The sequence below is a fragment of the Lolium rigidum genome, chromosome 7 (assembly GCF_022539505.1).
Source record: "Lolium rigidum isolate FL_2022 chromosome 7, APGP_CSIRO_Lrig_0.1, whole genome shotgun sequence".
In the NCBI taxonomy this organism is placed as follows: Eukaryota; Viridiplantae; Streptophyta; class Magnoliopsida; order Poales; family Poaceae; genus Lolium; species Lolium rigidum.
Genome location: NC_061514.1, coordinates 51,471,340 through 51,542,857, shown reverse-complemented (window position 1 = coordinate 51,542,857; position 71,518 = coordinate 51,471,340). Strand labels below are relative to the sequence as shown.

Genomic DNA, 71,518 nt, shown 5'->3' with positions numbered 1-71,518 from the left:
TAATCAAGCAGCGATAGCGATATTTAGGAAACAAGGCCTAGGGATCATACTTTCACTAGTGGACACTCTCAACATTGATCACATAACGGAATAAATAGATAAATGCTAGACTCTACACTCTCTTGTTGGATGATGAACACCACTAATTGCGTAGGATTACACGAACCCTCAATGCCGGAGTTAACAAGCTCCACAATATTCGATGTTCATATTTAAATAACCTTAGAGTGCATGACAGATCAACATAACCAAACCAAGTACTAACATAGCATGCACACTCGTCACCTTCACGCTACGAAAGGAGGCATAGATCACATCAATACCATCATAGCAATAGTTAACTTCATAATCTACAAGAGATCACAATCATAGCCTACGCCAAGTACTACACGATGCACACACTCGTCACCATTACACCGTGCGGGAGGAATAAACTACTTTAATAACATCACTAGAGTAGCACACGGATAAATTGTGATACAAAACACATTGCAATCATAAAGAGATATAAATAAGCACCTCACTATGCCATTCATAACAGTGAATAAGTATTCTGTGAAATATAGCCTAAGAGACCCACACGGTGCACACACTGTCACCTTTACACACGTGGGACAATGAGTCTTCGGAGATCACATAAGTAAAATCCACTTAACTAGCATAATGACATCTAGATTACAAGCATCATCATATGAATCTCAATCATGTAAGGCAGCTCATGAGATTATTGTATTGAAGTACATAGGGAGAGAGATTAACCACATAGCTACCGGTACAGCCCCGAGCCTCGATGGAGAACTACTCCCTCCTCATGGGAGACAGCAGCGGTGATGAAGATGGCGGTGGTGTCGATGGAGGAGCCTTCCGGGGGCACTTCTCCGTCCCGGCGGCGTGCCGGAACAGAGACTCATGTCCCCCAGATCTTGGCTTCGCGATGGCGGCGGCTCTGGATGGTTTCTCGTACCGTGGCTTTTCCGTATCGAGGTTTTAGGTCGAGGGGGTTTAAATAGGCGAAGAGGCGGCGTCAGAGGGTCGAAGAGGCGGTGAGATGATAGGGCGGCGCGGCCAGGGCCTGGGCTGCGCCGGCCTACCTCCTGGGCCCACCAGGGCTCCCCTCTGGCGACTCTCGGGTGTTCTGGAAGCTTCGTGGAAAAATAGGATGCTCGGGCGTTGATTTCGTCCGATTCCGAGAATATTTCCTTACTAGGATTTCGAAACCAAAAACAGCAGAAAACAGACAAGCGGCCCTTCGGCATCTCGTCAATAGGTTAGTTCGGGAAAACGCATAAATATGACATAAAGTGTGCATAAAACATGTAGATATCATCAATAATGTGGCATGGAACATAAGAAATTATCGATACGTCGGAGACGTATCAGCATCCCCAAGCTTAGTTTCTGCTCGTCCCGAGCAGGTAAACGATAACAAAGATAATTTCGGAGTGACATGCCATCATAACCTTGATCATACTATTGTAAAGCATATGAGCTGAGATCAAATCATTCAAAGCAAGTATCTATATTGATATAAGAGATGATAATGCAAGAGTTAAACAAGCTAGAAGTTTTCATGAACTATTGCTTTAAAGGCATGAAACCGTACAAAGTTCATTAAAGATGTGTTAAGTATTCAGCGTAGAAGTTCTATCCTTCATTCCAAGCATCAAGTAAATTTTCACAACATAAGAAGGATTCAGTCAAGTAAACATAAACATGAACATCATGAATCAATCTGTTTCGAAGTCTACTCAACTCGGTGAGCGCAAGCATTTGGTATTAGCACCGGGATGTTATGGCATAAAGAACGTTAATGGGGGTTTGGAAGGCCAAATGGAAGAAAGGCTTGCAAAGCTGTAAATGACCATTAGACAAGAGGAAGCCTTATGATCGAAGCTATGCAAGGAGTAGTGATTGCCATGCAACGGATGCACATAGAGCTATATGTGTATGAAAGCTCTCCAATGGAACTAGTGGGGGTGCATCCAACTTGGTTGCTCACGAAGACCTAGAGCACTTTTGAGGAGGCTCATCATTGGAATATACAACCCAAGTTCTATAGTGTAAATTCCCCACATAGTTATACTAGTAAAATATGAAAACTCTCTCATATGAATGTAGGTGCTAAACATGAGCACAAATGATGACTATGAATAATGCGGGTGCTAAAACATGAGCACAAGTGTGGATAAAAGATAGTAATGCTGCCCCTTTTTCTTTATTCTCTTTTTTCCTTTTTTTCTTTTTTTTCTTTTTCCTTTCTTTTCATTTTTTTTCTTTCTTTTTTTTCTTTTTGATGGCCTCCACGGCTCTTTTCATTTTTAGGGGCAACATCCTAATATGACAGCACACTTTTTGGTACAAATAACTCATAATGAATGAAACATGATGTATGAAACTATATGCCTCTGCCAGTGTAGCAGGATGTGCAATGATCTAGCGTAACATGGGTAAACCACACATCAGCTGTATATGATCATGCAAAGCAATATATAAATAATAAATGACAACATGGCATGTAATGTAAAATGGATGTTGCATGGCAATATATCTCGGAACAGACTATGGAAATGCTGTGGTAGGTAGGTATGGTGGCTGTTTTGAGGAGATGTATGGGCTTATGTGTAGGAGAACAAGAGAAAGTTCTCCCACGGGTTTGGATGTACCGGCGAAGTATGCACAATTCTCAATGTGAGCAAAAGGCAATGCACAGTACCGAAGAGGTTAGCAAATTTGGATGGTGGAAGTGCCAAAAACCGTAGCTTAACATTAGTAAAAAAGAACTCACAAGCTTATTGCAAACAACTAGCAGGTTCATCATTAAGAGCATGATTAAAATTTACTCCAAGGAGGGCCGTTCACGGTGGCACAAGTACCCCGCTAGCTCCCTCGACCTTCAGCACAACTTAGTTATTACAATGAACTCTCAGACATGGAAAGCTATCAAGTCCAACTACGCCTTCAACTATTTAAATAGAGTTTGTAGTACGGCACAAGCTTAAAGACAACAATCCACTACTAATTTTAACTTATTTATCCAGCAAGCCTTACCATCTAAATACCTCAAAACATTTGCAAAGAATCAAGTTATCAAAGCTCAATGTTCTACAAGTATTTTATTATACACTACCACATGCAACATTTCCCGTTTCCAACCATACAACAATTTAACGAAGAAGAAACTTTGCCATGAATACTATGAGTAAAGCCTAAGGACATACTTGTCCATATGCAACAGCGGAGCGTGTCTCTCTCCCACAGAAAGAATGCTAGGATCCATTTTATTCAAACAAAACAAAAACAAAAACAAACCGACGCTCCAAGCAAAGCACATAAGATGTGATGGAATAAAAATATAGTTTCAGGGGAGGAACCTGATAATGTTTTCGATGAAGAAGGGGATGCCTTGGGCATCCCCAAGCTTAGGTGCTTGAGTCTTCTTGAAATATGCAGGGATGAACCACCGGGGCATCCCCAAGCTTAGAGCTTTCACTCTCCTTGATCATATTGTATCATCCTCCTCTCTTGACCCTTGAAAACTTCCTCCACACCAAACTCGAAACAAACTCATTAGAGGGTTAGTGCACAATCAAAATATACATGTTCAGAGGTGACATAATCATTCTTAACACTTCTGGACATTGCACAAAGCTACTGAAAGTCAATGGAATCGAAATATCCATCGAACATAGCAAAATAGGCAATGCGAAATAAAAGGCAGAATCTGTCAAAACAGAACAGTTCGTAAAGACGAATTTTATTGAGGCACCAGACTTGCTCAAATGAAAATGCTCAAATTGAATGAAAGTTGCGTACATATCTGTGGATCACTCACGTAAATTGGCATAATTTTCTGAGTTACCTACAGAGAATTTTGCCCAGATTCGTGACAGCAAAGAAATCTGTTTCTGCGCAGTAATCCAAATCTAGTATCAACCTTGCTATCAAAGACTTTACTTGGCACAACAAAACACAAAACTAAGATAAGGAGAGGTTGCTACAGTAGTAAGAACTTCCAAGACTCAAATATAAAATAGAGGTACTGTAGCAAAATAAACACATGGGTTATCTCCCAAGAAGTTCTTTCTTTATAGCCATTAAGATGGGCTTAGCAGTTTTAATGATGCACTCGCAAGAAATAGTAGTGGAAGCAAAAGAGAGCATCAAGAGGCAAATTAAAAACACATTTAAGTCTAACATGCTTCCTATGAAAAGGAATCTTGTAAATAAATAAGTTCAAGAAGTATAACGCAACAAGCATAGGAAAACTAGACAAGCTCAACTTCAAGATTTTAAGCATATAGAGAGGTGTTTTAGTAACATGAAAACTTCTACAACCATATTTTCCTCTCTCATAATAACTTTCAGTAGCATCATGAGCAAACTCAACAATGTAACTATCACATAAAGCATTCTTATCATGAGTCTCATGCATAAAATTATTACTCTCCACATAAGCATAATCAATTTTATTAGTTGTAGTGGGAGCAAATTCAACAAAGTAGCTATCATTATTATTCTCATCATCAAATATAGGAGGCATATTGTAATCATAATCAAATTCATCCTCCATAACAGGCGGTACTAAAAGACTACTATCATTATAATCATCATAAATAGGAGGCAAAGTATCATCAAAGAAAATTTTCTCCTCAATGTTTGGTGGACTAAAAAGATCATGCTCATCAAAACCAGCTTCCCCAAGCTTAGAATTTTCCATAGCATTAGCAACAATAGTGTTCAAAGCATTCATATTAATAACATTCCCATTAGCATGCATATAAAGTTCCATGGGTTTTTTAATTCTCTCTTCAAACACATCATGTCCTAATTCAAGATAAAGTTCATAAAGATCTCTCATATTTTTGTTGTTTTCCATTATGCCTAACTAGTGTAAATGAGAAACAAAAAGATGCAATTGCAGGATCTAAAGGAAATAGCTTCGAGCACAAACACAATGGCGCCAGAAAAGTACTGTTACCTGGAACCGGAGTATGAGTGCCTTTTACCTTTCCTCCCGACAACGGCGCCAAAAAAGTGCTTGATGTCTACGGGTGCTTCTATTCTTGTAGACAGTGTTGGGCCTCCAAGAGCAGAGGTTTGTAGAACAGCGAGCAAGTTTCCCTTAAGTGGATCACCCAAGGTTTATCGAACTCAGTGAGGAAGAGGTCAAAGATATCCCTCTCATGCACCCCTGCAACCACAAAGCAAGAAGTCTCTTGTGTCCCCAACACACCTAATAGGTGCACTAGTTCGGCGAAGAGATAGTGAAATACAGGTGGTATGAATAAATATGAGCAGTAGCAACGGTGCCAGAAAAGTGCTTTGCTGTCCAGGACTGGCGTGTGGATGATGGTGGTAATATTGCAGGAAGTACAGATGCAGTAAAATAGTAATCAAGCAGCGATAGCAGTATTTAGGAAACAAGGCCTAGGGATCATACTTTCACTAGTGGACACTCTCAACATTGATCACATAACAGAATAAATAGATAAATGCTAGACTCTACACTCTCTTGTTGGATGATGAACACCACTAATTGCGTAGGATTACACGAACCCTCAATGCCGGAGTTAACAAGCTCCACAATATTCGATGTTCATATTTAAATAACCTTAGAGTGCATGACAGATCAACATAACCAAACCAAGTACTAACATAGCATGCACACTTGTCACCTTCACGCTACGAAAGGAGGCATAGATCACATCAATACCATCATAGCAATAGTTAACTTCATAATCTACAAGAGATCACAATCATAGCCTACGCCAAGTACTACACGATGCACACACTATCACCATTACACCGTGCAGGAGGAATAAACTACTTTAATAACATCACTAGAGTAGCACACGAGATAAATTGTGATACAAAACACATTGCAATCATAAAGAGATATAAATAAGCACCTCACTATGCCATTCATAACGGTGAATAAGTATTCGTGAAATATAGCCTAAGAGACCCACACGGTGCACACACTGTCACCTTTACACACGTGGGACAAGGAGTCTCCGGAGATCACATAAGTAAAATCCACTTGACTAGCATAATGACATCTAGATTACAAGCATCATCATATGAATCTCAATCATGTAAGGCGGCTCATGAGATTATTGTATTGAAGTACATAGGGAGAGAGATTAACCACATAGCTACCGGTACAGCCCCGAGCCTCGATGGAGAACTACTCCCTCCTCATGGGAGACAGCAGCGGTGATGAAGATGGCGGTGGTGTCGATGGAGGAGCCTTCCGGGGGCACTTCCCCGTCCCGGCGGCGTGCCGGAACGAGACTCCGTCCCCCAGATCTTGGCTTCACGATGGCGGCGGCTCTGGATGGTTTCTCGTACCGTGGCTTTTCCGTATCGAGGTTTTAGGTCGAGGGGGCTTAAATAGGCGAAGAGGCGGCGTCAGAGGGTCGAAGAGGCGGTGAGATGATAGGGCGGCGCGGCTAGGGCCTGGGCCGCGCCGGCCTACCTCCTGGGCCCACCAGGGCTCCCCTCTGGCGACTCTCGGGTGTTCTGGAAGCTTCGTGGAAAAATAGGATGCTCGGGCGTTGATTTCGTCCGATTCCGAGAATATTTCCTTACTAGGATTTACGAAACCAAAAACAAGCAATCGGCCCTTCGGCATCTCGTCAATAGGTTAGTTCCGGAAAACGCATAAATATGACATAAAGTGTGCATAAAACATGTAGATATCATCAATAATGTGGCATGGAACATAAGAAATTATCGATACGTCGGAGACGTATCAGTAGACCAAGAGCCACTCTCTGGAGTCAGTTTGGACGACTGTGAGCGCATCGAAGTGACAAAAAACGGGGTGAGGCTGGTCTTATCCACCGGCCTGACAATATAGCAAGAGCAAAGTCTACGGACGTACGTGACAAGGCCGATCCCTGCGATCGGCCCCAAAAAATAAGAAGCAATGATCTCAACTCAAGCATGTCACGTAGATATAGTAGAGCACGAACAAGATGTAAACTTTCATTGAGCAATGCAATCGAAATGGGGGCCGATTCCAGCAATCGGCCCATATTATCCTCGCCATACGTTTTGCCTGTGTTGAACATCGATCTAGCAGGCGACGGAAAGCTAGGGTATGGGTTTACATCAGCTGATGAGCTAGAAGAGGTTGACATTGGTCCTGGGGATAAGCCACGACCAACTTTTATCAGCAAAAAGTTAGATCCGCACTTGAGGAGCCTGATGATAGCTCTGTTGAAAGAATACCCAGATTGCTTTGCATGGGATTACACAGAGATGCCTGGGTTAGACAGGAGCATAATTGAGCATCGGCTCCCTCTCAAGAAAGGATTTCGGCCGTTCCAGCAACGAGCACGTCAGATGAAGGCCAAAATTCTTGAAGAAGTCAAGAAAGAGATCAAGAAAATGTTGACCGCCGGGTTCATCAGGCCATGCAGGTATGCTGAATGGATTTCTAGTATCGTACCTGTAGAGAAAAAGGATGGCCGATGGCGTGTCACCATAGATTTTCGAGATCTCAACAGAGCTACTCCAAAGGATGAATATCCAATGCCTGTGGCAGAAATATTGATCAATGCAGCTGCTGGCCATAAGGTGTTGAGTTTCATGGATGGCAACGCCGGCTACAACCAAATTTTCATGGCTCCAGAAGATATACACAAGACTGCATTCAGAGTACCAGGATCAGTGGGCTTGTTTGAATATGTGGTCATGACTTTTGGGCTGAAGAATGCCGGTGCAACATACCAAAGGGCCATGAATTACATCTTTCATGATCTGATCGGCAAGTTGGTGGAAATTTACATCGATGACGTGGTGGTCAAGTCTGTCTCCATAGAAGGGCACTTGGATGATTTGCGACGCATCATGGACCGAACTAGAAAATTCGGGCTAAGAATGAATCCAAAGAAGTGTGCCTTTGGTGTAACGGCCGGCCAGTTCTTGGATTTTTTGGTTCATGAACGTGGAATTGAGATCGGCCTGAAGAGTCAGGAAGCAGTACGAACCATGCAGCCACCTACCACGAAGAAAGAACTCCAACGTCTCATCGGCAAAATCAACTTCGTCCGACGGTTCATATCCAATCTGTCAGGACGAATCGAGCCGTTCATGGCATTGGTGAAAATTAAATCCGATGACGAGTTTCACCGGGGGCAGAGCAGCAGCGAGCGTTTGACGAGATTAAACAGTATCTAACGACGCCGCCTGTGTTGGTTCCACCTCAGCAAGACAGACCGTTCTATATTTACTTATCAGTGGCTGACACTTCCATCGCGTCAGTGGTAGTACAACTTTATGATAGTCTGGAGAAGGTGGCTTTCTACCTCAGCAGAAGGATGTTGGATGCAGAGACAAGGTACCCTGAGATCGAGAAGTTGTGCCTCTGCCTATTTTTCACCTATACCAAGCTTCGTCACATCTTTCTGTCAGCGGAAATTGTCGTCATATGCAAGTCAGACGTCATCAAACACATGTTGTCGGCCCCTGTGTTGAAAGGCCGACTCGGCAAATGGATGTTTGCGTTGTCAGAATTTGATCTCCGATATCAGCCTGCGAAGGCAGTCAAGGGACAAGCATTGGCCGATCTGATTGCTGAACGAATCAACACTGACATAGCAGCACTATTTGTACGTGCATGGGCCATGTTCTTCTATGGATCGGCTTGTGATGATGGTTGTGGCCTCGGCATTCTACTCGTGTCGCCTCGGGGGGCAACATACTCCTTCTCAATCAGGTTATCTACCCCTTGCACCAATAATGTCGCTGAGTATGAAGCAATACGCAAGGGAATGGAGTTGCTTTTGGAAGCCGGGGCAGAAGCTGTGGAACTTTTTGGGGATTCAAAGTTGGTGATTTCCCAGCTCACGGAGGAATACAAGTGCGAGAGTGAGTCACTCTTCCCATTGTGGATGCAATGCCGTGAGCTGATGGCACAATTTAGGTACATAAATTTTAATTGGATCCCAAGGTCACAAAATACCGAGGCCAATGATCTCGCACAAGTGGCATCAAGCTACAAGTACGTAACAGATGGAGCCGATGTCCAGGTGCAGTTCCTAGAACAGGATGACTGGAGAGCCGATATCTTCAATTACTTGAAAGATTCGGCTCGGGGGCACCTAAACGGATAAGGTACAAGGCCATGAAATATGTCCTTATAGGAGATGACATGTTCTACAAGATCTTGGAGGGGTTACTTCTCAAATGCCTGGGACCAGCCGAGTCGAATCGGCTCTTACACGAGGTACACGAAGGCGCCTGTGGAACTCACCAATCGGCTCATAAGATGAAGTGGCTGATCAGGCGATCAGGGTTTTACTGGCCCACCATGCTTGAGGACTGCTTCAGGTACTATAAAGGATGTCAAGCGTGTCAGATGTTTGGGAAAATTCAGATGGTGCCCGCATCAGCAATGAACCCCATCATCAAGCCTTGGCCATTCCGAGGTTGGGGCATGGATATGATCGGCAAAATCCATCCTGCATCGAGCAAAGGCCACGAGTGGATTTTGGCCATTACAGATTACTTCACTAAATGGGTGGAGGCCGTCCCTATGAAGAAGGTAAAATCGGAATATGTTATCAATTTTGTGAAAGAATATGTCATTCATAGATTCGGGATTCCCCAAACTATTACGACCGATGGAGGTTCGGTCTTCATTTCTAAAGAGTTCAGAAAGTTCTGTGACGACATGGGAATTAAGCTAATCCGATCGTCTCCATACTATGCTCAAGCAAATGGGCAAGCTGAAGCGTCCAACCAGAGCCTCATCAAGCTGATTAAGAGAAAAGTTGACGAGCACCCTAGACGTTGGCATGAGGTATTGTCAGAAGCTTTGTGGGCTTATCGCATGTCATGTCATGGGGCTATAAAAACCTCGCCATACCAGTTGGTCTATGGACAAGAAGCCGTATTGCCTTGGGAAATTACGGCTGGATCGAGACGTGTTACGTTTCAGAATGATCTAACGTCTGAAGAATATGCAGCCCTGATGAGTGATAGTATTGAGGATCTAACGGAACTCAGACTTTGGTCGTTGGAGAAGATTAAAGAGAACAAAACCAAGGTGGCTCGCGCATACAATAAGAAGGTTAGACCAAAGGAATTTCAGGTTGGTGATCTAGTATGGGAAGCTGTATTGCCATTAGGAACTAAGGATAAAGCGTATGGTAAATGGTCTCCTAATTGGCACAGGCCGTACAGAGTCGACCAGGTTTTGAAGGGTAATGCATACATGCTCGAGCAGCTGGACGGTGTGAAATTCCCAGTAGCTGTCAATGGTCAACATCTCAAGAAATATTTCCCAAGCATGTGGGATGATGAACAGTGAAATATGGGGGCCGATGCATAAAATCGGCCAGTAAAAAATTTTCAGGCCAGAGACCGTGGCATTGGGATGATTCTCCCATTGGATTCCCTGAGGAGTTGAATCTGTGCGTTTGAGATCTAAGGTTTGCGTGGACGCGAATTGGACCTGTTTGGACGGCAATTTGGGGGATCTGAGTTTATTCTCTCAGACGAAGGTTGCAGTTTACCGTGTGAATAGGCAACTGATTTGGCCTTAATCACGTTTTATGGTAAAGGCCGATGCGCTGCCATCGGCTTTTTGCGCGTTAACTTACTTTGACAATCGGCAAAATTGACGTGAAAGCAAAATCGATATAGGAACATTTTCTTCATTAATAGAAGGGATTTCTTACAGAGAAGAGCCGATTGCTCGAGGAAGGAAGAACAAAAGAGAGGTCTATTGACCAATCTACTACTACTACTAGTCCTATACTAGTAGATGCTACTCTATGGGCCGTCGCTGCCCTCGTCGTCGCCGTCGAAGCTGCCGTCGGCACTGCTGCCGGCGGACTCCTCGTCGCTGCTCCCGTAGCCCTTGATGGGAGACTCCTCCTCCTCGTCGTCGTCGTCGTCGTCGTCATCCGACCCGGCACGGAAGCGCTTCGTCGGCGGGTAGTCCTCGAGGGAATCGTCGTCCTCCTCTTCTTCCTCCTCGTCGGAGGAGGTGAAGTCGTCCCAGGAGAAGCGGTCGTCCTCGCTCTCCGCCTCCAGCTCCCCATCGGCGAGGAATCGGAGGTCGTCGTCTCCGTCGGTCAAGGACTTGTCATCCTCGGACCAGACGGAGGAATCATGGTCCTCCTGGTCCCATTCCTCCGGGGCGCGACGGTTGTACGCTGCCATCAAATTCCATTCCGGCGTGGGCTCGCGGGAGGAGGAAGATGAGGAGGAGAGAACCGATGAGGCAGAGGAAGAGGAGGAGGAAGACATTGCTACAGAGGAAGGGGGTTTTTTTGCCGATGGCTAGTACAGGGCAAGGGGATGAAGAGGCGAACTGTTCGGCGCGGTTAAATAAAGAGGATATAGTGGAGATTTAATGCCACAGCAGTTTCCGAGGAAGTGGTGCCAAAAAACTGTCAAATCGTACAGAGAAGTTGAGAAGGCAAGGCATCATGATGAAAGGATACTGCGACGGTTCTGCTCTGCCACGACATGACCCTACGAAGAAAATAGCAGTGGTTTTGGAATTATCATTGCCAAAACCAGGGGGCATGTGTTATCACCAGATTTTAACCAAGTCAGGAGGTGGGCCGTGATTGAGATGGGCTTGGAGAATATACACGGGAAATATTCATGAATCGGCCTCGTGCAAGAGTTTGGGCTAGATTGCCCGTATATCTGTAAATTATAGTAGGTTACGTGTCGGTTAGAATTAAGAGATAGAGTTTAGCTCGTGCACGGTTGGGATTATTCCCAAGTTAGAAAGTCTACGGACTATAAATATGTATCTAGGGTTATTGAGAAAGGAGGACGATCACGTTCACAACAAACCAATCTAGGCGCATCGCCACCCCTTGTTTCGAGGGTTTCTTCCGGGTAAGCGCTATGCTGCCTAGATCTTGCGATCTAGGCAGTATCTTGTTTATTCGTTGTTCATGTGTTGCTCGTACTGAAGCCTTTTTGATGGCGAGAAACACCATTATCATAGATATGTTAGGGTTTGCATCGATATTTACTTGATGTATTCGCTTAGCTTTGCTATCCCTAGATATCTAGCTGTCCTTACACCTGTCTTAGGTGTAAGGACAGCACCTTGCTTAGAATTTATTCAGTAGATTCGATCTGTTACGATTATTCCTTGTTCTTCAAGGATTAGTTTAATATCCATATGGTTAGGCCTTGCAAACGGGTTGAAGGATCCAGTAGGGCGTGAGGTACGGTTTGCTGATCCTAGAAGGGATGTTCCGAGGATCAACTTCATGTTGGTTTTTAGGCCTTTTCTAGGGTTGAATTTCCGTCATCTTTCGTACCTGCCAGGCTCAATTACGTGTAAGATGTTCCGGTTGTGTGGTGAAAACCCTAAATCATCGTAGATCGTTTTAGCTTAGTATTGATCAAGCAGGACCACCATGTTATCGTAGATCCAATACGAATCATGGGTGGATCGGCTCCATGAGCCGATTCACAGGATAACGTGAGAGCCGATCGAGGCTCGTATTTAATGTTTACGTGTATGCCATGCAGGAACTAGTCGAAGCAATCCATCACCTTCCTGACCAGGTATAGGTCAGGTGGCACGCCCTTGCACCAGCATCGGACGTGCGTGCCGGAGCATTCCGGGCCGTCGCCCGAGGGACCAGGGCCCACCAGCAGTCCTGGGAGCCTCCCGGCTCTACGTGTTGCCCATCGCTGCTCGCCGGTGGGTTTTGGTGGTCAATGATACGCGTACAGCACGCGTCCGTTGGGAACCCCAAGAGGAAGGTGTGATGCGTACAACGGCAAGTTTTCCCTCAGTATGAAACCAAGGTTTATCGAACCAGTAGGAGCCAAGAAGCATGTTGAAGGTTGATGGCGGCGAGATGTAGTGCGGCGCAACACCAGGGATTCCGCGCCAACGTGGAACCTGCACAACACAAACCAAGTACTTTGCCCCAACGAAACAGCGAGGTTGTCAATCTCACCGGCTTGCTCGTAACAAAGGATTAGATGTATAGTGTGGAAGATGATTGTTTGCGAGAAAACAAGTAGAACAAGTATTGCAAGAGATTGTATTTCAAGTATAGAGAATTGGACCGAGGTCCACAGCTCACTAGAGGTGTCTCTCCCATAAGATAAACAAGCATGTTGGGTGAACAAATTACAGCTGGGCAATTGACAAATAGAGAGGGCATGACCATGCACATACATATTATGATGAGTATAGTGAGATTTAATTGGGCATTACGACAAAGTACATAGACCGCTATCCAACGATGCATCTATGCCTAAAAAGTCCACCTTCAGAGTTATCATCCGAACCCCTTCCAGCATTAAGTTGCTAACAACGTACAATTGCATTAAGTATTGCGCGTAATGTAATCAATAACTACATCCTCGGACATAGCATCAATGTTTTATCCCTAGTGGCAACAAGCACATCCATAACCTTAGAGGTTCTTGTCACTCCTCCGCATTCACTGGAGACATGAACCCACTATCGAGCATAAATACTCCCTCTTGGAGTTACTAGCATCAACTTGGCCGCAGCATCTACTAATAACGGAGAGCATGCAAGATCATAAACAACACATAGATATAATTTGATAATCAACATAACATGGTATTCTCTATTCATCGGATCCCAACAAACACAACATATAGAATTACAGTATAGATGATCTTGATCATGTTCGGCAGCTCACAAGACCCGACAATTAAGCACAATGAGGAGAAGACAACCATCTAGCTACCGCTATGGACCCATAGTCCAGGGGTAGACTACTCACTCATCACTCCGAGGCGACCATGGCGGCGTAGAGTCCTCCGGGAGATGATTCCCCTCTCCGGCAGGGTGCCGGAGGCGATCTCCCGAATCCCCCGAGATGGGATTGGCGGCGGCCGCGTCTCCGGAAGGTTTTCCGTATCGTGGCTCTTCGCACCGGGGGTTTCGCGACGAAGGCTATTTGTAGGCGGAAGGGTAGGTCAGGGGGCGTCGCGAGGGGCCCAGGAGACAGGTCGGCGCGGCCAAGGGTGGGGCCGCATCGCCCTACCCCCGGGCCACCTTGTGGCCCCACTTCATTGACTCTTCGGTCTTCTGGAAGCTTCGTGGCAAAATAGGACCCTGGGCGTTGATTTCGTCCAATTCCGAGAACATTTCCTTACTAGGATTTCTGAAACCAAAAACAGCAGTAAAACAAGAATCGGCTCTTCGGCATCTTGTTAATAGGTTAGTTCCGTAAAATGCATAAATATGACATAAAGTATGCATAAAACATGTAGATATCATCAATAATGTGGCATGGAACATAAGAAATTATCGATACGTCGGAGACGTATCAGCATCCCCAAGCTTAGTTTCTCGCTCGTCCCGAGCAGTAAAACGATAAACAAAGATAATTTCTGGAGTGACATGCCATCATAACCTTGATCATACTATTGTAAGCATATGTAGTGAATGCAGCGATCAAAACAATGTAAATGACATGAGTAAACAAGTGAATCATATAGCAAAGACTTTTCATGAATAGTACTTCAAGACAAGCATCAATAAGTCTTGCATAAGAGTTAACTCATAAAGCAATAATTCAAAGTAAAGGCATTGAAGCAACACAAAGGAAGATGAAGTTTCAGCGGTTGCTTTCAACTTGTAACATGTATATCTCATGGATATTGTCAATGTAAAGTAATATAACAAGTGCAATATGCAAGTATGTAGGAATCAATGCAAAGTTCACACAAGTGTTTGCTTCTTGAGGTGGAGAGAAATAGGTGAACTGACTCAACATAAAAGTAAAAGAATGGTCCTTCAAAGAGGAAAGCATCGATTGCTATATTTGTGCTAGAGCTTTGATTTTGAAAACAAGAAACAATTTTGTCAACGGTAGTAATAAAGCATATGTGTTATGTAAATTATATCTTACAAGTTGCAAGCCTCATGCATAGTATACTAATAGTGCCCGCACCTTGTCCTAATTAGCTTGGATTACCGGGATTATCGCAATGCACATGTTTTAACCAAGTGTCACAAAGGGGTACCTCTATGCCGCCTCGTACAAAGGTCTAAGGAGAAAGCTCGCATTGGATTTCTCGCTATTGATTATTCTCAACTTAGACATCCATACCGGGACAACATAGACAACAGATAATGGACTCCTCTTTTATGCATAAGCATGTAGCAACAATTAATTTTCTCATATGAGATTGAGGATATGTGTCCAAAACTGAAACTTCCACCATGGATCATGGCTTTAGTTAGCGGCCCAATGTTCTTCTCTAACAATATGCACGCTCTAACCATAAAGGTGGTAAATCTCCCTTACTTCAGACAAGACGGACATGCATAGCAACTCACATGATATTCAACAAAGAGTAGTTGATGGCGTCCCCAGGAACATGGTTATCGCACAACAAGCAACTTAATAAGAGATAAAGTGCATAAGTACATATTCAATACCACAATAGTTTTTAGGCTATTTGTCCCATGAGCTATATATTGTAAAGGTAGAGGATAGAAATTTTAAAGGTAGCACTCAAGCAATTTACTTTGGAATGGCGGAGAAATACCATGTAGTAGGTAGGTATGGTGGACACATATGGCATAGTGGTTGGCTCAAGTATTTTGGATGCATGAGAAGTATTCCCTCTCGATACAAGGTTTAGGCTAGCAAGGCTATTTGAAATAAACACAAGGATGAAGTGGTGCAGCAAAACTCACATAAAAGACATATTGTAAACATTATAAGACTCTACACCGTCTTCCTTGTTGTTCAAACTCAATACTAGAAATTATCTAGACCTTAGAGAGACCAATTATGCAAACCAAATTTTAGCATGCTCTATGTATTTCTTCATTAATAGGTGCAAAGTATATGATGCAAGAGCTTAAACATGAGCACAACAATTGCCAAGTATCACATTATCTAAGACATTTTAGCAATTACTACATGTATCATTTTCCAATTCCAACCATATAACAATTTAACGAAGAAGAAACTTCGCCATGAATATTATGAGTAAAGCCTAAGGACATACTTGTCCATATGCTACAGCGGAGCGTGTCTCTCTCCCACACAATGAATGCTAGGATCCATTTTATTCAAACAAAACAAAAACAAAAACAAACCGACACTCCAAGCAAAGCACATAAGATGTGATGGAATAAAAATATAGTTTCAGGGGAGGAACCTGATAATGTTGTCGATGAAGAAGGGGATGCCTTGGGCATCCCCAAGCTTAGACGCTTGATTCTTCTTGATATACGCAGGGGTGAACCACCGGGGCATCCCCAAGCTTATATCTTTCACTCTCCTTGATCATGTTGTATCATCTCCCTCTCTTGATCCTTGAAAACTTCCTCCACACCAAACTCAAAACAACTCATTAGAGAGTTAGTGCACAATCAAAATATACATGTTCAGAGGTGACATAATCATTCTTAACACTTCTGGACATTGCACAAAGCTACCGAAAGTCAATGGAATCGAAATATCCATCGAGCATATCAAAATAGGCAATGCGAAATAAAAGGCAGAATCTGTCAAAAACAGTAATGAGTTCGTAAAGACAAATTTTATTGAGGCACCAGACTTGCTCAAATGAAAATGCTCAAATTGAATGAAAGTTGCGCACATATCTGAGGATCACTCACGTAAATTGGCATAATTTTCTGAGTTACCTACAGAGAATTTTGCCCAGATTCGTGACAGCAAAGAAATCTGTTTCTGCGCAGTAATCCAAATCTAGTATGAACCTTACTATCAACGACTTTACTTGGCACAATAAAACACTAAACTAAGATAAGGAGAGGTTGCTACAGTAGTAAACAACTTCCAAGACACAAATATAAAACAAAGTACCGTAGTAAAAACATGGGTTGTCTCCCATAAGCGCTTTTCTTTAACGCCTTTCAGCTAGGCGCAGAAAGCGTGTATCAAGTACTATCAAGAGACGAAGTGTCAACATCATAATTTGTTCTAATAATAGAATCAAAAGGTAACTTCATTCTCTTTCTAGGGAAGTGTTCCATACCTTTCTTGAGAGGAAATTGATATTTAATATTACCTTCCTTCATATCAATGATAGCACCAACAGTTCAAGAAAAGGTCTTCCCAATATGATGGGACAAGATGCATTGCATTCAATATCCAAGACAAAAAATCAACGGGGACAAGGTTATTGTTAACGGTAATGCGAACATTATCAACTTTCCCCAAAGGTTTCTTTGTAGAATGATCAGCAAGATTAACATCCAAATAACAATTTTTCAATGGTGGCAAGTCAAGCATATTATAGATTTTCTTAGGCATAATGGAAATACTTGCACCAAGATCACATAAAGCATTACAATCAAAGTCATTGACCTTCATCTTAATGATGGGCTCCCAACCATCCTCTAGCTTCCTAGGAATAGAAGCTTCGCGTTCTAGTTTCTCTTCTCTAGCTTTTATGAGAGCATTTGTAATATATTTCGTGAAAGCCAAATTTATAGCACTAGCATTAGGGCTTTTAGCAAGTTTTTGTAAGAACTTTATAACTTAAGAGATGTGGCAATCATCAAAATTCAAACCATTATAATCTAAAGCAATGGGATCATCATCCCCAATGTTGGAAAAAATTTCAAGCAGCTTTATCATAAAGCAGCTTCAGCAGTTTTAGCAGTTTCCGGCAGTTTTGCAGGCTTTGCATTAGAAGTAGAAACATTGCCAACACCAATTATTTTGCCATTGATAGTAGGAGGTGCAGCAACATGTGTAGCATTAGCATTACTAGTGGTGGTAATAGTCCAAACTTTAGATATATAATCTTCTTTAGCATTTTCTTCTTTTTCCCACCTAGCACGCAATTCGGCCATCAATCTTATATTCTCATTAATTCTAACTTGGATGGCATTTGCTGTAGTAGTAATTTTATTATGATGATTTTCATTAGGCATAACTTTCGATTTCAAAAGATCAACATCACAGAGCAAGACTATCGACTTTAGAAGCAAGTATATCAATTTTCCCAAGCTTTTCTTCAACAGATTTGTTAAAAGCAGTTTGTGTACTAATAAATTCTTTAAGCATGGCTTCAAGTCCAGGGGGTGTGTTCCTATTATTGTTGTAAGAATTCCCATAAGAATTACCATAACCGTTGCCATTATTATAAGGATATGGCCTGTAGTTGTTACTAGAATTGTTCCGGTAAGCATTGTTGTTGAAATTATTATTTTTAATGAAGTTTTTACATCAACATGTTCTTCTTGAGCAACCAATGAAGCTAACGGAACATTATTAGGATCAATATTAGTCCTATCATTCACAAGCATAGACATAATAGCATCAATCTTATCACTCAAGGAAGAGGTTTCTTCGACTGAATTTACCTTCTTACCTTGTGGAGCTCTTTCCGTGTGCCATTCAGAGTAATTGATCATCATATTATCAAGAAGCTTTGTTGCTTCACCAAGAGTGATGGACATAAAGGTACCTCCAAAGCAGCTGAATCCAATAGGTTCCGCGAAGAAAAATTCAGTCCCGCATAAAAGGTTTGGATGATCATCCAAGTAGTCAGTCCATGGGTTGGGCAATTTTTAACCGGAGATTTCATTCTTTCCCATGCTTGTGCAACATGCTCAGTATCCAATTGTTTAAAATTCATTATGCTACTCCTCAAAGATATAATTTTAGCAGGGGGATAATATCTACCAATAAAAGCATCCTTGCATTTAGTCCATGAATCAATACTATTCTTAGGCAGAGATAGCAACCAATCTTTAGCTCTTCCTCTTAGTGAGAAAGGGAACAATTTTAATTTTATAATGTCACCATCTACATCTTTATACTTTTGCATTTCACATAGTTCAACAAAATTATTGAGATGGGCAGCAGCATCATCGGAACTAACACTGGAAAATTGCTCTCGCATAACAAGATTCAAGAAAGCAGGTTTAATTTCAAAGAATTCTCGCTGTAGTAGCAGGTGGAGCAATAGGTGTGCATAAGAAATCATTATTATTTGTGGTTGTGAAGTCACACAACTTAGTATTTTCAGGAGTACCCATTTTAGCAGTAGTAAATAAAGTAAACTAGATAAAGTAAATGCAAGTAACTAATTTTTTGTGTTTTTGAGATAGCAAACAAGATAGCAAATAAAGTAAAACTAGCAACTAATTTTTTTTGTATTTTGATTTAGTGCAGCAAACAAAGTAGTAAATAAAACTAAGCAAGACAAAAACAAAGTAAAGAGATTGGGATGTGGAGACTCCCCTTGCAGCGTGTCTTGATCTCCCGGCAACGGCGCCGAAAAAGAGCTTGATACGCGTACAGCGACGCGTCCGTTGGGAACCCCAAGAGGAAGGTGTGATGCGTACAGCCGGCAAGTTTTCCCTCGGTATGAAACCAAGGTTTATCGAACCAGTAGGAGCCAAGAAGCACGTTGAAGGTTGATGGCGGCGAGATGTAGTGCGGCGCAACACCAGGGATTCCGGCGCCAACGTGGAACCCGCACAACACAAACCAAGTACTTTGCCCCAACGAAACAAGCGAGGTTGTCAATCTCACCGGCTTGCTGTAACAAAGGATTAGATGTATAGTGTGGAAGATGATTGTTTGCAGTAAAACAGTAGAACAAGTATTGCAAGTACATTGTATTTCAAGTATAGAGAATTGGACCGGGGTCCACAGCTCACTAGAGGTGTCTCTCCCATAAGATAAACAGCATGTTGGGTGAACAAATTACAGTTGGGCAATTGACAAATAGAGAGGGCATGACCATGCACATACATATTATGATGAGTATAGTGAGATTTAATTGGGCATTACGACAAAGTACATAGACCGCTATCCAAGCATGCATCTATGCCTAAAAAGTCCACCTTCGAGTTATCATCCGAACCCCTTCCAAGTATTAAGTTGCTAACAACGTGATAATTGCATTAAGTATTGCGCGTAATGTAATCAATAACTACATCCTCGGACATAGCATCAATGTTTTATCCCTAGTGGCAACAAGCACATCCATAACCTTAGAGGTTCTTGTCACTCCTCCGCATTCACGGAGACATGAACCCACTATCGAGCATAAATACTCCCTCTTGGAGTTACTAGCATCAACTTGGCCAGAGCATCTACTAATAACGGAGAGCATGCAAGATCATAAACAACACATAGATATAATTTGATAATCAACATAACATGGTATTCTCTATTCATCGGATCCCAACAAACACAACATATAGAATTACAGATAGATGATCTTGATCATGTTCGGCAGCTCACAAGACCCGACAATTAAGCACAATAAGGAGAAGACAACCATCTAGCTACTGCTATGGACCCATAGTCCAGGGGTAGACTACTCACTCATCACTCCGGAGGCGACCATGGCGGCGTAGAGTCCTCCGGGAGATGATTCCCCTCTCCGGCGAGGTGCCGGAGGCGATCTCCCGAATCCCCCGATATGGGATTGGCGGCGGCGGCGTATCCGGAAGGTTTTCCGTATCGTGGCTCTCTGCATCGGGGGTTTCGCGACGAAGGCTATTTGTAGGCGGAAGGGTAGGTCGGGGGCGTCGCGAGGGGCCCAGGAGACAGGTCGGCGCGGCCAAGGGTGGGGCCGCGCCGCCCTACCCCCGGCCACCTCGTGGCCCCACTTCGTTGACTCTTCGGTCTTCCGGAAGCTTCGTGGCAAAATAGGACCCTGGGCGTTGATTTTGTCCAATTCCGAGAATATTTCCTTACTAGGATTTCTGAAACCAAAAACAGCAGTAAAACAAAGAATCGGCTCTTCGGCATCTTGTTAATAGGTTAGTTCCGTAAAATGCATAAATATGACATAAAGTATGCATAAAACATGTAGATATCATCAATAATGTGGCATGGAACATAAGAAATTATCGATACGTCGGAGACGTATCAGTCAACAAGACATAAGTTTGATAAAGATAAGCGGAACAAGTCTCCGCACTCATAACCTTTTCCAACAAATTGTCCACACTTAGAAATTACAACTTTATTGGACTCAAAAACCAACTTAAAACCATCTCGACATAAAGGTGACCCGCTGACGAGATTCTTCTTGATGGAGGGAACGTGCTGCACATTCTTCAGCTCGATGGTCTTCCCTGAAGTATACTTCAGATTTACCGTACCAACACCATAAACAGAAGCACGTGAGCCGTTTCCCATCAGCACGGAGCAAGTCCTTGCGACCTGATAAGAAGAAAACATGAAAACATCAGAACATACATGTGTATTGGCACCCGTATCAATCCACCAATAATGAGTGTTACATACTGAGAGGACAGTAGGAAAAATACCGTACCCAACGTCCTTCATCTCAGTATCGCCATCAATGCCCACATTATTAGTCTTGCTGCCGTTCCCACACTTATCAAAGCGATTAGGGCAATTAGGGGCCCAATGGTCGGGCTCACCACAGACGTGGCAAGCCCCTTTCTTATTATCAGTCTTCTTCTTGAAGTTGGTTTAGTGTGAGGCCTTGTTCTTGCCATCAAACTTGGCTTTTCCTTCAGATTTGTTCTTGTTCTTGAACTTGTGGGAGTGGAAGTTTTTCTTCTATACCACATTGGCACTAGATCCTCCCTCAAATTCTCGAGCACGTGTATCCTTTGCTCTCGCCTTTTCTTCCACATGAAGAGACCCAATGAGATCCGAAACGGAAAACTCTTGTCTCTTATGTTTCAGAGAAGTACTATAGTTCCTACATGAAGGAGGAAGCTTGGCAATAATGCCACCTGCCACAAATTTGTCCGGTAAGGTACACTTGAACTGCTCAAGTTCTTTGGCAAGTGAATGTATCTCATGAGCTTGCTCAACAATGGAGTGCTCACAAGTCATTTCGTAGTCATAGTATTGCTCCATGACATACAACTCAGTGTCAGGATCCGAGACCCCAAATTTGGCCTCGAGTGCATTCCACGCATTCTTACCATGCTCGAAAGTCATGTACGGGTCAACAATGTTGTCCACAAGAATACTGAAGAGAGCCGTCTTAAACATGGCATTGACTTTCTTATAAGCTTTCTCCTGAGCAAGAGTAACATCACCCTCAGGTTTGCCAAGAAGGGCGCTATCGCAGTTCAGGTTTTGAAACCATATGACTACTCTCGTGTGCCACCTCTTATAGTGCGAACCATCAAAGAGAGGCGGCCAAGTAGCAGCGGCAATGCCACTTGAATTCATTTTCCTATAATCAGGTTTTTGGATTGCTGAAAATATACGCAAATTATCATATGAATTAATCCGAACTAATACTTAACAAATCACGACTACAGAAATAGCAGATGAACTAATCATGCAGATCAACAGAGTAGATGAACAGATAGCATCTAGGAAAGATAAACCTACCGCATCTACTCCAAATAGCAGTACTAGAAACTCTAGCAAGATCTGAAATAAGGACGACATAAACGCATATCGTCTAGCGTTGGCGACAGCAGCAACGACAACGGTGATGTTGGCGGCATCCTGGTTGTCGGCCATGTTGAGGTTGCCGAAGATGTTGTTGATATTCGGGAAGAAATCTTCGTCAGACGACGTCGTGTTGCCAGTAGTCGCGCCTAAGCGCTCCCCAAGAGTCCGATTGCCCCTCACCCATACACTTCTACAAGAGGCAGGGTTCCGAAAACCTACTGTCCCACCGCTCAGTGCACGCCGTACATGCTAGGGTTCACGTCCGCTCTTATATAGTGCGGTTTGGGAAGGTCGTGGGGCAAAGCCTACGTCCGAGTCGACGATCCAGAAAAACCGGCGATTCCCGCAACCCACGCCGTGTCGTGACGAGGCGGGCGGCGATGAAGGAGGAGTGTGCGAGGGCCCTCTCTCTTCTCACTCACTTACAAGGACTAGAACATCCCACCTTATATACCAATCTAACTCTCTTCCAACTAGCAATGTGAGATTAAACTTTAGTCCCACCACTTGCCATTCACATATGAGCCAAGAGAATTGTAGAATTTGTATTGGAACCTGGGCTAAGGCCCAAGGCCAAATTCCAGCATCTTTCACAATAGACCTTATACTTATATTTTTTTTAGAGCACATGAAAAGATTCTCCATTATTATCTCTACTTCCAAGTATTATTAAGTGAGCAAAACCTGGAGAATTGACGAAAACACAACTTTGAGTCTTTGACTGCAACTTATACAATGAGACAAAGCCAAACTAAGTTAGTATGTCATGTTGTATTTCTCGAGGACGATCTATCTCCTCATTTTCGATACTTCCTCCGACCATAAATACTTGTCGCAGAGGCCAGATGGAGTATTATAATTCCAATGCTTAACTTAATCGATTGTGCTCTTGTTGCCTTCATCGATTTTCTGTTCTCGTTCAACAAGCATGTGTTATCCACACGAAGAAAAAAAAAACGTTGCCACTGACACGTAGGGTCAACGGAACGTGTGTTCCCGACAGTCGCCGCATACTTAGCCGTACAAAAACGACAACCTCCCAGAGCCCGAGCCGTGTACATCACTTTGGCCCACTGACAACTGGGACCACCTAAGCTGGGCCCACCTGTCAGCGAGACAGACTGGGCCGGCCGCGTCGAACCGTTGCTTGCTTCGTGTCCGTTCCGTCGGCGATTAACGTACGGAAACGGGATTGCGAAACCCTCACGCCTCCCAAATCCCTTCCGGACAAAGCATATAGCTTCGCGCCGCGCCGCCCAGATTCCGGCCATCCCCGGACGCCACGCCACCACCTTCCGATCCGAGCTAAGAGGAGTTCGATCTGGCGGGAAACCCCCGCGCTCTCGCCGGCTTGGCGCGCTTGAAGCTCATCTGACGACCGGGGGGGCGGGCTTGAGAGGCGTTTCAGGGCGGGAGCAAGATTTGGTGACCGGGGGCATGGCGGTGCTGGAGGACTTGATCCGGGCGATCGAGCTGTGGCTGCGGGTCGCCAAGGAGCAGGTGCCGCTGATTGACCCCAACCTCGACCCGGTGCTGCTCGTGCCCGGCATCGGCGGCTCCATCCTCGAGGCTGTCGACGAGGCCGGGAACAAGGAGCGGGTCTGGGTGCGCATCCTCGCCGCCGACCACGAGTGCCGCGAGAAGCTCTGGGCCAAGTTCGATGCCGCCACTGGTATGACCACAAAAACCACCCGCTGTTACTGTTACTGTCTGTCGGCTATTCAATTCAATGAGCTAAGATATGGCTTCAGACTGTCTATAGCTGTGTGAGAGCTTGGTTATATTGCATGGTAGCTAAGGTTGATTAGAAACAAATACTTCATAGAAATCGATATACTCCGTATCTGTTTGGATTGGTGAACACAATCAGGATAATCCATCTGAATTCATGTTTTTGCTGTATGTATATTTTCATTAGTTCTTGGAACAAGTCGTACCACTATCAAACTGCTGATTCACTGAATTTGTTCCTTCTCATTGTTATGTTAGTGCTGATTCGGTACATCATATCCTTTCCTCATGTCAAACTATTGTATGGAGCAGGCAAAACCGTTTCCGTGGATGAAAAAATAACCATCGCTGTCCCTGAGGACAGGTATGGATTGTACGCCATCGACACATTGGACCCAGACATGGTAACAAATCGATTTCTTTTTCAACTGCCTAGTAAAGATCACCTTTGTTATTTATTTACTTACGACCTTCCGCGGTAGTAAAACAGAATTTTTTGTACAACTGTATATATCATCTGATGGATTTATAGTCCTGTCACACTCTACCACTATTAGTAGTAAATTAATCACTGTTTTCTTCTTATATTAAATTGCCGTTTTTCTTAAATTTGCAGATTATTGGTGATGACAGTGTTTACTACTATCATGACATGATAGTGCAAATGATTAAATGGGGATATCAAGAGGGGAAAACCCTGTTTGGATTTGGATACGATTTCCGACAAAGTAACAGGTAAATTTTGCATTTCTATCTCTTTTTCGTATATGTTGCCCTGCTTACAGTTTGTATATGCTTTCTGCCAAAAATCATGATATTCAGGGTTTTTTTTGTTTGCTTTTTGAAACGAGCATGATATTCAGTTTATAGAACATCATGTTTGTTGCATTGTGCGTTCTTTCAGATAATATAGTGATTTCAGTTCCTCCCTCGGTTTGACATCCTTGTTTTCTGCAGGCTTTCAGAAACACTTGACCAGTTCTCCAGAAAGTTGGAGTCAGTATACACAGCTTCTGGAGGGAAAAAGATCAATCTAATTACACATTCAATGGGAGGATTGCTTGTTAAATGTTTCATGTCTCTTCATGGTGATGTGAGTGCTTCTCATTATATTTTGGACTTCTGCTGAAGTTTGTCATGTGCTGCCTTATTCCTAAATAACACGATTTCCTTTCAATAGGTCTTTGAAAAATATGTAAAAAGTTGGATTGCAATTGCTGCACCATTTCAAGGTATGAGTCACTTGAGCTTATAAATTTTCGTGTCCTCTTATTTCAACATAAAATAAACCTGAAGTATCTATTGGATGTTCTCCTTTGCCACAGTAGAAGCTTGATAACTATATCATTTTTCATGGAATACCTGCCAATCGTGCGATGATTGATTTATCACTGGCAACTATTCACCAGTTGCATTGATCATTCTGTTACGATTTTCAGTACCTGACCTACCTTAAATCATGATCTCGAGTAACTTAACATGGCAAAGAAACTTGTTACTTCATGACAGGTGCGCCTGGGTACATAAATAGTGGTTTGCTGAACGGAATGTCCTTTGTGGAAGGATGGCAATCAAATTTCTTCATTTCCAAATGGACTATGCAGCAACTGGTATGCTTGATAGCCTGTCCATCTATCTCATCTACTGCACCTGTTTATGTGGTCACAATGATATTGCCTTTCGAGGAAGAACTGAAAGTAGGTTTTCTGTTTCAGCTGATTGAATGCCCATCAATCTATGAGTTGTTGGCTAGCTCAACCTACCACTGGGAAGAGACTCCACTGCTACAGATCTGGAGAGAGAGGCTGGATGATAATGGCAAGAAAAGTGCCCTACTAGAGTCATATGGGCCAGCTGAATCAATAAAGATGATTGCAAAGGCTCTTTCCGAGCATGAGGTGAGTCTTTTGCAGTTCTTTTCCTTGTATAATTTAATATATTGCTGCTTATATTCCTGACAATTAAGTTTTCATCACAGATCACCTATGATGGAAATCAAATTCCTTTGCCCCTTAATGAGGATATATTAAGATGGGCAAAGGAAACTCAAGATATTCTATGTCAGGCAAAGCTTCCAAAATCAGTGAAGTTCTACAATATTTACGGGATTGATTACGACACTGCTCATACTGTTTGGTACTTTACTATCGTGATACTTAGTTTTATTTTTTGTTTTAGTTTTGTCCATATGCTGATTAGAATTTCCATCGGTTCCGCTAAAGTTTGGTGCACTGATGGATTAGTCAAGAAATAAGAATGGACCAGATGTTGCCAGCCTACAGTAGCATGTTATTAAGCTAGTGCTGCTTAGTAAAGCAAGTTCAGAAGTACTGCCGAAGCATGCTATTGTTTCTCACTCTTTTTGGTCAAATAATACCTGTTTGTAATGATGCCTTTTATACAAATCAAGGCATATAACCTGAAGTTGTGTATGCTAAGTTTGAAAACTCTTATCTTTGCAGCTACGGGAGCAAAAAGCATCCTGTTTCAAAGCTTAGTCAACTCTTATATACTCAGGTTAGTTCTTTTGGTAAATTTTATGTTTTTCTATACCAAACTTTTGGCTTTCTGGAGCACCAAATAGCCTCACTTAATTTGTGTCTGAACTATGATGTGCTTGTTCAGGGTAAATTCGTCTATGTTGATGGTGATGGATCAGTCCCTGCAGAATCAGCAAAGGTGTGCTATTCTTTTTACTTTTTTGTTTCTTACTGAGCATCCAAAGGAAATATGGGCTGAGGAAAATGAGCAAAATCGTCATCTCTTTTGTCAGGCGGATGGCCTTGATGCGGTGGCAAGAATTGGGGTCGCAGCTGACCACCGAGGAATCGTGTGCGACCACCATGTGTTCCGGATAGTCCAGCACTGGCTGCATGCCGGTGAACCTGACCCGTTCTACGACCCCCTCAACGACTACGTCATCCTCCCCACCATCTTCGAGGTCGAGAAGCACCACGAGAAACGTGGGGACGTTACTTCGGTCAGGGAGGACTGGGAGATCATCTCCCACACGGACAACGGCCATGAGACCAAGAGATCAGCCGAGCTCCCTGCGATGGTTAGCACGCTATCCGCGTCTCGTGAGGGTAAAGAGGGCTCACTGGATGAGGCGCAGGCCACAGTGGTCGTCCACCCGGAGAGCGGAGGGCGACAGCATGTGGAAGTCAGGGCTGTCGGAGTCAGCCATGGTTGACCTGCCATGTAGCTAGGCCAGCAGCACATACTGTAAAGTGTCGATGCACATACGATGTGGCAAGGTCTGGAAATCTCTATGTAAATACTGTATACTGCTTGTAAATATCCGAACTTGGAAGCACAATGTGCACTGGCTACGAACACGAAGGAGAAAATAATAATAAGGTTGGGTACCAGCTTGTTCACCTTGCTACTGTCTATCTATTGGTTGAAATGTTCATATTTTACTGCTCTGTTGGGTCCAAGCGATGAGAATACCTGAGCACTGTCCTGTGTTGCTTCAGCTTTAGTTAAATTATTGGTTTGGTTATGTCAGCCTGCCGGGTATTAGTATTATTTTACCACAGTTCACTTCATTTCTTAAGCTGTAAGTTCCAGATATGTTGAAAAGTAGTGATCCTTTTGGCCGTCTCTGACATTTGTCGTCCTTGGCCTTGCCGTAAGTAGCTTTCTGTGCTTTGGAGTTTATGTTCTTACATTGGTCATTCATCTGGTTAAATCATACAGTAATATTTCTTCTTCTTTGATGATGGCAATAGTACAGATCCTCTTGATGTTGAAAAACAACTCACAGAAATCCAATTCAGTTCATGGCAACAAACTAAAGACCGCCAACAATAAACAACCAATTCAAGCTACATGCTGATGAACAATATCGTGATACGGAATTAAGCCAAGGCCAAAACCCAGGTCTACATCCTACTACAAATCCCAACTCTGACACCACAAATACGGTAGTAGAAACAACGATGACTAATTGTGAGCAGCTGCATGTGAGTTGGGCTTGGAGTAGATCATCCAAGAATTGGGCTTGGTGTCGATCAGAAGCACATGTCGAGCAGACAGCAGCAGCAGATGGCAGCGCAACTGCAGATCGCAAAACATAGCAAGCACATAGTTAATCGACCGCACAGATTAGAAGGATACGAACAGAGAGCGCTGGACATAATCTTGAAGTGGCTTATATATTTGGGTTCTTGATACCACGTACCATCCTTTCCAGAAGCCGTCGCCACCACGGTCCTTCGTGTCCTGCGGCGGCGGGGCCTGCTGGTAGTTGGCTCCGACAGGCGGCGGCGCGCCGTACGCCGGCGGCGGGTAGGCCTCCTGGCCCGGCGGAGGGTATGCGGTGCCCGGTGGCGGGTAGCTCATGGTGCTCCTCTCGATCGAGTTCACAAAGAGAACTAGGGTGCTGGCAAGGCAGAGCTGGCAATGCTCTGCAGTGGGTGCTCTGTCTGCTACTCTGCTCTCGACTTTGTGATGTTCTATTGGGCCATTGCCCTATATATAACACCAGAGGCATACTCTTGCAGTACTCCTAGGCTATTTTAGGATTACTTAGGCGCGTAATCGTATGAGAGAAGAGACAGAGAGAGCAGGCACACTATCCAAGTATTCAAAGGGTCTACGTACGGCGGCGACGGCGGCCTATTTTAGTCTCTACATCGTCTTCTAAAAAACGCGTTTGTTGATTTGTTGAAGGCGTCACCCAGAAGGAGAAGGGTCCACGTTTGCGTGCATGGTGGATCGAACCTCCGCTCGTCTCCATTTGGACGTCTCTAGCCTGTTCTGCCGGACTCGCTCTGCTTCGGGTTCGCCGCCCTTTCGAACTGCTCCACTGCACGGCGCCGAGAAGTTCCAAACGAATCGGGTTCCAAGGTTTTCAGAGTTGGTGAAGGTTGGTGTTCCTAGTTTTCAGAGTAGTGCCTTTTGAACGACACCAATAATTCCTGCTAGTTTCCCAGCCTCTCGTGCGTCCAGTTCCAAGCTAGACGGTCAAATTCCATGATCGTTGCCATTCAAACAGCTAGGTTCGGTTCACCATGCATGGCCCTACCATCAACTCAGCGACATATTTTCAGCACGCGTTTCCAAATGAAATGTTTCTCCATTTACTTCCTTCATCTCAAATTTTAAGGCTGGCCATAGTGCTAGTATTTTAGGTAGTATCACGCATCTCAGGCTCACAAAAAATGCTGACGTGACACCTAATTATGGAGGAGAGATAGAATTAGAGTAACATAGGTGGATACCGTATCATAGCGTACATTACGAGAAAGTTAATGCCAAATAGATCTTGTACACATATTTGTATTGAGATTCTTCAAAACAATAAGTTTAGAAGAATATGATACTACTCTATAATACCACACACTATGACTACTCAAAATGGGGAGTAACATAGGTAGTAACATCAACAACATGTAATGCCAACTAAGCATTTTGATGACATGCTTATGGGTAACTAGCTATGGGTAACTAGCTACTCCCTCCGTTCTGAAATAGTCTACATTCTAGCTCCAAATTTTGTTCTGAAATACTCTACATTCTAGCTTTTAGTCAACAACAACACTGAAAACGAAGTGATTTTGCTCTCTTTATTGGTTGTTGTTATTTTCAATGTAGCTTGGATTGGTTGTTCACATATCTAAGTAGTACTAATAAATGCAATACTAGTTTGTCTCATTTTTTCTAGGATGTAGACTAAATCAGAACGGAGGGAGTATGTTACCATCACATCACACATTTCAAGGTAAGATGAGTCTATAACTTACTACATCTATGATACTAACCCCTATGAAGGTAGTAACATAGAGTACACTAGTAGAAAAAGAGGCTTCCATCCACCCCCATTAGTCCCGGAAATATTCGAACCGCGACTAAAGGGGGCTTTAGTCGCGGTTCGGGAGGCGATCCGTGACTAATGCTCCATCCGAGACGAAAGGGTACCCCTTTAGTCGCGGTTGGTAACACCAACCGGGACTAAAGGGCTATGAAAGGGTGAAGCCGGTGGAAAAACCTTTAGTCGCGGTTGGGGACACCAACCGCGACTAAAGGTACCCCTTTAGTCGCGGTTGGTGTCCCCAACCGCGACTAAAGGTTTTTCCGAGTTTTTTTACTCCCACGCACCCTGCACACCCCCCTCCCCCCGTGGATCGCCTTTTTTGGTTTGTAAAATACAAAAGAAAATGATAGAAAATTCAAAAAAAATTGCTTTCAGATTCTTGTATGTTATGCAACCTACTATTCGGAGAAATTAAGAAATTCAAACTTTCACTTTTTTTGCTAAAAAAGTTAAAAAAATGGTAAAACCGCAATAACTTTTGCATACGACGTCGGAAAAAAAACGTATAATATATCAAAAAAATCCTGGGAAATTCCAAATGAAAATGAAAATACGAAAGCAGGAAGATTTTAGTTTTTGCTATAAATTATGGATTTTATATTTTTTAAATTTTTCAAAAAAATAAAATTAATAATTGCATCCAGCATAAAGATTACTATTACTTTTACCCAATTTTTAGATTTTCAAATTTTTAGGTTTTAGGTTTGGCAAAAAAAAAATTTTAAAAAAAAATTAAAAATAATAAAAATTTAAAAGTTAATGTTTATTTATTTATTCACAATTATTATTACATCATTATTTTTGTTTATCAAAAAAAAATTATTTGAAATTCAAACAATAAAAAAATGTGACATCGACCAATATGTTAATAGGATTGATATGATACTACTATCAACAATATGCGCGCGAAACACTTGGAAGAGGGATGGGAAAGGAACTAGGAAGTTAAGCGTGCTAGAGGTGGAGTAGTGGGAGGATGGGTGACCGAGCGGGAAGTTTGACCACGAGTAAGTAATTTGACTAGAGATAAGTGTAGTTAGAGATAGAGACTAAGCTATGCAAATAACCGAAATAATAGAAATTCTGAAAAAAAATATAGAAAAAAAAACGGAGTGGAAAAAAATTAGAAACCCAAATGAATTAAAAAAATTTAACGAAATAGCCTTTAGTCCCGGTTGGGGACACCAACCGCGACTAAAGGTCCTTCGCACAGCGCGAGCTAGCCGCTCACGTGGACGGGCCTTTAGTCGCGGTTCGTAAGCAACCGCGACTAAAGGGGAGGCCTTTAGTCGCGCTTAATTAGTCGCGGTTGCGCAACCGCGACTAATGGCAGTTGCGAACCGCGACTAAAGGCCATTTTTCTACCAGTGGTAGTAGCATGTTACTATCTAATGTTACTCCTCAACATGACTAGTCTATAGAGATAGTATCATAGACAAGTATCATGTGCATGATACTATTATATGATATTATGCACTATGACTAGCCTAAGAGCAATTCCAATAGTATAGTCAATTGTTTGCTATAACCAAGTTGCCATGTCATTTGCTATAACCAATTGTTTGACTAGAGATAAGTGTAGTTAGAGATAGAGACTAAGCTATGCAAATAACCGAAATAATAGAAATTCTGAAAAAAAAATAGAAAAAAAAAACGGAGTGGAAAAAAATTAGAAACCCAAATGAATTAAAAAAATTTAACGAAATAGCCTTTAGTCCCGGTTGGGGACACCAACCGCGACTAAAGGTCCTTCGCACAGGCGCAGGCTAGCCGCTCACGTGGACGGGCCTTTAGTCGCGGTTCGTAAGCAACCGCGACTAAAGGGGAGGCCTTTAGTCGCGCTTAATTAGTCGCGGTTGCGCAACCGCGACTAATGGCAGTTGCGAACCGCGACTAAAGGCCATTTTTCTACCAGTGGTAGTAGCATGTTACTATCTAATATTACTCCTCAACATGACTAGTCTATAGAGATAGTATCATAGACAAGTATCATGTGCATGATACTATTATATGATATTATGCACTATGACTAGCCTAAGAGCAATTCCAATAGTATAGTCAATTGTTTGCTATAACCAAGTTGCCATGTCATTTATAGCTAACTTATAGCTAACATGTACAATATTTGGCTATAAGAATGTAGTACTTTATCAATGTATGTCCCACATTTCACTCTCACAACTTATCTAGGAGGCTAGGAGCACGTGCTAGAGCCCACTTACCTTCTCTCCTTCAGTTAGACAAAAATATATTATTTTATTTCTTATAGTCAGCTGAGTAAAACTTATTTTACTTGCTCTAAGGTTTATATTTTCTTGTAAAGTCAAAACAAGTAAAGTGTGACCAATTTTTTAGAAAATCTATAAACATATATGATATTAATTTTGTACAAAAAATATAACATTGATTTCGTATATACCATATGAAAATATATTTTATTATCTATCTAATGGTATTGATTTTGTATTTTGCATGTTAATGATTTTTGGTAAAAATTTAATCAAACTTGACATAGTTTGACTTTCTATAAAAAAAATATAAGCCTTAAGTTTTGAGATGGAGTAGTATTTTCTCTCTCTCTCTCTACTGTATATTAGTATGTGCTAAACAAGACAAACGAATGCAATCCAAGAAACGATGAGGGTTCCATCCCCTTTCGTTGCGCGCCTAGCTCACGTGAAGGGTGTATGGAGTTATCTTTCTAACGGATCTCCTGAGATCCAGACGGTGGTGTGGTTGGTCTGATCCTTTCGATTTATGGTTCATATCTTTGGTGATGATTGCTGCTTTGGTGCAAAGGTCTTTTGAGGTTCTAACAGGATGACTTTCTGTATGTCTGCTATATATAGCAAGTTTTGCTAGCTTCAGTAAGGAGGGGCGAGAAGAGTGGCACGCCTTCGGCTCGCTCTAGTGCTTGTAGTCCTCACTAGGTGGTCTAAAGATATATTTTTATTACTTTTATTAGTTATTTTTATACAACTGTTGATGATTATTAATAGATGGACGAACACTTCGTAAAAAAAACATTTTCACAAAAGAAAACGAAATTCCAAAAAAAAAATCAAAAACCTCGTTTTGAAGGTCTCTATAGGCCCAACAAATCACTTAAGTCAAAAACATTTTCGTAAACTGAGCGTTTCGGCCCAATACATGTACATGCTCCTCCTCACATACCATAGCCCAGGTACCCAATCCTCAAGGGCCTCTATACCAGACTAGCCCACGTGTAAAATAAAAAACGGAGATATTTTCGCTCGTCGCTGTTCTTATCTCTCCCCGCCATTCGTCTCGTCGCCGCCCGTGAGCTCCGGCCGTTGCCGCCGTAAGCAAGCGAAGCTCCACCCTCCGCCGGCGTCCTCTTTTCGGCTCCGATACAGTCTCCGTGTGTACGAGGACGCGCACCTACTTTCCGGCCCTTCTCTTCTTCCTTGCCGGCAGGCGCCGCTGCCTCGAGGCGCCCCCGACATCCCGGTTTCCTCCAGCGCGCCACCACCACCAGGTACCCCTTCTCCCCTCTGCGTTCGCCGTGCCGCCGGCCCCGCAGCTTCTCATCCCGTCGCATTTCCGAAAAAATCTTGGGGATTCAACTGAACCAACACTAAAAAACTGCCTTCAGTGTCTTGCTCTCAGCTGACGACTGACATCTGCCTATCTTCCGAATTAGCAGCTTGTGCGTTTCCAGCCTCCCAGGAGCCGAGCAAGCTGCAACTCCCTTTAGGGGCTTGGATTTCTGCCATGGAGATGCTTAACTGCAAGGGTACGTTCACCACTGTCAAGCAATCCCCATAGCTTCCGCGGCTCCATCGCCTTTAATTTCAACATCTTATTTCATCCAGTCAGAATTTTGTATTACCGTGTCTCAGATTCACCTCTCAATCTTTCGTTCAGGTGTTCGTTTTAGCTTGGTAGGTATCAGTGCAACCAGAACCAAAAAGTTGATAAAGGTATGGGTTCCCTGCTCTGGCTTTTAAAATTACCCCAAACCATTCTAGGTAATCAAAATGGATGTTGCAACATTGCTGATTGTATATAGTCTGTAAACACCACAAGTGTGGTGTTATTTCGGAGCAGCACGTTTTCAGCACCTGTGCTGCATGATAAATTCTCATCCCTTGATCTAGCATATATTGAAAAATTGCTGTGACGTTACAGACCAATACAAGTATGTCATCTCTTTCCGCTATATCAGCAATTTGTGGAACGTAAAATTATCCATATTCATATCACCTACATTCTACCGTGAGTTTTGCTTTGTGAATTGTGATGTTCTGTTTCAGTCTGCACTGTAGATTTTATTACTCCCTCCGGTCCAAAATAATAGCCCAAAATTAGATGTATCTAGACATGTTTTAGTGTGTAGATACATCCATTTTGAGGCAATTAATTTGAACCGCAGGAAGTACAACATTGTGGCATGTCGGCATGTTTCAGCCTTCGAGTATGTTTGTGGTGAAGTCGTGGTGCGATGGAAAAAATATATGATTTTCCTCTTTCTTTGCATACACTTTCACCAGTCTGTACTTAACCATTTTACTTATAACTTATCACAGGTAGGATCCCAATCTCAACGATTTTACCGGGCAATGACAATAACATGCTGTGAGTACTCTCCTGATCCTGACCCTGCCAGTAAGAGGCATGAAAGGTATCAGCAACAACCACAAAATGTTGATCTCCCAGAATTACACCCGAAGAACAAAAAGAAGCCCTTTCCAGTTCCAATTAAGAAGATGCTCCAAGCTTCCCGCCAAAATAGGAGACTTGCACAGATGAGGATAGAGAAGCCTCTTGAGCCCCCAAAGAATGGGTTGCTTTTACCAGAGCTTGTCCCTGTTGCCTATGAAGTCCTTGATAACTGGAAAGTGCTCATCAGAGGCCTCTCTGAACTTCTGAATGTTGTTACAGTTTATGGTTGCAGGTAACTCGAGAAGTCTGATTTGTGTCATAAGCTTTTCTTACATGCATTAATATTTAAAGTCTCTTATGTAGACACATTGTAAAATCACTACCCTATGACATGATTCACCAAGTATTTTGTTGATTAATCAGCCGTCTTCTGATTCTGTAGAAAATGCCCTCAAGTCCATGTTGGCCCAGTTGGCCACGAGATACAAGATTGTTATGGCTCAGGAAGCCAGCATCAAAACAGTCACCACTCTTGGGTCAGGGGCACCATCAATGATGTGCTCATCCCGATCGAATCTTATCATCTTTTTGACCCATTTGGTCGGAGGGTCAAGCATGACACCAGGTTTGACTTTGACAGGATTCCAGCAATTGTTGAGCTATGCATTCAGGCTGGTGTCGACTTACCACAGTATCCCTCAAGGAGACGAACTGCTCCTGTGCGGATGATTGGCAAGAAGGTGATTGACCGTGGTGGAGTTATCGAGGAGCCTAAGCCACATCGATCAGAGGACTGTGTATCTCTTCTTGCTGAGCTTGACACACTTAGCAACCAACAGGGGCAGTCACCCGCGCCATGCAACGTGAAAGAGCATGCAGAGATGACACTGAAAGCATACTGCAATGTCCGGGAGGGTGTGCGGAAGCTGATGAGAAAGTACAGTGTAAAAGCATGTGGGTACTGCTCTGAGGTCCATGTCGGTCCATGGGGACACAATGTGAAGCTCTGCGGAGCTTTCAAGCACCAGTGGAGAGACGGCAAGCACGGGTGGCAGGATGCGGTTGCCGACGAGGTCATACCACCGAACTATGTGTGGCATGTCCCTGACCCTGCTGGCCCTCCTCTCATATCCTCTCTAAGGAGTTTCTATGGCAAAGCTCCGGCTGTTGTCGAGCTATGTGTGCAGGCAGGTGCTGAAATACCTGATGAGTATATACCAATGATGAGGACCGATATCGTCATCCCAGACTCCAAGGAAGTTCGGAGGGCTGCATGAAAACAATGTTCTACCCTGCACTTCTGCAGTTGCCCAGAGTACTAATTCCAGACAAAGTAGCTTGTTTGCACGCATGCACTCATGGTTGGGCCCTGTCATACTGCTCGGCTAGCGGCATATACATAGGCTGTATTATATAGTAGGTATGGCTGAACCGTGATGAACAATAATCAAATTGATTCATAAATCTGGTAAAGGTATTCATCAAAAGGTGATCCCCGTATATCCTGCCTTCGCCTGCCTGTCTTCTCGGTGACACCATGTATCTTATGACCATTTGATCACTGCTTTGTTGCAGATGCACGACTTCAAGAAAGGAAGTGAAAAAGGATGTCTTCTGCTATGGTGTGTATAATCTTGTTTAATGGAGGGGCAGATGCTTTGTTCTTCCCTATGCTAGACTGTGAGGCACTTACAATGGCTCGATACAGATGGCTTCCCCCTTTCTCCGCCGGTAGTATGCTTAATTGTGAGGCTGATTCTTGGGATTAAACTAATCACGGAGATTTGTTCGGGCATTTGTGCGCCTGGCTGTGATTAATCATGGACTAAAAGATGAGCCCACAGATCACCACTCCCGGTGCGGCTCCATGTATACCATCAGATCATCAGTATACTGTATTCTCTCTTGTACTTCTTTTGTCCCCCCTGTATACTCTGTAACATGGTTGCACAAGTCATAACAAATGGATGGTTAGACTTAGAGAGCCAGGAAGAGAACACTATATGTGTTTTTGAAGGATCTACATCGGGCTGTTCAGCCGGCCTGAACAATGTTTCTTTCATGCTCTTCACAGAATTGAACTGCTCATATCAGGAAGCATGTATAACTAGTATAAACCAATCGTTTTTTTTTTTTTTGAAGCAGGTGTATAAAACAATCTAACAACAAAGGTTGCTTGAACTTAAGTGCTTCAAACTCGTGCATTTTTCCCCTTCATGTTAGCATATAAGCATAAAGGAAAGAATATTCATATTGCAATACTATTGCACTGACCGGAGATGTCATTAGTCATCACATAGATTATTGCACTAGGCAAAAAGGATGTCACAGCACAAAAATCTCTGCCCTGAGCCTCTGATGCTGGCTCAAACGCAGAGAGAACAGGGTGAGCGGCTGCAATGCAACTGCAAGTACACATGATTGAGTTGTCCCGGTATATACCTCTCCTCCCCTTGTGTTAGGCTGAACAAAATAACACTAGAAAATACAGCTCTTGGAATCAATGGATGGACCATGTATCTAACGGTCCAGCTGCAAGAGCTGCGCACATGTATTCAGTGGTCGTGTATAAGTACGAGGCAACAACGATTGGCCAACCTGCCTCATCGACCACTCACTCAGCTACTGATCAGTCGGCCTCTCTCTTGAGCTCCTGCGCCGTAGTCATCATCGCCATGGCTAAGGAAGAAGAGCTCAAGGTATGTACAGGCCACGGAGATATCGTTCAAAAGCTTGGTTGTTCAGTGAAGTCTGGTGATCCATGGTGATATCTGCTGGCTGTGAATGAACACCTATGGATTTGTTGGTGATTTGCAGAGAGTTGATCTGAAGGTGAACGTGAGCTGCTGCGACGGGTGCCGGAGGAAGGTGATGAAGGCCATGAGCCTCAAGGGCGTGCTGAGGACGGAGATCCACCCGTCGCTCGACAGGGTGACTGTTGTCGGCAACGTCGACACCAAGGTGCTGGTGAAGAAGCTCGCCAAGGTCGGCAAGATCGCAGAGGTGCTGGTGGCGGCGGCGTCGGGGGCGGAGGAGAGGCAGAAAAGGCGCGAGGGCGATGGTGGGAAGGACCGTGCAGGCGACGGCGGTGACAGCAGGATGGCGCCGGCAGGCGAGAAGAGCAAGCGCAAGGAAGAGGCCAAGGACAAGACGGGCGAGAAGGCTGCGGCGGCGTCAGACAAGAACAAAGACTGCCACAAGTGCGCCGCGCACCAGCAGTCCGCGCGCGGCGACGACGCCACCGATCACGGGAAGGCGCCGTCGTCCAAGACCGCCGCCCGCAACGACGAGAGCGCCTTCGAGCAAGAAGGCGACCGTTTTAGCGGCGCCAAGCCCTCCTCTCCCTACGACGGGGCGGCCACCCACCAGCACTACTACCGCGCCGAGCCGCCCACCATGGCCGTGCCCATGCACATGCCGTACTACGCACCCGCGAACATGACGGCACCCTCCTACTACGCGCCGGTAAACGCTCCGGTGCAGCCCTACTACGCTCCAGCGAACGTGGCGGCGCCGTCCTACTACGGCGGCGGCGGCTACTACGCGATGCCACCGCCGGTTCCACCGATGCCGATGCCGATGCCCCAGCAGCAGCAGCAGATGCTGATCCGGCCGCAGCCGTCCCGGTTCGACGTGGATTACTTCAACGAGGAAAACACCGTGGGCTGCCGCGTGATGTGAAGCTAGATCGATCGATCTAGCCTCCATCCCATGGACAACGCGCAATCTGCTGCTCGCTGCCGTTCCCGCCAATTTTCCTGTTCGTGTATCGATCGATCGATTGATCGTCAAGAATTAATTCATTGTTCTTTTAACCCTACTTCGAGCACTTCACATCATCTGCAATGCATTTGTCGCAACATTTCGAAATATCGGAAAACGATCGATCAGCTCGCACCACACATTACAGAAACAGCGGCCCAAAGCTGAGCACGATGAAACTCTAGCTACGAACATGGATGGACTGTGACTCTGTGAGCTTTCTCTCACATGCTTGTCTTCTTCTTCCAACATTCTCCTTTCCTCTCCGATCACTGGACGAGATACTACTAGGAGGGACCGTACGTACGGTGCGCGCGTGCGACGCCGACCCGGCCGGCCGGCCGCCGGGACCGGGAACCTGCTCGCTGTTCCACGATTCCGCGTCCCTGTTTTCTCCGTTGGTGGCGTCCCGTCTCCGATTCGCACGAGTACAAGACGATGGCGACGGCTACTCCAAGTCTCCAAGAAGACGAAGAAGAATATATGGTCACGTTGGTCGCCGATCCTTTTCTTCTTGTTCTTCTTGGGGCCGGGTGTAGGTAGGTGGGGATGCTGCTTCGCGCGTGGATTTCGGCCGCTCGGCTCGTTTCCGTCGTCGCCGGCCGCTGGTCTCTCGATCGGATTCCATATGGAACTTGACCTCCCGTTCAGGATCCTACATTCTTACTTAGCTCGGTGCTAAGCTTGCTTGGCCCGTTGTTTCTTCTCGTAAAAAAGATTTGTTCCTTCAGCGAGGGAATAAAGTGATGGGGAGAGGGGAACGCCCCAGCGGCCGCACGGACCACCTACTAGAATCATACTAGTACAAAGCTTGATCAACTGATTATTTTACACATGGAAAACTTGTCTAGTGCATGTGCATGTGCATAGTATACGACTTGACTTTGCTACTTCCATTCCAAAGTAAGTTTGAACAAATGCTACTTCCATTCCAAAGTAAGTTTGAACTAATATATACACACTGTTAAAGATATATCATATGGTGGATCTATTGATACCTATGGTAGCATGGGTACTCATATTATTTCTATATACAATTGATCGAACTTACAAAACACCAACCCCCTGCCCGAATCGTGATTCGCGACGCCTTCCGCCCCATGGTCGGTGCCAAATGCCATAGTGTATTAGTGTTGATATTGGGATCTGGCTAGGGGGTGATCACAACGGGGAGAGAATATGGAGCGCAAGGCCACGATGGTCGGGCAATGAGACTGGACACTTGGTTTACCAAGGTTCAGGTCTCTGCAGTGGAAGTGTCCTACGTCCTGCTATAAGTCACTATAGGAAACACAAGTGTACATAGTACATATGCAGCATTGCTTATATCGTAAAGGCGTACGTACTTCGGCTTTATATAGGGAGCCGGATCTAGGGTTTATAGGAGACCTCGACTTATTTGGCTTAGGTTGTGTCTTGCTAAGCCGGCATAGCATAGCCCAAGACAGTCTTTCGAGGACGGTCTTTGCTAAGTTAAAGAGGCAAAGAACTTGTTCATGCGTACCTTCGAGAATGGTCTTTGCTAGTTAAAAGAGGGAGAAAAAACAGGTTCATCCATACCCATTTAGATTGGCAATGACAATATGGCATCCCCCTACGATCACCGAATATGTGTTCTAGCAAACGAGGGCAGTTTTTTTCAAGGTAGACCGGGGGGGGGCGATCCCCACCGCTTGTTATTCCATTTCTCGAAAATAGCCAAGAAGCCTGTCAAGTTTACAGATGGGGAAAACAATGTAGGGGGGAAGAGAACAAGTCAAGTCACATCCCTAGCGAGTATGAAGGCACGAAGCGAGTCGAGCGGTGCACGGTCTGCAAGGCGGAGCCACCACCGCCAAACAGCGATGCCATCTCCCGCCCTCCGCAACGTCGAGCCGGTGGAGTGGATCACCCCGTTGAAGACGAGGTCGTTCCGCGACTTCCAGATGGACCACAAGATCGCCGCGAGGATGAAACTCCAGGTGCTGAGGGAGTTGGAAGCAGGAACCGGGAGGTCCCAAAGAGAGAAACTACCGGCAGGGATTGGGACATCCAGCCGGTTCCAAACTGCCGCCGCACAAGGGCAGTCGAAGAAGAGGTGCTTGCCAATCTCGGGGAGGGGGCATGCGGCACAACCATCAGAAGGGGCGCAACTCTTGTAGAAGAGGTTCGCCCTGGTTCTCAGGCGGTCGATGTCGACGAGGTACATGAAGATCTTCACTTTCGTCGGAGTCCTGAGGCAACACAGGCGGAGTTGTCGAGGGGGCGAGCCAGGGAGAGGGCCCTATAAGCCTCTCGAGAGCAGAAGTGGGGCGCCAAGGGAGAGTCGATGGCCAGGCCATCGTGCCCCACACCGAGGTGAGTACAATCGATGATGCGGCGGACCGTAGCAAGCTCGGCCCCAGCCACCGTGGTGAGGCGCGCCTAGAGATCCAGCCCCTGGGTCACAACGGTGGCCACGGAGGCGTGCTGACGGGCGCTGTGGGAGAAGAGGGCGGGGAAGCGTGTCGCAAATGAGGGCATGATCATACTGTCTACACATTTTGCAAGATTAGAATAAAAGGTTGGCTTAAAGGAATACATAAGGTATATATGTAGCTTTCGGTATTGAGATAACAGGATCCAGCTCTAGTAAACGAACGTAGACAACTCACCTAACATATTGGTTTGTAATGTTTTTGAGCTTAAAGAGCCGATTTCCTCCACGAATCCAATACATCATGCTCTCACGAACTGCTTGTGCCTTATTTCATCTTACTATCGAACATTATGAGAAGCCTTTTGAAAGTGCACTACTAGTCTAGCGATGTGGGAGCGAGCCAGTGACTGTCATGGCTCCTGCTGTGGTGTTCTTTATATAGGAGGCCCCAGAGCTGCTGAACTAATCCAAGTGCAGTCCAAGCTTGACTAACAGAAATCGAGTTTACAACAAACCGATATATACTGTATATAGGTATGCATGAGCAACAAGCTGGTGCCACTTTACGGCACCAGAATGTCTTGAAAGTGCTGGCAATTATATGTGTGTGGGAATGTGGCGCATGAAGGGATGTATCATTCATGAAAATTGGGTACTAACTATCACATCGTAAAGAAAATGCTTAGTCTTTTAGTTCATTTTCGTTTCCAACAAAGGATGAACAGAGCCTCAACTGCCACTGAAGCTCCTAAGTTAAATCTTCGTTTCTAGCATGGATGCATCAGACAACATGGTCTTCTGCCACTATGAACTGCTGTTACTCTAGAACATGTATGCAGACATGAGCTACAGGCTGATCTGACAATATGTATCTGATGTCGAGAATCTGACCAATTCAGGCGTCCTCCATCACTTCATCCTCAGGCTCAGTGGGTGCTGGTGGCAAAACCTCATTTACAAGATTCAAAAGTTCTGTGGCACGTTGTTCCCCGTCACATGGCGCTCCTTGCTCATCTCTGCAAAATCTTTTCGCACACTCCTCTACCATCTGCAACGAAGAACGGAACAAATTAGATGAATGAGGTCTGAACTACTTTTTTTTTTGGCGAAATAACACGGTCTTAATCTAAAACATTACTAACAACATAATGGAGGCGGCGCAACAAAACAGACTGTGGTACTTGTTTGCAAACAGATTACTCCAGCACCCACCAATTCTCTCAAATTTTCTGGATGAACAAATCAATTTCAACTGTAATGGCGTAATGTTTTACTAGACTAGAGGAATTAACAAGTGGGTATAAGGTGAGTGGTTCTGTGAATCCAGTTGTTGCCAAAAGTATACACGGAAAAGTACAGGAAGATACGCATGCCCCAAAGAACACACGGCTCATCTAAATTCTATACTAGTTAAATTTATCAACTAACTAATGCACGAAAAATAACAGACCTACAGATGCAAGTACCCATACATAATAGTAAACATTCAATTTCCAGATCACTTAAATTAGTGATAAATCAAGCACAGTTGTAAGCAGAAAATATCGAAACATGTATCACTGTTATTCAGATATATCTGAATCTCTACTTCAGAAATCTGCCAAATTGGCCAAACATAGGTGGACAATGTCGTCATGACGAGAGATACGAAAACTGGATTCAGCTAACAAAAAAAAATCATAGCCAACGAACATCTTAGATGAGTAAAACAAGCATGAAAATACCGAATAGACATCAGGAACCGAGGACGGTCTCCAGTTGATTATGTTTAGCTTCTCCGCTTGAGTAAGCTTGAAACCCTCGCATCTCTTTGCGAATTCAGAAACCGATTCCTTTGTCTGGTTGCAGGCAGGAGTTTTCAGGAGGAACTCGTATACCTGCGTCACAACAACAACAACGGGCATGAGATGAGTTTAGGCACGAAAGGACATAGAGCCATAGCCAAACAGGTTAGTATAGAGAATGGGTGTCAAGCATCAGAGAAGCAAATGACCACCTTACACTCCGATGCGGCAACGGCCCCCAAGCAACCCATGGGATCGGTTTTTGCACCTCTAGTTCGCAGGAAGTCGAGAACTTCGAAGTTGGTGAGATGTCCTGCGTTTGCCTTCTCTCTGCCGAGGGATAAAGAGCAGAGTGGATATTCAGGACTTGGAAATAGAAGGGCACGCACGGCTCTATTTGATGATGCAGATTTAGATTCTAAGTTATTCGGAACATATTAATCATTCTCAGGATCTAGCTAGCTATCATGTTTGAGAGCTGAGACTCGAGACTAGTGCATAACAGGATTAGGCTAGGAGAATATTCAAGTATTAATATCATCATGAATATAAGACGATGTAGTGTCTGTAGTAAACTTAGTTTTGCAAGGGATTGCAGAGTAGAGTGGGGGTAGGTGCAGAGGTACAAGATTGGCACGGCACAGAAACCATAAACAGCAAATGGGCACTCACATCTTCATCGTTGCCGCTGCCGGGGGGGCGGGAGCACCGCGGGGCCGCGCCGGCCGTAGGTCGCGCGATGCGGAGGAGCACTGCCGTGCTTGCGGGAGGAGGTCAGCGGGACGGGTGGTGGAGACGGCGGCGGTGCAGGCGATGGCGGCGGCGCTCCAAGAAAACCCTAGAGTGAAGGGCGAGGGCGGGATCTCTAGAGGATGCTGGCGTGTGCGGCTGCGCCTGCCATGGCCATGGGGAGGAACGGTGGCTGGTCGCGTCCCGCACCGCTGGTTTTTTTTTTTTTTTTCTTCAAACCTAACCTAACCGCACCGCCCCAGCCCACACCGTTTTAGCCCAAACCAATTGTGGCCATGGCAGAATCCGCACCATTCTCACCTCTTGGACCGAGCGTTGAGCACCGAGTTGGGCTGATCTGGGCCCGAAGCATGGCCCTTGTTGCCCTGGCCTGCCTCCGGCTAACGATGAGACATGCCCTCATATACAATGCATTTTTTTTTGTGGGTTTGGGTTACAATGCATTTTGATCATACTATTAGTTTATAAAAAGAATCCATACACATGTTTCAACTCGATAATAGGTTCGAGTTTTTTTCCAAACTGAGAGACATGTTTTTCTAAGCCTAAAAAAGTGGTTGTACACCACAACAAACGGTTTATTCTTTGTATTTTCTAACCAATAACAAGTCTATCTGGTAAGTATGCGCGCGCACACACACACACTCACGAAAGTGCATCTCCCAATCGAACCGATTTAAATATGAATTAGGTTTAGGAAACTCTAGATTCCCGCAAAACACATAGAGATTATGGATTTTTACCAACTAAAACACATAATGTCCTCATATACAATATATTTTGATTTTTGACTGATCAATAACCTACCGTCTGTTGATCTCCATTCTCCATATTTTGTTGAACAAATACGCGCACCTGGTTTAAGATAAAGTTTGACAATTAATTTGGTCAATAAAATATAAATTATATGTCTACAAAATTGATACCATTAGATTTGTATTGGAAATAGGTTTCGAATGATATAAAAAATTAACATATATTTCATTATTAACCAAAATAATGGTCAAAGTAAATTTTTGGGTTACGTGCGCGTCTGTTAAACCGAGACAGAGGAAATATGATATTACCTTGGTGTTACTATGCACTATGGAGGTACTACTCCCTCTCGTTTTACGTGTTTTTTTTGTTTGACAAAAAGTTACTCCAAATATAAAAAAATGTTGGTATAAAATTAGTATCATTAGACTGTGTTTGTCAATACGAATTCACTGATAATAACCGTATAATATAACCATGATTTTATTGGTCAATTGATTCAGCCAAAGTTAAGCTTAAAATACGCTTGTGTCTTATTTATTGAATACTGAAACAAAGGTAGTATACACTATGACTAGCCTTGGATAGTACCAAAATAGTACTCACTTCAATTCATATTAATTACTTGACTCTAATATAGATATATCTACACATATTTTACTTGTAAATATATTCATTTTAGTGGTAAGTAATTTAAATAGGAGGGAGTTGTCACAACCCATTTTTTTCACAACATGCATGTTTTCAAAACTTAGAAAGTTAGAGCAATAAAAACTTTTATTTCATGTGACTATGTGTGTGCTTAGGATAGATTCTTGCCTATGGTTTTGTATAGAATATTGTTGGAGTGCAAAATTCTTCTAAAACCCTAGCACCTAGTTTGACACCATTTTGTATTATTAGGGTTCCCCCCTTGCCAACTCCACATCTCATGTTTATTTCTTTGGACCAAAACCCTAGACTTCAAACCCCATCATGATAAGAGGGAACACTTCCCTCACTTATTTTTTGTGGAGACATCATCCCCTTGTGTGACACCATCATCACCACCACTACACCACTTTTGTACTCTCCTAAATTTTTGGCACATGCACTCATGGCATGGCCCCCTCTCATTCCACCTCTGCCCCTCTACTTCTCTCTCTCTTTCTCTATTTGTCTCTGAATGAGAGACATGAGAGGGGCCACTTCCCCCTCTCTTTCTCTTCTCTCTTTTCCCTCTCCTTTTCTTTTCTGGTTTAGGCCGAGACCACCACCACCCCCTCTTCTCCCTACCCTGGCCCAATGATGACCCACAAGTATAGGGGGTGTATCGTAGTATCTTCGATAAGTAAGAATGTCGATCCCAACGAGGAGCAGAAGGTGTTGACAAGCAGTTTCGATGAAGGATTCACTGTAAATGCTCACAGACAAGTATTCAGGGGGTTTGATGTAACGGATGAATAAAGTACGAGTAAGTAAAGTGCGAGAGTAACAATTGCAGCGAGTGGCCCAATCCTTTTTAGCACAAATGACAAGCCGGTTTGTTTACTTATAATAACCAAACGTTCCTGAGGACACACGGGATTTTAGTCTAGTGCTTTCGCTACATACGGCTAATTAATCTTCATTGTTTTGATAAATGTTGTGTGGGTGAACCTATGCTAATGTACCGCCCTTCCTAGGACTAATACATACTTGTGATTATACCCCTTGCAAGCATCCGCAACTACAAGAAAGTAATTAAGATAAATCTAACCACAGCCTTAAACTCGAGATCCCGCTTATCCCTCCCCGCATCGATATACCAACGGGGGCTCAGTGTTTCGTCACTCCGACAACCCCGCAATTGGCAAACGAGTACAAGATGCATTCCCCTAGGCCCATAAAGGTGAAGTGTCATGTAGTCGACGTTCACACGACACCACTAGAAGAATAACACCACAACTTAAATATCATAACATTGAATATTACTCAACCATACTTCACTACTAACATTTAGACTTCACCCATGTCCTCAAGAACTAAACGAACTACTCACGAGACATCATATGGAACATGATCAGAGGTGATATGATGATGAATAACAATCCGAACATAAACCTTGGTTCAACGGTTTCACTCAATAGCATCAATAACAAGTAGAAATCAACACCGGGAGAGTTTCCCCTATCAAACAATCAAGATCAAACCCAAATTGCTACAGCGGTGACGATGTGCAGCGGTGGAGACGGCGGTGATGATGATGAATATGATGATGATGGTGATGGAGATGATGTCCAGCTCGATGACGGTGACGATGGCGTCGATTTCCCCCTCCGGGAGGGAATTTCCCCGGCGGATCTCAGCCTGCCGGAGAGCTCTTTTCTCTCTGGTGTTCTCCGCCTCGCAGAGGCGGCTGTGACTCTTCGCGACCTATCCCCTGGAGCTTAGGTTTTCGGGACGAAGGCGTACGCGAAGAAAAGGAGGCGAGAGGGGGCTGTGGGCCCCCTCCTCACAGGGCGGCGCCGGCCTATGAGGTGGGCCCACCTCGGGTCCCCTCGGCTCCCCCTTCTGGCTCCCTTCGTCTTCTGGAAAAATAGGATTTTTCATATAATTTCCGTCAACTGTTGATCTTCCGAAATATTGCATTCTGACAGTGCTTTTTCCAGCAGAATCCTGACTCCGGTGCGCGATCCTCCAATAGTCGTGAATCATGCAAAATAGATGAAATAACATAAGTATTATCCCCAAATATGAAATATATCAATGAATAGCAGCAAATTATGATATAAAATAGTGATGCAAATTGGACGTATCAACTCCCCCCAAGCTTAGACTTCGCTTGTCCCCAAGCGAAACTGAACTCGGTAAACAGGACCACATGTTTATGGAGTGAAGAGTCGATAAATAAAATACGGACAAGAAGCTTCATATTCATTCACACAAGACATTTTAGTAAACAACTTCCTCATATAATTCAACTTGAAACAAGTATAAGGTAATCACAAATAAAGGTGCATAAGAAATCATAGTTGGTGATGGCAAACTTCGTTCTTGGTCAAAGAACAGTTTAACAGGTTATACTTATCTATCGAGCAGCGCTCTTATGTTAAAGTTTATATGGCACAACTTGCATACTCAATCATAATAATCTCCTCATGATCATTGATAACTTTCAAAGCTATATTCATTCAGATAAAACTTGTACTAAACAAGGAAAAGTAAAAGACATGATGAGGTAAATCACAATATAATGGTTTGATCACAACAACTCAAATGCTTGCTTAAGATGGAGGGAAATAGGTTTACTGACTCAACATAAAGTAAAAGACAGGCCCTTCGCAGAGGAAGCAGGGATTAAATCATGTGCTAGAGCTTTTTCAGTTTTGAAATCATATAAAGAGAATGAAAGTAACATTTTGAGAGGTGTTTGATGTTGTCAACGACTGGTAGAGGGTACTCTAACCCCCTTGCCAGACAAACCTTCAAAGAGCGGCTCCCATTTTATTTTTATTTTTGTGTGGCACTCCTTCCAACCTTTCTTTCACAAACCATGGCTAACCGAATCCTCGGGTGCCTGCCAACAATCTCATACCATGAAGGAGTGTCTTTTTATTTTACTTTTATTATGATGACACTCCCCCCAACCTTTGCTTACACAAGCCATGGCTAACCGAATCCTTCGGGTGCCGTCCATCAATCACATACCATGGAGGAGTGTCTATTTAGGTTAATTAATTTGGGACTGGGAATCCCATTGCCAGCTCTTTTTGCAAAATTATTGGATAAGCGGATGAAGCCACTAGTCCATTGGTGAAAGTTGCCCAACAAGATTGAAAGATAAAACACCACATACTTCCTCATGAGCTATAAAACATTGACACAAATAAGAGATAGTAAATTTTGAATTGTTTAAAGGTAGCACACGAAGTATTTACTTGGAATGGCAGGAAATACCATGTAGTAGGTAGTTATGGTGGACACAAATGGCATAGGTTTTGGGTTAAGGTTTAGATGCACGAGAAGTATTTCCTCTCAGTACAGGTCTTTGGCTAGCAAGATTAATTACCAAGCATAAGAGTCGAGGGAAACAAACAAATATACATGTGATAGAAACAATCATGCAGCTTCCTCGTAAGCACAAACAATTTTAACTTCAGAATAATAAGCTATGAGCTAACAAGAAAGAAAGATAATGAAACAACTACATGTATTTCTCTTTTCTACTTAAACCTCAAAGTGTTGTTGCTATTGACCAATGCTAAGTTTGCCAAAGCCAAATAGATTTATTCAATACTCCCAAAGTGATACCAATACTAATAACAAGATCAATCATATAATAAGGATTGCAAACTAAAATAAGATGTGCAATATGTAAATGATAAGACTTCTCATTAATATTCCATAATGATAACTCACACCAAGGGATACATAGACAATCAACTAAAGGAGAGATACTTCCACACTGCAACCCATTTTATATGATAACTTCCCTACTCATGATATGACACTACTTGACAGTAAAAAGTAAAAGGTAGTGATGATGTGATACCGCGGCACTCCCCCAAGCTTGGAACAAACCAAGGGGATGTCAATACCGATGATGAATTACTCCTTCGGCGATGGTGGTGATAAATTCCCATCATCAGACTTCCAAGGAAGGGGCTCTCCATCAACAAACGACATCTTGGTCTCGGGAATCCTGAAACTAGCAGCATAGCTTATGTGTTTAAACATGTTTTCATACTCACAGTTCTGATTCTGAACATCATAGAGTTGAGCTTGGAGTTTGTTGGTGGTGTCGTGAAGTGAGAGGATGTCGCCCCATAGCTTTGCAGTCTCCTTCTCGTGTGCATCAATAAGTTCAGACACAATCTTGTGGAAGATGTCCACCTCACGCTCAGCCATCTTCTTGTATTTGAAGACCTCTTGCTCCAGCTTCTCCATCCTGTCTTCCAAACTTCCTTCTCCTTTAGGACCCTGGACATCCTTGATCTGCAGCTCTCCATCAACGAGCAGCAACTCCTTTGGGTGCATCCTCAGCTCCTCCATGTACAAGTTGTCAACGTCCTTGCAGGAGCTGTCCTTCGGAGTTTCCGACGAAGACATGATGGCTCTAGATCCGAGGCAAATCCTGGCAGAAACAGCTCGAAACAAAACACGTCGAGAAAACGATATACGGACCTCCAGGGGTCCGGGGGATTATATAGCAGGAATTTGTATGTCATAAGGAAAGTACCAGGTCGAACCGGAGTCGGAAAGAGGCGACGAGGCGGCCAGCTCATAGGGCGGCGCGGGCCAAGGCCTGGCCGCGCCGGCCTATGGGGGCACGCCCTCGTGCGTCTCCTCCACTCCGTTTCGATCTCGTAATTTTTCATATTTTCCAAAAATACCAAAAACATTGTTCGGAAAGTAAATTGCGAACTTTTTATTACCAGTACTGTTACTTATTCAAAGTCGAGTTCTGGCGGGCTGTCAATTTGTCCTTTGATGAAAGCCTCCGGTGTTTCCACTCGAATAACATCAACATCTACATTGTAAGAATCACCTGAGATATAATGCTTGAGTCTTTGTCCATTCACCACTTGTGTGGCATTGCCTTGGAGAGAGCTAATTTTTATTGCTCCTGAACGATACACCTCCTCAACAACAAATGGTCCTTCCCATTTCGAGAGTAATTTCCGTGCAAAGAATCTGAGACGAGACCGATACAATAGAACTTTATCCCCAATATTAAATTCTCTTTTGATAATCCTTCTATCATGCCATTTTTTAACTTTCTCTTTAAAGAGTTTAGCATTTTCATAAGCTTCACTTCTCCATTCATCTAGAGAACTCAATTGCAGCAACCTCTTATTACCGACTAGTTTAGGATCTTTATTTAATTCTCTAACGACCTCAATAAGCTTTGTGCTCTAGTTCTAAAGGTAAATGACAAGCTTTTCCATAAACCATTTTATAAGGTGACATTCCCATGGGATTTTTATAAGCAGTTCTATAAGCCCATAGTGCTTCCTTCAATTTACTAGTCCAATTCTTTCTAGTTTTATTAACAGTCTTTTGCAAGATAGATTTAATTTCTCTATTTGATAGTTCTACTTGCCCACTAGTTTGAGGATGATACGCGGAAGCAATTCTATGATTAATGCCATATTTGGCAAGAGTTTTTCTAAAACCACCATGAATAAAATGAGAACCTCCATCAGTCATAATATATCTAGGAACTCCAAATCGAGGAAAAATAATATCTAAAAGCATTCTTAAAGAGGTCTCACCATCAGCACTTTTTGTAGGTATGGTTTCCACCCATTTAGTAACATAATCAACAGCGACAAGTATATGAGTGTTACCTTCTGAAGAGGGAAAAGGTCCCATGAAGTCAAATCCCCAACAATCGAACGGTTCAATAACAAGAGTATAATTCATAGGCATTTCATTGCGTCTGGAGATATTACCAACCCTTTGGCATTCATCACAAGATAAAATAAACTTCCTTGCATCTTTGAAGAGAGTTGACCAATAAAAACCTGATTGTAGAACCTTTTGCGCGGTTGACGAGGGATCACCTCGGCAATGCCTACGTATTGTAGACTAGGGTTTCGGGAGAGCGACGATGGAGATTCCGGGAGCGAGATTAGGCACACGACGTACCCAGCTTCGGGTCCTCTCGGCGGAGGATCCCTACGTGCTGCTAGCAATCCAGTCTAATATCATACGTATGTTTACAGGGTGTCGCCATAGGCGAATCTATGTTGTCTCTATTCTGTCTATCTTCTGTCTATATGTTGGCCTCTTTATTTCGGGTGCCCTGGCTAGCTTTATATATGCAACCAGCTTAGGGTTTTACAAGAGTCCTAGTCGACTACTTCTTCGGGTTGCCTTGTTGGGCCTTCTCCATATTTGGTCTTCTCCATATTGGGCCGAGCAGGTATACTAATAATGGGTACCCGAAGGGTATGCCCATGTCAGTAGCCCCCGAGTTTATAGGGAAGTCGAAGACTTGCGTAGAAACTCCAAGCATAACCATCTCCGAAGTCCAAGAAAATACAAGGCGAGGTCCATGTCGAAGATCATGTGTAGCGTAGATAATGTCGACGATTCTTGAAATTATTTTTCTATCGGGTGCGCGGCAGCGCTCCCGATGGGAGTAGCCCCCGAGTCTATGGGCAAGTGTTTGCACTTGGGCATAGACTCAAGTTGCACTACTCAATGAAGAACTTCACTATATTTCTGGAAGACTCGATGAAATCCATGTGCTCCCGATGGGAGTAGGCTCCACTTGAGTCGTAGAATCGAGTTGAGTCTACAAACCTTGATTGTCGTAGATGCTGTCGAAGTTATTTTCTATCGGGCGCGCGACCAGCGCTCCCGATGGGAGTAGCCCCCGAGGCTACAGCCAAGTGTTTGCACTTGGGTGTAGGCTCAACTTGCTTTTATATCGACTCCACAATTTTTCCTCTTTCTTGTATCTTATCGGGAGGGTAAACAATGCTCTCGATAAGAGTAGCCCCCGAGCCTATGAGCAGGTGCTTGCACCTAGGCATAGGCTCAAGTTGTACTACTCGATAAACAACTTGGCGCAGCCCCTCTTTTTATCGACTCCAGGCCGTTGCTATTTTTATTTGACATCCATATCTATATTGTACAGGGATAATGGTAATTGGGGCTAGTTCATCCGACGGATCAGGTACTAGTTAAGCTGCTCTAGTGGCGATCCGCAAAAACCTACTTCAAGATCACGTCCCCGGACATGATCCCGGGATACCGGTGTTAACTCGACAGTGCCGCTTAAGGTCTTACCATTCTGTCGAGTCCCAGTCATGTTTTATCGGGTACCTAACGCGTCCGTTAGGATTTTTCTTCGTATCTGTTGATACGAAAAAAAGTAGCGAACCGACGTCAGAGACGGTGCCACGCCGCTCAGAATGGATCTGGGGTCTTACCTTCGCAAAGTTTGCGGCATTCAGAGATTGTTCGCAACTTCGGCGCTCTGAGAATATATTGTCGAGTACTTTGTTCAACTGATGCAATGACCCATTTTGTGGGTTCTTCTATATTTTTCTCAGGCATGATGAGACAGCCGAATATATTGGGTTCTTCTATATTGTCGGCAGGCACATCACCGATATTTTTGCTCGGAACAAATGACGAGTCAATGGACCCGAAGATTTGTCTATCCTCTTCTCTTTCCTTTTTTTTTTGGTTCCTCCTTGATGATAATTTCGTCGAGTTCCTCCTTCAGGAAAATTTCTTCGGGTCCTCATTGAGGACAATTCTTCGGGTCCTCCCTGAGGACAATTCTTCGGGTCCTCCTTGAGGATAATTCTTCGGGACTTCTTGAAGATAATTCTTCGAGACCTCCTTGAGGATAATTTTTCGGTACCTTCTTGAAGATAATTCTTCGGGACCTCCTTGAAGATAATTTTTTTGGGACCTTCTGGAAGATAATTCTTCGGAACCTTCTAGAAGATAATTTTTCGGGACCTTATTGAAGATAATTTTTCGGGTCCTGTTCTTTCTTGAAGATAATTTCGTTGAGTTCTCCTTTTAGAAGACAATTTCATCGGGTTCTCTCTTATATACTTTGAAATTTTCTATCTCCTGCACAAATAAACAAACTTTTTCTATCTTTTCCTTGACTCTTTTTTTTTCTCGCATGCTGTGTCAGATGCTCAGATTCAATTATATGTAAAGTGAATATATGCTGTGCAGCCCCCGAGTGTCGGGTGCGACGAAAGTAAACAATAATCAACTTTGTGCAATATAAAAGAACACTTAGCTTTTTGGACATGACGAAGTCGATGCATGATGAAGTCTTCGAGTGTAGATAAGAAATCTAGCCAAAATAGAAACCACCAAATAGCAAAAGTGGATGACGCAAAATTGTTGATGAAGAAATAGCCGGGCCCCCGAGCGTTGCTGAGGTGATGTCATGATTGTTGTGTCGCAGTCGTGACCCGAGGCGAAATCGTTGTCGATCCCCCGAGCGTTAGGCGTGACGTCGAAATAAGTTGATGGAGTCGCGGCGTCATATTTGGTGAAGCCATTTAAGATGAAGCCATAGACAATAATATACGAAGATGAATCCCAGATGAAGTATTTTAGATGAATCCATACAGAAGATGCCATTAAATATAGAGCATATATTGAAGATAAATCCGTCGATATCATAGAGGATGAATTCATTGGCCCGAAGAATCCAATAATAATCATAGAAGATGAATCCGCTGATATCATAGAAGATGAATCCATTGTCTCGAAGAAAATAAATCCAGTAATAACCATAGAAGACGAATCCATTGTCCCGGAAACGCATCGGGTAATATTTGTATAATAGTGAACCAATAATAACCCGAAGAAAACCAATCCAGCAAGCCGAAGAAAATAAATCCACTGTGCCGAAGAAGATAAATCCACTAAGTTGAAGAAAGTAATCCCACTGAGCCGGAGAAAATAATTCCACTGAGCCGAAGAAAATATATCCAGAGCTGAAGGAAAAGAAATTCACCAAGTAACCGAGTATATTTGTGGTAACGAAGTAATAACGTAGCTCCAGTATTGGGTGAATTTGCTGTAATAATGTAATGGTGCAGCCCCCGAGTATTCGGGTGTGGCGAAAGTAAATAACAATTGACTCTCGAAAGATGATCACTTAGCTTTTTTTTTTATCGGCTGCAGTGGAGCCAACGCGGAAGCAAATCATGTGGCGGACACAGTCGATGTAGTCGCGCGACGCCTGACCGGAAGTAGTCGATGAAGAGGTCTATGACTTGCAAGTCCCCGAGTACGGCAAGTGCGCGTCAGAGGGCGCGGTCGACCGAACAGAGTAATCGAAATTTTGCTTCAATCTGCAGTTATATTACGGCGAAAAAACCCGCGCGCAAATAGTAGTACGAAGAATATTTTGCCAAATAAATTTTACGTAATGAAAATATAGCACCTGATTTTTATGTTGGATGGCGAGTTGATGACGGTGGCGTTTGGCCGGAAATATTTCGACGATGTGGAAGGGGTCGACGAAGTGGCTGAACTCTCAGGTGTTTTGCGCTTCATGTCAATGGTTGTCTGGACGGGCAGAGTGAGCAGCATTGATGATCTCTTTTCTCTGATCAATGGAACTTCACCGGAAAGTTGCTGATTCGCCTTGGAATTTGATCCAACCTATTTTTTTCCTTGGACTTAGAGCTTCTGATCCGTCTCCAAAACGAACCCATCTTCCTTTTTCCTTTTGATGAACCTCGCCAGGTACTTGGCCGATCTTTCTCTTTACTCCTTTCTCCATACGTACGGCAGTAGTCTCCTTTTTTTCCTTTGCTTTTACTTCCTTCTTGGATACCTTGTAGAGAACAGGTTACGCGAGCGCTGTCGATACTTGAGTTTGCCCAAAACGTTTCTCTCCTTTTCTTCCGCGACTGAACGTGCGTGTAGGCCGGCCATGATGGGACGCACCAGGCCGCGGCCAAGTCTTGGACGAGGAAGCTAGCCGCGACGAAGTACACGAACGCCTGATCTGATATAGGAAGTTGAAGTAGACTGTTCGCCAGATGCAGTTTGGATGTTGCTGATGATGAACTCGACGGATCCCGCCCGGATGACAAAATCCAGTTGTCGCGATTCCCACAGACGGCGCCAATTGACGAGGGATCACCTCGGCAATGCCTACGTATTGTAGACTAGGGTTTTGGGAGAGCGACGATGGAGATTCCGGGAGCGAGATTAGGCACACGACGTACCCAGCTTCGGGTCCTCTCGGCGGAGGATCCCTACGTGCTGCTAGCAATCCAGTATAATATCATATGTATGTTTACAGGGTGTCGCCATAGGCGGATCTATGTTGTCTCTATTCTGTCTATCTTCTGTCTATATGTTGGCCTCTTTATTTCGGGTGCCCTGGCTAGCTTTATATATGCAACCAGCCTAGGGTTTTACAAGAGTCCTAGTCGACTACTTCTTCGGGTTGCCTTGTTGGGCCTTCTCCATATTTGGTCTTCTCCATATTGGGCCGAGCCAGGTATACTAATAATGGGTACCCGAAGGGTATGCCCATGTCAGCGGTTCTATCTCCGGCGTGATGTCCTCCATAAGCACTCCCATGATATTTACTCAATATCTCCTGCTGTTCATATTCGGGAACACATCTTCGCAGAATACCATCCACTCCTTCTTTATATAAGTGTGGGTCATCCCAGAAATAATGCCTCAAGTCATAAAAGAATTTCCTCCTTTGCTGAGCTGAAAAGGTCGGGGGCAAGTACTTGGAAACAATAAAGTTAGCATAATCAGCATACCAAGGACTGCCTCGCGAGCTCACCTTTATTACAGCCAATTGTTCATTTGGAAAACTATCATTAACAGGAACAGGATCATAAGCAATATTTTCCAATCTAGACAAATTATCAGCAACAGGATTATCAGCACCTTTCCTATCTACAATATGTAAATCAAATTCTTGCAACTGAAGCACCCATCTAATAAGCCTTGGCTTAGCATCTTTCTTTTGCATAAGGTATCCGATTGCAAGCATGATCGATATGAATAGTAACTTTTGAATCAACAATATAAGATCTAAACTTATCACAAGCAAAGACTACAACTAACAATTCTTTTTCAGTATTAGCATAATTTCTTTGAGCAGCATCAAGAGTTTTACCAAAGATAATGAATAACATTCAATTTTTTATTTACTCGCTGTCCAAGAACAGCGCCTACAAAGAAAATCACTAGCATCACACATAATTTCAAATGGTAAGTTCCAATCGGGAGGTTCAACTATAGGAGCAGCTTGTTAAGGCTTTCTTTAGAGTTTCAAAAGCTTCCTTACAATCATCATCAAAAACAAAAGGCACATCTTTTTGAAGAAGATTAGTAAGAGGCTTTGAAATCTTGGAGAAGTCTTTAATAAACCTCCTATAAAACCCAACGATGACCAAGAACACTACGAATACCTTTAACATCCCTAGGATAGGGCATCTTCTCAATTGCTTCGACTTTAGCTCTATCAACTTCAATACCTCTCTCGGAAATTTTATGTCCCAATACAATTCCTTCATTAACCATAAAGTGGCATTTCTCCCAATTAAGAACAAGGTTAGTTTCTTCACATCTCTCGCAAAACTTTATCAAGGTTCCGCAAGCAATTATCAAAAGAATTCCCATAGACAGAAAAATCATCCATGAATACCTCTACAATACTCTCGCAAAAACCATGGAAAATAGCAGACATGCATCTTTGAAAAGTAGCAGGAGCATTACATAAACCAAAAGGCATACGTCTATAAGCATAAGTTCCATAGGGACAAGTGAAAGTGGTTTTCTCTTGATCCTTAGTTTTAACAGCAATTTGTGAAAACCCAGAATAACCATCAAGAAAGCAAAAATGAGTATTTTTAGATAACCTTTCTAACATTTGATCAATAAAAGGCAAAGGGTAATGATCTTTCTTAGTAACTTTATTAACTTTACGAAAATCGATGCACATTCTATACCCTACAACTACTCTTTGAGGTATGAGCTCATCATTATCATTAGGCACAACAGTTATTCCTCCTTTCTTAGGAACACAATGCACAGGACTAACCCATCTACTATCAGCAATAGGATATATAATACCAGCTTCAAGAAGTCTTAATACCTCATTTCTTACCAAATCCTTCATCTTAGGAATTAGACGACGCTGAGGTTCAACAACAGGCTTTGCATCATCTTCCATATTAATGGCGTGTTGGCAAATAGAGGGAGAAATACCCTTCAAGTCATCAAGAGTGTAGCCAATAGCACCTCGGTGTTTCTTCAATATTTCCAATAACCTTTCTTCTTCAAACTCTGTAAGCTTAGAACTAATAATAACAGGATATATTTTCTTATCATCAATATGAGCATATTTAAGATTATCAGGTAATGGTTTTAAATCAAAGACAGGGTCTTCCTTTGGTGGCGGTGTTGTACCCAGATCTTCTACCGGTAAATCATGCTTAAGAATAGGTTGACGGAGGAAAATTTCATCAAGCTCATTTCTTTCTTCCCTAAAAACTTCACTCTCACTATTCTCCAAATGTTGCTGCAAAGGATTATTAGGAGCAAGAGCAATAGATGCACACTGTTCAACTTTAAAATCATTATTAGGCGAATCAATTTTATAAGGAGTTTTGGTAAATTTAGAGAAGTTAAACTCATAGGATTCACCAGCAAATTTAGTCAAAATTTTCTCTTTCTTGCAATCTATAATAGCTCCACAAGTATTTAGAAAAGGTCTACCAAAAATGATAGGACAATATTTACTAGCAAGCAGAACCAAGTACCAAAAAGTCAGCAGGATATTTAATCTTACCGCATAGAACTTCCACATCTCGAACAATACCAATTGGAGAGATTGTTTCTCTATTAGCCAGCCGAATAACCACATCAATATCTTCAAGTAAACAAGAACCAATTTCGTGCATAATCTCCGTGTAAAGCTCATAAGGAATAGCACTAATGCTTGCACCAATATCACATAAACCATAATAACAATGATTTCCAATTCTAACAGATAGCATAGGAACACTAGCTTTCTTAGACTTATTAGGATGTGAAACAATATTAGAAGCATCTTCACAGAAAATAATATGACCATCCTCCACATTTTCAGTCACAAGATCTTTAACTATTGCAACAGCAGGTTCAACTTTTATTTGTTCTTCAGGTTCTATAGGTTTCTTTTCACTTTTATGAACCGCACTATTTATAACAGAGTACTCCTTCATTTTAGCAGGGAAAGGAGTTTTTTCAATATAAGCTTCAGGAATAATGATACGTCTCCGACGTATCGATAATTTCTTATGTTCCATGCCACATTATTGATGATATCTACATGTTTTATGCATACTTTATGTCATATTTATGCATTTTCTGGAACTAACCTATTGACGAGATGCCGCAGTTGCCGGCTCTCGTTTTCCGCTGTTTTTGGTTTCGAAATCCTAGTAAGGAAATATTCTCGGAATCGGACGAAATCAACGCCCAAGCATCCTATTTTCACACGAAGCTTCCGGAACACCCCGCAGCCGCCAGAGGGGAGCCCTGGTGGGCCCACACTTGTGGCCGGCGCGGCCAGGGGGTAGGGCGCGCCGCCTTGGTGTGTGGCCCCACCAGGACTCCACCGACCTTGCCCTTCCGCCTATTTAAAGCCTCCGTCGCGAAAACCCTATCACGATTGACGAAACCAGAGAAAACCTTCCAGAGCCGCCGCCATCGCGAAGCCAAGATCTGGGGGACAGGAGTCTCTGTTCCGGCACGCCGCTGGGACGGGGAAGTGCCCCCGGAAGGCTTCTCCATCGACACCACCGCCATCTTCATCACCGCTGCTGTCTCCCATGAGGAGGGAGTAGTTCTCCATCGAGGCTCGGGGCTGTACCGGGTGGTTAATCTCTCTCCTATGTACTTCAATACAATAATCTCATGAGCTGCCTTACATGATTGAGATTCATATGATGATGCTTGCAATCTAGATGTCACTGTGCTAGTCAAGTGGATTTTACTTATGTGATCTCCGGAGACTCCTTGTCCCACGTGTGTAAAGGTGACAGTGTGTGCACCGTGTGGGTCTCTTAGGCTATATTTCACAGAATACTTATTCACCGTTATGAATGGCATAGTGAAGTGCTTATTTATATCTCTTTATGATTGCAATGTGTTTTGTATCACAATTTATCTCGTGTGCTACTCTAGTGATGTTATTAAAGTAGTTTATTCCTCCCGCACGGTGTAATGGTGACAAGGTGTGCATCGTGTAGTACTTGGCGTAGGCTATGATTGTGATCTCTTGTAGATTATGAAGTTAACTATTACTATGATGGTGTTGATGTGATCTATTCCTCCTTTCGTAGCGTGAAGGTGACAGTGTGCATGCTATGTTAGTACTTGGTTTAGTTGTGTTGATCCGTCGTGCACTCTAAGGTTATTTAAATATGAACATTGAATATTGTGGAGCTTGTTAACTCCGGCATTGAGGGTTCGTGTAATCCTACACAGTTAGTGGTGTTCATCATCCAACAAGAGGGTGTAGAGTCTAGCATCTATCTATTTATTCTATTATGTGATCAATGTTTTACTGCATGTTTACTTACTGCACGCCAGCAAGCACTTTTCTGGCGCCGTTACTACTGCTCATATACTTATTCATACCACCTGTATTTCACTATCTCTTCGCCGAACTAGTGCACCTATTAGGTGTGTTGGGGACACAAGAGACTTCTTGCATTGTGATCGCAGGGTTGCTTGAGAGGGATATCTTTGACCTCGTCCTCCCTGAGTTCGATAAACCTTGGGTGATCCACTTAAGGGAAACTTGCTGCTGTTCTACAAACCTCTGCTCTTGGAGGCCCAACACTGTCTACAAGAATAGAAGCTCCCGTAGACATCAAATAACATGATCAACAGTTTCAACTACAACACATTTATTTATAGATGAATCAATTTTATCTTTATACGGTTCATGATACTTATCAAAATTCTTCCTAGGCAATTCATAATGAGAGGCAAAAGCTTTATAAAGATTTGCAAGCAACTTGAGAATCAAGACCATAAGTAGCACTCATATTACGAAATTTATCGGCATCCATAAAAGCTTCAATGCATTTATAATCATAATTTATACCGATTCTCTATCTTTGTCGTTCTCCCATCCTTCGCATTTTCCTGGATCCGATTAAGAAGGTCCCTTTTAAATTCTTCTTTGTTGCGCGTAAATGATCCAGAACAAGAAGTATCCAGCAAGGTCTTGTCTTCAAAAGAAAGTCTTGCATAGAAATTATCAATAATAACATTACCAGGAAGCTCATGAATGGGGCATTTGAGCATTAAAGACTTCAATCTCCCCCACGCTTGGGCAATACTCTCTCCATCATGAGGCCAAAAATTATATATGCGGTTCCGATCCTTATGAATTTCACTTGGAGGATAGAACTTAGAATAAAACTGGGGCACAATATCATTCCATTCAAGAGAATCCCCATTATCCAGTAATTTATACCAATGCGCCGCTTTACCAGACAGCGATATAGAGAATAGTTTCTTCCTCACTTCATCCATAGCAATACCTGCACACTTGAATAAACCGCATAATTCATGTAAGAACAAGTAAATGATCTCCGGGGTGAACAGTCCCATCCCCCGTATAACGGTTATCCACTACACGTTCAATAATTTTCATAGGTATTTTGTATGGTATCTCTTCCTCACTGGCGCCTCATCCACTACCTTTGCGGTAGTAGTAGATTTCCCAAATAAACACTCAAGAGAAGATCTCTCCATAATGAATTATGGCAGCGTGACAGAAATAAAATCAGCACAAACAGTAGAAATTTCCCTTACCAATTCCACTTACCAATAGCGCTTCACTCCCGGCAACGGCGCCGGAAAATAGTCTTGATGACCCACAAGTATAGGGGTGTATCGTAGTATCTTCGATAAGTAAGAATGTCGATCCCAACGAGGAGCAGAAGGTGTTGACAAGCAGTTTCGATGAAGGATTCACCGTAAATGCTCACGGACAAGTATTCGGGGGTTTTTGATGTAACAGATGAATAAAGTACGAGTAAGTAAAGTGCGAGAGTAACAATTGCAGCGAGTGGCCCAATCCTTTTTAGCACAAAGGACAAGCCGGTTTGTTTACTTATAATAACCAAACGTTCATGAGGACACACGGGATTTTAGTCTAGTGCTTTCGCTACATACGGCTAATTAATCTTCATTGTTTTGATACGTGTTGTGTGGGTGAACCTATGCTAATGTACCGCCCTTCCTAGGACTAATACATACTTGTGATTATAACCCTTGCAAGCATCCGCAACTACAAGAAAGTAATTAAGATAAATCTAACCACGAGCCTTAAACTCGAGATCCTGCTATCCCTCCTGCATCGATATACCAACGGGGGCTCGGGTTTCGTCACTCCGGCAACCCCGCAATTGGCAAACGAGTACAAGATGCATTCCCCTAGGCCCATAAAGGTGAAGTGTCATGTAGTCGACGTTCACACGACACCACTAGAAGAATAACACCACAACTTAAATATCATAACATTGAATATTACTCAACCATACTTCACTACTAACATTTAGACTTCACCCATGTACTCAAGAACTAAACGAACTACTCACGAGACATCATATGGAACATGATCAGAGGTGATATGATGATGAATAACAATCTGAACATAAACCTCGGTTCAACGGTTTCACTCAATAGCATCAATAACAAGTAGAAATCAACACCGGGAGAGTTTCCCCTATCAAACAATCAAGATCAAACCCAAATTGCTACGGCGGTGACGATGTGCAGCGGTGGAGACGGCGGTGATGATGATGAAGATGATGATGATGGTGATGGAGATGATGTCCAGCTCGATGACGGTGACGATGGCGTCGATTTCCCCCTCCGAGAGGGAATTTCCCCGGCGGATCTCAGCCTGCCGGAGAGCTATTTTCTCTCTGGTGTTCTCCGCCTCGCAGAGGCGGCTGTGACTCTTCGCGACCTATCCCCTGGAGCTTAGGTTTTCGGGACGAAGGCGTACGCGAAGAAAAGGAGGCGAGAGGGGGCTGTGGGCCCCCTCGTCACAGGGCGGCGCGGCCATGCCTTCGGCCGCGCCGGCCTATGAGGTGGGCCCACCTCGGGTCCCCTCGGCTCCCCCTTCTGGCTCCCTTCGTCTTCTGGAAAAATAGGATTTTTCATATAATTTCCGTCAACTGTTGATCTTTCGAAATATTGCATTCGACGGCGCTTTTTCCGAGCAGAATCCTGACTCCGGTGCGCGATCCTCCAATAGTCGTGAATCATGCAAAATAGATGAAATAACATAAGTATTATCCCCAAATATGAAATATATCAATGAATAGCAGCAAATTATGATATAAAATAGTGATGCAAATTGGACGTATCACCCAACCCCGGCGCCCACTCCCCTCTCTCTTTCGGCCCAACGCTACCAGCCCCTCTCCCGCCAAAACCCTAGCCCCACCACACGCACACAGCCTCGTTCCCCTCCCGCGCCGCTTCGACGCCCACACCTTCATCCTCGTCTGACGCGCGTGGATGCCATCAGCACCGCGCACAGGCCACGGGAGATCCTCCTGTATCCCCTCCCCCGCCTATAAAAGGCACCCCCACGCCATCGCCCCATTTCACCCCCTCTCCACACCCACGCCACCCCCTTCGCCTCGCTGCAGAGCTGCTCGAGCAGCAGCTCGAGCTGCTTCTGCTGCTCTTCCTCGACGCGCGCCACGGTCACCGTGTGGGTGACGCGCAGGTGGACATCGCCACGACGTCGTTTTCATTCCCGCTCCCTCTCCCTTCCCTTTGACGCCACCACCATCTGCCGACCCTAACCCTACCCTCTCCGTCTCTTCTTCACCCAGGGGCGACCGAGAGCATCGCCACCGCGCTCAGCTGCCGTGTACCGTGAGGGAGAAGAAGATGAACGAGGAGGAGGAGAAGGAAAGGGACGCCACCTAGACCTCCACGAGCAGCACCACCTCGCCACGGACCCATCTACACGTCGCCACGCCATCTCCAGTCGCAGGTAAGCCTCGTAGACGCTTCCCTCTCTCTCAGACGCCGCGCGCGATGTCGACGTGCCGAGGACGAAAGCCTCTGGCCATCGGATCTCGATCCCGTGGCTGCCATGCACGCCACGGTGGACATGCACGGCCTGGCCCGCCACGGCCCCCCGACCTTTTTCATTTCTTTTTCTTTTTCTCTCCTGCGCCACCTAGAAAACAACTTGGGCCGACCCATCTCGGTGCACCTGGCACGGCCCAAATCTTTCCCCCCGTTTGATTTCGTTTGAAAATTTTAAATGGCTATTAAAAAAATGAAATGTATCTGTGAGCCGTTTTGTGAATAACTTGAGTTCGGCACGTCCGATTTAGGTGATTCCAATTGTAGTGGAACAAGTATAAAATTACCTTTCTGATGCCGGTGGCCTTGTATTTTTAGGATTTTTGTACAATTTTTAGTGCATTAAACTTGTTTATTGTATTTTGTTTAGTATTTCCAATTCCTAAAATTGTAGAATTAATGTTTTGGATGAATCCAATTGGGTTGATCTTGTTTTGGTATTGGCCACCTAGAAAAAATATTGTTTGTCTCTGTTCATGAATTTTTGTCTCTGTTATTAAGTGTATGTGTGTCACATGCAATGTTGGAACTAAAATTCTTTTGAATTTATTCAAACACTTGACACCTCTTTGTTTAAAAATAGCCAACCCATGTTTTGTTACCGCCAAGCAAATACCCCTGCATATTTTGTCTTGTTTTATTTAAACACTTGGTTTTTGAGTTGTATGTTGATTGTATGTATTATTTGTCTTTGCGACGATAGATACGAACGAGGGTGAAGTTGAAGGGGAGGAATTTGGAGAAGGTTTTGAATAAGACTAGGGACAAGCCAACCAAGGCAAGCCATCCTTTGATCTCTGAATGTTGAGTTACACATTGTTGCTATCTATTTGCCATCTTTGTCTCTTGATCTATCTTGCGTTTGTTATACTTGTGTCACCAATGCATGCTTATTTTAAGCATGATGATCCGCTTTGACACCTCTCTTATGTTCCTTAGTGGTGTGATGAAAAGCATCATGATCATGGCTATGCCATTCTACTTATGTTGTAGTTGCATGTTTACCTTAAGCATGTTGATGATTCATGACACCTCACCTACACCCCTTTTGTGGAATAGTGGTTATTCCGGAAAATCTTGTTGTATTCCCCTACTTGTAAAGACTAGGTATACTCCCCGAGAGTATGCTGACCCCTTTTTGACACCTCCAAACGTCCACTAAGTGGCATGATGCATAACATCATGGTCATGTTGTATTCTAGTTCCATCATGAAACTTTAGGTTGGGAACCCCTCAAGGTTTACCTTGTTGTAAAAGTTTTGCTAAAACCTTGGGTGAGTCGACCTTACCCAAGTGTATGTTTTGAAAGGAAAGGATCTTGACAAAGATGAGTGGAAAAATGGCAAGTATGATTGTAACTTGGGTCTTTGAAAAAATGACACATGGTTCTATGTATTCGCCCGGAACAACCAAATCACGCAACCACACTACCCCAAACATGGGCATAGGGCTTAGCTCATTTTTCTTGACATGGGACACCGCACAATTATACAAGGGTAAAGTGATCCCTGAGTCCGGGTTGCCGTTGTTGGAGGCAATAGTATAACGGGATGCCTTCGGGGCTATCCGTCCGGAAGACACTTTGTGTCTCCCGCCGTGGCAATGGAGTCACGCTCAAGAGGAGGTGAGCTGCCATGGTTTGCCGGGGAGGTACATACCCCATAGGATAGGATCCCTTGCTAAGTTGAATAGGCGAAAGGTTTTGACTGATTATCCGAGACTCGCATAATTTTGTATAACGAATCGGGGATGATCCAGGCGGATTTATTGGTTCTTGTGGGGAAAACGCGCACACACTGCAGAGTATAATCTATTCGAATAACCGTGTCTGCGGCCATGGACAGTTGGGATGGCCGTTGCTTAGCTGTGTTGACATTGTTTTTATTTTAAAAAAACTCTGCAAAGTAAATGAGGAAGTTGTTTGAAGTACCGGAAGGGTACGGGAAAGCTTGTGTTGACCATATGGAGATGGTCGTGAAGGAAAAATAAAATGGGTTACTCCATCCTAGTGTTTCATGTAGAAGAACTCTTTTGAAGTATCTTCTTCAATAAAGATATAGAGATGTCATAGGATATCTTTTGAAGTATCTTCTTCAACAAAAATATAGAGATGTCATAGGATATCTTTTGAAGTATCTTCTTCAACAAAGATATAGAGATGTCACAGAACCTCTCTTAGTGCCCCCTTCAACTGCGAAGTTGGGATGCTATATCTACAAGAGAAACTAATCCCTCTTTCGCATGCTATATCCACAAGAGAAACTGATTCTCTTTCGCATGCTATATCCACAGGAGAAACTATTATTCCTCTCTTGTCTCCTTAAGTTAGCATTCGTTAGCACCTTCTTAATGGTTTGTGAGTACAATTCCAAATGTACTCACGACTTTGTCCCTGGCTATTAACTTGGTCAGATTATGAGGAGGAGTTTGAAGACGACGGAGGTTACCATGACGACTATGCGACCTAGGACGATCTCCCAGTTAGCGGCCTGTAGGTCTAAGGCATGACTTGGGCCCGACGTTGTTGATGTGTATCCGTTGCACTTGTGTGATGAACTTGCCCGAAGTGGCGTTTATGTAAGACTGGGTCATGTGACCCGTTTATTGTAAGACTTATTTATTCGGTACTTTGTAATGGATAATGTAAACTCTGGATATTCAGTTCGGTTATGTGCTCACGGCGCACTGATCATGAGATCGTGAGTTGAATGCATAACAGGGTATTTCGGACAACTAGTCCGGATCCCCACAGGATTATTACATCTTTTTCAAAATATAAGCCTTTTTGAAGAAAAAAAATTATCTTCAAAAAAACTTATATTCCAGAACGGACGTAATATTTGTTTGAAACGGATGGAATGCTCTAGGTGAAGACTCCTCCGCTAAACAGCGAGCGTACAAATTAGCAGAAAATTGTGGAACAGGTAAGACCGTATCTGCAACTTTGGTGTTTCAAGTCTAGCCCTACCACTGGATGCAAAGGCTTTTCATGTGCACATAAATACAGTGGCGGACCCAGACAAAAAGCTGATTGGTGGCAGTTCAGATAAGTGGGGGCACTTCAAGCCTAAACTTGAATTTTTTTGAATCATTTCCTCTCAAGTATGATAAAATTACACAGAAATTTCAAAAAGTGAGTGGAGGCCACTGCCCCACTCAGCTGTACTTGGGTCCGCCCCTGCATAAATACCCGTGGAGCCGTTTTTGAACTAGTTTAAGAGCATCTCCAGCCGTGTCCCCCAAAGCGTCCCCCACAGCAATTTGGGGCGCGCCGGACCAAAAAACCGTTCCAGCCGCGTCCCCCAAAGCCCATTTTTGTCCGGCGCGGCCCGATACGGTGTCCGGCGCCCCGAGCCCGTCCCCGTCCCACAGGAGACGCTCCGGGGACGCCGGACACACCGAAAAGCGAGGCGGGGAGTGGCGGGGCCGACCCGTCAGCGGCACGCGTTAATTTTAACCTAACCGTCGCCTACCTCGCGACGGAAGTTATTCGCGCGCAGTGACACACGGCGGCATCTTTGCGTTAATGGCGACGGAGGGGCAGGCGAGACGTCTCGTCGGTGCTGCGCAGCCTTCACGCGTCGCCGGCGTTCGCACGCCACAGCCCGTTCCCGCGCGATCTTCCCGCCTCTTCTCGCCTGTTCCCGCGCTTTCTTCCTGACGCCGACGTCTATAAAAGGTTTCCCGGCTCAATGGTAGCCACCACACCCCGCCGGCAACAAACACAGCCCTCGTCGCTCCACCTCCGTCTCCTCCACCACCAGTGGCAATGGCGAGCCGCCCCGGCGCTGGCCGCTTCCCTCCACCGCCGTCTCCTCCACTTCCAGTCCCGGAAACGCAGGTTGACACCGACCCCGCGGCCCGGGAAGAGCGGCGGCGTGCATACCGTCAGCAGCGGCGGGAGGCAATGGAGCAGCAGGCCCGCCAGCAGCGGGAGGCGGCGCATGCGACGGATCTAGCGGTGTTCTGCGCCCATGGCCCCGCTGCTGACGAGGCCGCGGCGGCAGCAACGTGGCACGAGCAGCAGTGCGACACCGTTGCGGCGTTCGACGCCTCGACGGGACAAGAGGCGCGACGGTGCCGGTACCGGGATGAGATGGAGCAGCGGTGGGTTGACGAGCGCCGGCGCCAGCGCGTTGAGCGGGATGCGCTGTACCGAGAACGGCGGGAGTCGATCGAGCGCGAGCGGCGGAGTCGATCGAGCGCCGGCAGCGACCGGCGACGGAGGAGCGTCAGCAGCGGGAGGCGGCGCTGGCGGCGATCTGGGGGAGGCGGGCGGACCAGTTGGCGGCGGCGATGATGGAGACGCCAACAGATGTGGAGGACGATGCACCAATGGAGGAGGAGGAGGCCGAGGCGGAGGAGACCGAGGTGGAGGACGACGACGACGAGTTCGAGTGGTCCGACGACGACGGGCCGCACCCGGACGAGACAGCCGATCAGCAACGCGCGCTCGTCGAGTCCTTCGAGTTGGAGAAGAAGCTCCAGGACGACGCCCGTGCCCGCGAAGAGGCGCAGATTCGTCGCGCCGTCGAGCTCTCCCTCCAGGCGGCACAGCAGGGGAGGCGGAGGAGGACGCGCGGCGGGAGCGGAGCCGTCGGGCCACCGCCGAACGCAAGGAGAGGAGGCGCGCGCAGGAGGAGCTGCGGCGTAGGGGAGGCGACGACGGGGCGGGGCCGTCGAACGCACCGCCGAGCGGTCAGTAGGCTAGGTTTAGATGAAAGCTAGCCGTTTTCATTCAAACTTTGTAATATACAATCAAAATTGAATGAAAAACTTTATTTTCGCACTATTCATTTGGGGGAGGCGTTTGGGGGACGCGGCTGGGGAGCGACATCCCCCAAACGCGGCACTAACAAAACACATCCCCCAAACGCTCGATCCAGCGCGGCTTGAGAGACGCGGCTGGAGATACTCTAAAGTTTTAATTAATTGTTGATAAGAACAAATATGCAAGCTGAGAGCATGTGCTGCTTCTCTAGTCTGGGCCGTCCGCTAAATATGGTAACAGTTCAAATCGTACGTGTGGAACTTATCCGATCCATGGCAAGCTTGGTAGCGAAGGAAGAAGCTTCTAGAGTTTGGCGGGTACGAGGCAGTAGGTGGGCCCACTGAACGCGAGGTACACTGGATGCAAAGAGCGACAGGCCTTGTGGCTTTTGTGAGTTGCCCCCCGACAGGACAGTAGGATGACGACATTTTGGCTGGGTCAGTCAATGTAAAAGGACAGGAAATTCCATCCAAGAGATACTTCACCTGCCCCTGCACTCAACGTATCCCAAAGCTGATTTTGACGTGCCTGCCATCATCATCGTCTGCTTTGGTGTTTTGCACTCTTGGCCTTGGAGTCAGGCAGGCCCCTACGGCTAGTAAAGCTGACGTGAGAATCCTGCGAAAGGATTCTGCACTGTTCACCCTGCGAAATGATTTGGGTTGTTTTTCATTATTTAATAAAAAAATATTCTTTCGAAGCGCCGCGATGTGCGTTTGTACTTCATAGGATCGTGAGTGTATAGGCATCTACATTTGTACTGTGTCTATTTTTTAAGAAAAACGGCGTGTATTTATATGCCTTTGATTAATTTGCATATTTTCCTATTTACAGCTATTGAATCCGCTCCGCCAACCGCAAAGAGAGAATCAGAAAAATAAATGTAAATAGGGGAATTATCGCCCATCCAATTCACATATTAAGCTGTATTTAGTACACATTTATCATTAAGATAAAATGCGTGTTCTTCACACTTTCTTCTAATATGAAACACCAACCCTTGTTTCCGTTATACCCCTTAGTGTACCACCGAGTTATCGGCTCCACCCACCCACCCACACACATGAACACACTATCGCATAAATCCGAAGGGGTAGAAATAAGAAAAGAAGCTTTGTGTACCGCTCCCTTCGTTTATATATATAAGGGGTAGCCATTCATGACATCCAGTCGATGACATGTGGGTCCCATAGGGAGCAGCCTCCACCTTGCTGGGACTCAAAGTCGGGAGAAGTCGGACATGGACATGTTATAGGATCCACGACCGTAGCTCTGTACTTGTGGTGCTGCCGCACACGATATCCTCGGTCGCATCTTGTACGCCATACGGTTGATAAATCGAAAAATCAAATCTATGCGATACTACCACCAATGCATGAATAAGGGACGTATTAAATGCCCGCAGATTATTCTGCAGATTTTAGCTATATCTACCGGTACAATTGTTACCATTGAAAAATAATAAATCGCGTTGGTGCATCTTATGGAGTGTTCTAGAAAAGGGAATCGTTATACCTCCCCGCTATTTCGGCAAAGCGTGGGTGCAAAATGGTAAAAACAAGATCTAAAACAGAAAATCTTCTAAATCTTAAAACAGAAAAAGGGCAAAGAGAAAGGAAATGGCAGGAAACCACGCGTCGCGGCAGCTTCGTGACTTGTTCCCTCACGACTCGCATTGACCCTCGGTTTCCAGATTTGCCCATCCGTACGCACGCGATCCATCGAAACCCCTAGGGGTAGAACGGGTATTTTAGCCCCCGGCTCTCGCGCCCACGATCGATCAGTATCTATAAACCGCTCCCCTCTATCTCCACCTCCCCCTGCTTTTGAGCGTAGTACGAAACAAGGAAAGCAACATTAGCAATTCGATCCGAACCTTGCTTGCACATTTGATCCACAGATCGTTTCCTCGTCTGAGATCGGCGGCGCGGCGATGGAGTACGACCAGGGCGGCCGCGGGCGAGCCCGCGGCGGCGGGGCGCGCGGTGGCGGTCAGGGCCGAGGATACGGCCCTCCTGGGGGCGGAGACGGACGGGGTGGCGGAGGCGGCGGCTACGCGGCTCGCGGCGGAGGTTACGCTCCTCGCGGAGGCGGCGAGGGGCGGGGACGAGGCCCTGGTCCTCAGGGAGGCGGAGACGGCCGCGGAGGAGGCGGAGGCTACGGTGGAGGCGCGCCGCCCGGTGGGCGCGGTCCTGCTGTCGGCGGACGCGGGTACGGGCCCGCCCCCGGGCGTGGCGGGAACGCGTGGGGGCAGCCCGGAAGAGGGCGCGGGGATTACGCCCCGGCGCCGGCGACGGCGCAACCCGCTGCGCCGAGGAGGGTCGAGGCGGAGGGGGCAGGGCGCCCTTCTGGATCCGTCGGTAAGCGCCTCCCCTGTTTTTTACTTGCCTGCTTAGCTTTTAGCTCACTCTGTTTCCGTCGGGGCATTGACGGTTCATCATCAGGTCATCTAGGGATTTAGTGATTGTTGGTTAAACCTGCACGATCTGGCTCCACTTGTTTGTTCACGTGATCGATCAATTCGTGCTTGTTTCCTCTGTGCCGATGGTATACACTATAGAGTGGTCCTCGTTGACTAGACTGATGGGAGTGCCACCCAAACTGTGTTTTGTTCGGCCCTTGCAGATTTATGCTCTTTTTTTATGATATGCACTTCGCTTAGGGTTCATGTAATCGTGTTTGGTATGCACTGAAGTAAGTACTCTACGTTATTTTGAATTAGTACTACTTTCTAAACCATTTGCAAACTCAATTCCCCTGTTTCGAGCTGCCAGTTGGTTGGTTTGTTGGTTCAGATCACAGGATACAGAATACATGCGAAAGAAATAGGTAGCTAGGATCCGAGGGAGCCTTATCTTGTTTGCCAGCTTGCAGTTTTAGAGGATTTATGACATCATTTATTTCTCCTGTCCTTAGACAGGAAACGTATCGAGAAAGTTTTAATGAGCCACTTTGCCCTATTTTCTGCGTCTCTCTAAGTAGTGTGTTGTTTAGTCAGTAGCCTTCTTCATGTAGATAGAATTTTGTAATCTCAGTGCCTTTGAGAGATCAGATAAAAGAAAGACAGTTCTTGGAGCACCTTTTGCTTTGTGGGAACAAAAAGAACTGAATCGCCGTGCAGGAATAATAATCACTATTCAGTGTTCTGAATGATTGTCATTTTTTACTTGCAAATTTACATGATAGTGAATCACATGCTAAATTTACTTAATTTGGGATAAACTTGTACCAGAACATATGTTGGGAGGGAAAATATGGCTTAGCTGAATATATTTTCCTTGTAAATTTACCTTTTTGTGTTTCTAACTGCTCTTTTTTTTTTCTTCGCTAGAACGCATTACCTCCAAAGAAGTGGCAAAAGTACAGCCATCAGCTGCCCCAGTTGCCGTGTCTCCAAGTGGCGGACGGGTGCCGATGCGAAGGCCTGATTCTGGAGGAGCATTATTTCAATCCAAGGTCAAACTTTTGGTAAACCACTTCATAGTCAACTACCAAAAGGTGTCCACCATTTTTCACTATGACATAGATATCAAGTTCGATCCAGCATCTCAAAAGGCTTCAGGCAAGGAGCTGTCCAATGCAGATTTTCTTTCTGCAAAGGCTGAGCTTTTCAAGGATGAAAGCTTTCGGCAGCTTTCATCGGCTGTTGCTTATGATGGAAAGAGAAATCTGTTTACTTCTGCTGAACTGCCAGAAGGTTTATTCCGTGTCAGAGTTCGTTCCAAGACCTACATTGTATCAGTGGAGTTCAAGAAGCAGCTTCCTTTAAGCCAACTCTCAGAGCTTCCTGTGCCTAGGGAGGTCTTGCAGGGTCTTGATGTCGTTGTGCGCGAGGCTTCTTGCTGGCGCAAGATAATACTTGGCAAGGGATTTTACTCACCCGAAAGCAGTTACGATCTCGGGCGGGGTGTTGTGGCTATGTCAGGAACTCAGCAGACCCTTAAACACACTCAGAAAGGGCTGGTCTTATGTGTCGACTATTCAGTTATGCCATTTCGCAAAGCTGGATGTGTCCTGGATCATGTCAAGCAGATCATAAGGTCCCTTGACTACAGGACAGCACTAAGCAAGGATCAACTGAAAAATTTGGAGTATGAGCTCAAAGGCCAACGTGTTACT

At 44.4% G+C, this 71,518-nt stretch overlaps 4 protein-coding genes and 1 long non-coding RNA gene across 6 annotated transcripts in view; 3 read left to right on the top strand and 2 right to left on the bottom strand.

The window, feature by feature from the left end:
- Window positions 1-23,611: 23,611 nt before the first annotated feature.
- On the top strand, window positions 23,612-27,496 carry LOC124675428 (lecithin-cholesterol acyltransferase-like 4). The gene is made up of 11 exons (XM_047211503.1): window positions 23,612-24,057; window positions 24,429-24,520; window positions 24,733-24,851; window positions 25,074-25,209; window positions 25,297-25,348; window positions 25,626-25,726; window positions 25,832-26,014; window positions 26,095-26,252; window positions 26,579-26,633; window positions 26,742-26,795; window positions 26,890-27,496. The coding sequence occupies exons 1-11, from the start codon at window positions 23,823-23,825 to the stop codon at window positions 27,307-27,309; spliced, it is 1,605 nt and encodes a 534-aa protein (XP_047067459.1). The 5' UTR covers window positions 23,612-23,822; the 3' UTR covers window positions 27,310-27,496.
- A 371-nt stretch (window positions 27,497-27,867) lies between these two features.
- LOC124670107 lies at window positions 27,868-28,400 on the bottom strand. Its single transcript, XR_006992415.1, has 2 exons — window positions 28,303-28,400; window positions 27,868-28,178 (listed from the first exon to the last, which is right to left on the bottom strand). It is a non-coding gene; the product is annotated as an uncharacterized LOC124670107 (long non-coding RNA).
- Window positions 28,401-33,371: 4,971 nt separating this feature from the next.
- Window positions 33,372-36,473, top strand: LOC124674277 (APO protein 1, chloroplastic-like). Of its 2 annotated transcripts, none has more exons than XM_047210314.1 (6): window positions 33,372-33,436; window positions 33,605-33,694; window positions 33,826-33,881; window positions 34,488-34,855; window positions 35,006-36,051; window positions 36,139-36,473. In XM_047210314.1, exons 2-5 carry the CDS (start codon window positions 33,673-33,675, stop codon window positions 35,838-35,840), a joined length of 1,281 nt encoding a protein of 426 aa, XP_047066270.1. In that variant the 5' UTR covers window positions 33,372-33,436; window positions 33,605-33,672; the 3' UTR covers window positions 35,841-36,051; window positions 36,139-36,473. The 2 variants fall into 2 exon arrangements, with proteins under 2 accessions (XP_047066270.1, XP_047066269.1); XM_047210313.1 differs by having other exon boundaries at window positions 33,394-33,436; window positions 33,602-33,694.
- A 4,898-nt stretch (window positions 36,474-41,371) lies between these two features.
- On the bottom strand, window positions 41,372-43,225 carry LOC124677588 (DNA-directed RNA polymerase III subunit rpc9-like). Its single transcript, XM_047213565.1, has 4 exons — window positions 43,180-43,225; window positions 42,720-42,837; window positions 42,448-42,600; window positions 41,372-41,771 (listed from the first exon to the last, which is right to left on the bottom strand). Exons 1-4 carry the CDS (start codon window positions 43,185-43,187, stop codon window positions 41,619-41,621), a joined length of 432 nt encoding a protein of 143 aa, XP_047069521.1. The 5' UTR covers window positions 43,188-43,225; the 3' UTR covers window positions 41,372-41,618.
- Window positions 43,226-69,261: 26,036 nt separating this feature from the next.
- The window catches only part of LOC124670673 (protein argonaute 2-like), a 4,773-nt gene continuing 2,516 nt past the window's right edge, over window positions 69,262-71,518 (top strand). The window contains exons 1-2 of the mRNA XM_047207146.1: window positions 69,262-69,759; window positions 70,731-71,518. The exon at window positions 70,731-71,518 is cut by the window's right edge and continues 362 nt beyond it. Coding sequence (XP_047063102.1) covers window positions 69,333-69,759; window positions 70,731-71,518 — 1,215 coding nt within the window. The 5' untranslated portion in view covers window positions 69,262-69,332. The remainder of the gene's footprint in view (window positions 69,760-70,730) is intronic.

What these genes read in the sequence shown, in the direction of transcription:
- LOC124675428 (XM_047211503.1), top strand. Translation starts at nt 23,823, where the DNA reads ATGGCGGTGCTGGAGGACTTGATCCGGGCGATCGAGCTGTGGCTGCGG. An exon ending in ACACATTGGACCCAGACATG is followed by an intron (nt 24,521 to 24,732) that starts GTAACAAATCGA and finishes TTAAATTTGCAG; the next exon opens with ATTATTGGTGATGACAGTGT. An exon ending in GTCAACTCTTATATACTCAG is followed by an intron (nt 26,634 to 26,741) that starts GTTAGTTCTTTT and finishes GTGCTTGTTCAG; the next exon opens with GGTAAATTCGTCTATGTTGA.
- LOC124674277 (XM_047210314.1), top strand. Translation starts at nt 33,673, where the DNA reads ATGGAGATGCTTAACTGCAAGG. An exon ending in GAACCAAAAAGTTGATAAAG is followed by an intron (nt 33,882 to 34,487) that starts GTATGGGTTCCC and finishes AACTTATCACAG; the next exon opens with GTAGGATCCCAATCTCAACG. An exon ending in GTTACAGTTTATGGTTGCAG is followed by an intron (nt 34,856 to 35,005) that starts GTAACTCGAGAA and finishes CTGATTCTGTAG; the next exon opens with AAAATGCCCTCAAGTCCATG.
- LOC124677588 (XM_047213565.1), bottom strand. An exon ending in TTGCCGCATCGGAGTGTAAG is followed by an intron (nt 42,601 to 42,719) that starts GTGGTCATTTGC and finishes GTTGTGACGCAG; the next exon opens with GTATACGAGTTCCTCCTGAA. An exon ending in CGGTTCCTGATGTCTATTCG is followed by an intron (nt 41,772 to 42,447) that starts GTATTTTCATGC and finishes TCTTCGTTGCAG; the next exon opens with ATGGTAGAGGAGTGTGCGAA.